The sequence below is a fragment of the Azolla caroliniana genome, unplaced genomic scaffold, assembly GCF_043228905.1.
Source record: "Azolla caroliniana isolate FFs.n. ecotype wild unplaced genomic scaffold, voAzoCaro1.0.p SCAF_9, whole genome shotgun sequence".
In the NCBI taxonomy this organism is placed as follows: domain Eukaryota; kingdom Viridiplantae; phylum Streptophyta; class Polypodiopsida; order Salviniales; family Salviniaceae; genus Azolla; species Azolla caroliniana.
In genome coordinates, this window is record NW_028230444.1 from 5,521,740 (window position 1) to 5,593,828 (window position 72,089).

The 72,089-nt window shown below is 40.7% G+C and overlaps 2 protein-coding genes across 4 annotated transcripts; one reads left to right on the forward strand and one right to left on the reverse strand.

The window, feature by feature from the left end:
• The first annotated feature begins 16,361 nt into the window (after positions 1 to 16,361).
• LOC147860013 (uncharacterized) lies at positions 16,362 to 25,933 on the forward strand. Of its 3 annotated transcripts, none has more exons than XM_087324804.1 (8): positions 16,362 to 16,584; positions 17,970 to 18,560; positions 18,684 to 21,866; positions 21,965 to 22,050; positions 22,538 to 22,879; positions 23,449 to 23,526; positions 25,148 to 25,210; positions 25,344 to 25,933. In XM_087324804.1, the coding sequence occupies exons 2-8, from the start codon at positions 17,972 to 17,974 to the stop codon at positions 25,572 to 25,574; spliced, it is 4,572 nt and encodes a 1,523-aa protein (XP_087180930.1). In that variant the 5' UTR covers positions 16,362 to 16,584; positions 17,970 to 17,971; the 3' UTR covers positions 25,575 to 25,933. The 3 variants fall into 3 exon arrangements, with proteins under 3 accessions (XP_087180930.1, XP_087180931.1, XP_087180928.1); XM_087324805.1 differs by lacking the exon at positions 16,362 to 16,584 and adding an exon at positions 16,652 to 17,056 and having other exon boundaries at positions 23,438 to 23,526; positions 25,344 to 25,483; XM_087324802.1 differs by lacking the exon at positions 16,362 to 16,584 and adding an exon at positions 16,654 to 17,056.
• Positions 25,934 to 26,717: 784 nt separating this feature from the next.
• On the reverse strand, positions 26,718 to 29,347 carry LOC147860014 (uncharacterized). The gene is made up of 2 exons (XM_087324806.1): positions 28,825 to 29,347; positions 26,718 to 27,099 (listed from the first exon to the last, which is right to left on the reverse strand). Exons 1-2 carry the CDS (start codon positions 29,323 to 29,325, stop codon positions 26,950 to 26,952), a joined length of 651 nt encoding a protein of 216 aa, XP_087180932.1. The 5' UTR covers positions 29,326 to 29,347; the 3' UTR covers positions 26,718 to 26,949.
• Positions 29,348 to 72,089: the final 42,742 nt, after the last annotated feature.

Genomic DNA, 72,089 nt, shown 5'->3' on the forward strand with positions numbered 1-72,089 from the left:
TCGTTGCACCAATAAGTATACCTCCGCGCTTAAGTCGATCCGAAGAGGATGAGGTATCTTAGCAACTCAAGGTTCGACTATTTACGAATGGGTTATATACATTATAGTAAATCTCCATTGGGTTCACCTATTCTCTTGGTAAAAACGAAAGAAGGCACATGGCATATGTGTATTAATTATCAACGTGTTGTCGCATAATTACACGTGCGTGGGTGAAATAAGGCGGGACCGCGGGGGCCCTGAACCGAGGAGCAAGAGAGACAAAAGGAAGTGAGGAGTGTGACAGTGCGAGGGCTGCTAGACCTATCAGCAGCCGGCGACGCTTACCGACTGATTGGACCACCAACGCTTATACCGATTCAACGAAAGAGCACACTCGAGAGAGATGAAAGAAGACACTCCTGGAAACACAAATAATGCAGATGACACAAATAACACAGAAACAAGAGATTCAATTACAACGATTGTGGTAATTACAACGATGGCAACCCTGCAGAGAATGATGGTAGAGGAAGAGAGAGCTCAGTTCCCAGTCTGACAACACCTCCTTCTTTTCCCAAAACGTGATCCCTTTCTTCCTCTTCTCTTCTCTCTTTTATAAGTCGCCGAGGAGGCCGTTACATCAAAACACGTCAACTTAATTCTCTGTCCTTTCAGACAGAGATACGCATCGATTTCCTAATTAATAAATGTGTCCTACCTAGTATCTTTACGTCAGCCGTCCTATTCCTAGTTATATACAATGAATCAATTCACACACACTCGCGAACGGGCGGGTTCACGCCTTTAATTCCTTGATTCCTCTTAGGGCTGGTTTTCTTCACAACATCCACCCCCACCAAACTGCGCATCCACCGGTATGTGCCAAACACGAGCAATTGCCGGAGAAGACCGGTCTGTAATCATCCGTCACTTCCCGAATCCTCGTCTGCTTCGAACCGGTCGTCGTCGTCAGTCACGCATCCCGGATCCGGCTCGTCCTCATGCCGATTTTTGGACGCCTTGACCCATTTCCCGGCTATCGGCATTGTTAATCGCGTCCCCTCGAGCTCCGCAAGATGATACGTCTCGTTGTCATTCACCTCGTTACGACGTAGGGCCTGAACCACTTCCTCGTGAATTTGCGCGTAGCCTTGTGCTGGTTGTCGAGGTTGCGGTCATGCACCAACACCCAATCGCCTTCCTCGATCTTCTTTGGCCACAGCCGGTGTGTCCAGTCGAACCGGCCTTTGTTCCTTTCCCTCATTGTTTGCAGCTTCGTCTTTGCCCTCTCCACGTCCTCTAGTCTTCGCTCGAGCTGTCGAATCGGCGCCACCAAAAGCTCTTCCCGGCTCATCTCGTTCCTCCAATCTATCACCGCCCACGAGGAAATCGTTCGGTCCACCAGCATGATAGGCTTCTGCCCGTACATCAGCTCCGCTAGCATGAACCCGGTTACCGAACTATGCGTCGTCCGGTCTGCCCATAGTGCGTAGGGTAGGAGCCGCGGCCAATTCCCGACCTGGCCTCCGCAGGCTCGTACCAACGCCTTTACGATTGGCCCATGTCCGCGCTCCACCTTCCTGTTTGCCTCCACTTGAAATGGACAGTCGGCGGGTAGGTCGAGTGTGGACTGCAATTGATAGCTTTCGCACGTCGTCACGAACTGGTACACATCCCAATATAGCCCCGGCCACCAATACTTCTCTTTCAGTTTCTCGAACGTGGCCCATGTCCCGTAGTGTCCGGCCTAAGGACTCTCGTGGTACGCCGTTAACAACCTGTCCTGCTCGTCGTTTCTCGCCACTACACGGAGCGGAACACTGCCTCGCTTCTTTGGGGGCTTCCATATACTTCCGTCCCGTAGGAAGAATCAGTACGCTTTCTTCCGGATCCGGTTAGCCTCCTCTCTGGTCCATGCCACGTCCGACGTCATTGTCCTTAGGAACCTTCCAATCTGGAGCCACTCCCCGTCGTACTCGCTCTCGCTGAACTCGTTAAGCGACGGAGTGCTCCCTGCCCTTGTCGCTACACGAGCCGACTCGAAGAATTCTACGCCGACTTCTTCGTCCTTCGAAACCATGTCGTTCTCGTCGTCAAACCGCGCTCTAGAAAGCATTTTGGCCATTGTGTTGTCCTTTCCGAAGATGTGTCATATCTCCGGATCCAGGGACTTAATGTATGCGATCCACCTAAGCATCGCCAGGTCCGGAGTTGCGCATCCGGAAACTATACCAAGGATTGGCAGGCAGTCTGTCTCAATGATTACTTCTGTCCCTATTAGGTATTCTTTATCGGTCTTGACTGCCGAAACGATACCACATAATTTGCGCTTAACTTGGGTGTATCCTCGTTGTCGCTCACTGAGAACCTTTGCCCCAAACCGGATGGGGAACCGCGTGCCGCCAATAAGCGCCTCCTTCAGTCTCCGGATCGACTCCGTATGCTCCTCGCCCCATTCGAATTTATGCCCCTTTTTCAGCAGCCCATAGAGTGGTTCCGCGACGTGTGCGTAGTGCGGAATCCAGATGTGATAGAACACACACGCCCCCAAGAACCTTCGGACCTCCGTTATAGACCTGTATTCATCCTTCATTGCGGAGATGGCCTCCACCTTCGCCGAAGATGGTTTCCGGCCGTAAGGGCCGCACAAGTGCCCGAATACCAGGATCTCTGACTGCCCGAAAGCTAACTTCTCTTCAGAGAAGGTGAGCCACGCGTTCTCAAGCCTCTGTAGCACCTTCTCGCAATCTTCAATATGGTCCCCAACAAACCTTCGGTAACCGTCTGGCTCAACCGAATCATCCTTATCTTCCACTGAACATCCCTTTATCGGTATGTCGTCCAAAAACGGCATGGTGATGTCTGGGATGTAGTCCCTTAGCACCTTGTTCATAGCGTTCACCATGTGGGCCACCGAGTTGGTCCCTCCCTGCAGCAAGGTGCACATCCGCACCAGGCCGAGAGGAGTCTGCATCGTCGTAATATCCCTCCTCTCCACGGTTAGTTGGAACTGGTCGTACCCTGAGTATAGATCCCCGACCAAATAGATCGACCTTCCGGCGAAGGCCTCCGCGAACTCCTCAATGGTTAGTCCGATCCCTACGTTCCAAATGGTCACCTTGTTGACAGGTTGCAGGTCCTGAATAAAGCGCAACGTACCGTTCTTCTTAGGCACAGTGAACCACCGATTCGAGTATGGGGCACTCGACAGTTTGAGGATGCCCATCTCCACCTTCTGCTTCAGCAGCTCCATCAGCTTCGGGATGTGAGCTCTGGGTACTGGAATTGGTTTGAGATTCCACGGCACATGCGGTACCGTAAAGATAACCATCGGCTCCACAATCTTCATGTTCACACACCCGATATCTTCCGGTGAGAATGCAAAGGCTTTCCTATGCCTCCTGAGCATTCCCCGAAACCGTTCCTCCTCCGCCGGTAGTAGAAAGCCACCCCCACCAACCTTGAGCTCCTGTAGCGTTATGTCGGTGAACCAGTGTCCTATGCCGGCCAGATGCCATAAACTTGGGTCCCACGCGACCCCTTTTATTCGTTCCTCGCTGCCCTCCGACAAGGGTGCCGCAACTGGCCTCACCTTCCGGTCCACAGTCTTGTACCTTGTATCCACGCAGGCCGTCCGATCCGACCTAACCCTTCCCCCGAAGTCGGCGATGACTTTGTACATTCCCACCGAGTTAACCCGAATCATCCGGTCTCCACTGAGGCCTTCCTCGATCACCTTCCCGATTTCCCCGAGGGTGTCGTCGAAAGAGATCGCCTCCACGGCGCCACTAGTTTCCTCATCGGGGTCGAGGACTCCGCATGTCTTGAGCTGTTCCTCTACCGGCTTCTTCTCCCGGCCAACGATGCCGGCTATCGTACAACATCCGCTATCGGAGAACCAAAACTTCCTACCTATGGTACAGGTGTGGGGTTCCCCGGGGGTGCCCGAACTATCGCGGCCCCACGCCTTGATAGCCCTCTCAAAAAATCCCCTCGGCTATCGCCGCCGTGGGTTTCGCGGTTCCGCTCATGGTTCGGTCGCACGTTCAAGAATTGGACGGAGTGTCGTCCATCTTGGCTCTTTACGCGCGCGTACCCTGAACCGTTATCTAGCACCCTTGTCTCCATACGTGCCGCTGTAATGTACGGCTCGCCGAGTATCACCAGGTGCGACGATGTCTATTGCACAAAGAAGTGTTGATCTATCTTGATGTCGCCGACCTTTACGCGTACATTCGGGCACGCACCATGCAGCTCCTCCGTAGCGCACGTCGCCGCGCGAATCTTCCACCTGTGTTTGGTGTTGATTGGCCATTTCCCTTTCCTGTAGAAGTCCATGGACATCATGTTTATGTCCGAACCATTGTCTATCAATGCAACCACCAGGTCCTGCACGTCCCCAATCCGGACAGGGGTTTCCGTGGTGGCCCTGGCCCAATGTAAACTCGAGTAGTGGCTATCCGTCAACTTGTCTTCTAGGGCCGCATCCTCCAAGTGCGTCGTCTGCACCTCCACCGGCTTCTCCGGTTCCGGCTATGTAGAGAGCCACTTGCGCTTTACTAAATCTACGATGGAATCGTGGAATTCCTTCTTCGCGATCCCAAGCACTTCCCGCAATGATAACTTGACCTTGTTGTCGAGGATCCGTTCTTCTAGAACCTTCCACAGGTCCGTCCTCCTTTCAATCACAATGCTTAGCTGGTAACTGGCCCGCTTCGTTTTGTCCGGTGCGCCGGGGTTACCGGCATTGTCCAGGTCTTGTACCGCTGTGAGGGCTTGGCACCTCCAGCCTTTCCCGCACGCTTGTCTTCTACCAGAACCTCGTAGTTCCGGCACGCGGCTTCCATGAGACCGGTCTTCTCCTCAATCGGATCGCCCCATCTGGTGACCTCCCGGACCCGCCGTCCTGCGCAACTCACTTCCTCCTTCTTCAGTTGTGCACCGGAGAGGCCTTCTAGCACCGAGGGCCAGAAGTCAGCGTCCTTCGTTTTCCGATCTTCGTCACCTCCCACCCGGATCCTGACCGATGCTGAATAATGGACGGCCTCCACATGGCGCACCTCCACTTCTTCCATTAGCCGCTGCATCCCGCCACGCCCGAAATTCGTCTCCACCTCTCTCCGAGTATCACCAGCATGCACCCATCCGTTCCATAAGTACACCACATTACCCCTAAGGGCTTCGGCAAACTCCACTCAATCTCGCCGGCTGTGTCCGACCGTGTCGCACCACATACACCGTTGTCCAGTCGGTCGCCTTCGGTCGCGTGGCTACCCTCCACTATCTCTCCGGGCCTGCGCGATCTTCAGGTCGCGCACCATTTGTGTCAGCTCCTCAAGAGACGCTCTCCTGGATTAGCCCTTGACTGCTCCGGTCGACGCTGGGCCAGTTTCACTCCAACCCCAGGTTTCCTCCCTTCGTGTCGGCAAAGGCTCATCGAACTTCCTTGCCGGGGTGGGTCCCATCGCCGATGACTTCTCGTCGCCCCACTCTCGCCGTTTGTCGAAGCGGCCGTAGACCCCTTTGACCATGGTCCAGTCAGTCGTCAGCCCATCATTTGTCTCCAGCAGGAGACCCACCTGGCCCCTATCCCGCACGTCCACCGATTTGACAAACAACAGGGCACAGCTCGTGTCTAGCACGGTACTGTCTAGCATCGAGAGCCGTGTGAAGCGCTCCTTGAACTCCCGGAGGAGCGTCGACGCATTCCTCCCCTTTCCGAGGGTTTCCACCCACTCCATGAAGTCCCGCTTCGATAACCGAAGCGCGTCATCAAGCCCGTACCTTTCGAGGAGCCGTGCTTTGAATTCTCCCCAGGTCCAACATCCAACCTGTACCTCGAGCACCTCTGCGTGGATGCGCGGTGTCGCCACCTGAGGGAACCCGGCCGGACACCTATCCTCCGGGATGTCTCTCATTACGATCTCGGCTCAGTAAGCCACCAAATAGCTCGTGGCATCCTTCCCACCGAATCGGCCTATCGTGCCGACAATTGCTTCAATGGCCCTGTCGAGGGTGCCAGTGCCCTCGCAAGCACTTACTATTCGATCGACCGTTGCTACCATGGCTTCGGTGAGCTCCGATCCCCTCATCTTCACTCCTCTATCGCCTTGTTTCACATCGGGTTCACCAAATATGTCACGTAATTATGCGTGCGTGGGTGAAATAAGGTGGAACCGCAGGGACCCTGAACCGAGGAGCAAGACAAAAGGAAGTGAGGAGCGCGACAGCGCGAGGGCTGCTAGACCTATCAGCAACCAACGACGCTTACTGGCTGATTGGACCACCAACGCGTATACCAATTCAATCAAAGAGCACACTCGAGAGAGATGAAAGAAGATACTCCCGGAAACACAAATAACGCAGATGACACAAAATAACACAGAAGCAAGAGATTCAATTACAACGACCGTGGTAATTACAATGATGGAAACCTTGCAGAGAATGATGGTAGAGGAAGAGAGAGCTCGGTTCCCAGTCCGACAACACCTCCTTTTCCCAAAACGTGATCCCTTTCTTTCTCTTCTCTTCTCTTCTCTCTTTTATAAGTCGCTGAGGAGGCTGTTACATCAAAACACGTCAACTTAATTCTCTATCCTTTTGGATAGAGATATACGCATCGATTTCCTAATTAATAAATGTGTCCTACCTAGTATCTTTACATCAGTCGTCCTATTCCTAGTTATATACAATGAATCAATTCACACAGTCGTGAAAGGGCGGGTTCATGCCTTTAATTCCTTGATTCCTCTTAGGGCCAGTTTTCTTCACGACAGCGTGAATAAAGTGACCATCAAGAATTCATATCCATTGCCCCGGGTTGACGATCTGATTGACCACCCCCAGGGAGCTCGATATTTTATGAAACTTGATCTTCGTACGAGCTACCATCAAATTCGTATAAGTGAGGAAGATGTTCCTCAAATGGCATTTCATACACACTATGGCCATTATGAGTTTTTGTTTATGCTTTCAGTTTGACCAATGCTCTTGGCACATTTCAACAAGAAATTAATGACATTTTCTGAGAACAACTTGGAAAATTTGTCGTTATTTTCTTGGATGATATTCTAGTTTATAGTTGTACATTAGAAGAACATGTTGAACATGTCCGTTTTGTTTTACCAACATTGCGCGACAAGCAATTCTATGCGAAGATCTGAAAATGTGAGTTCTTCAAGAAATCAATTGTCATGGACACACCAAGCGCGGACTAGGATGGAGCACAGATGATGGGGCTACGAGCGACAGATGAACTTGGAGCTAGATGTGACGAGGCTAGGAACTCTAGATGTTGTGAGCGACATGAGACCATGAAGACAAAAATAAAGATCAAGGAGACAGATGAGGCGAAACAAGAATACTAGATTGATGTGTTAATGACTTGTGTTGAATCCCTTGAAAGGGACCAAGGATGTTACAAGTATTTATACAATTTCCAAGAATGAATATCTCTAGAATATACTCGAGAAATATCTCGAGAATATACCTGTTTAGAATATACCACAGAATAATTCTAGAATATACTAATGACTAGAATATTCTTGAATGTACTATATTGTAGACTCTATAATATATACAAGTTCACAATCGAATGTGGACAGTTCACAAGAGTTTCCATATAGTTAGCACAACACAATGTATTGTGTGTGTTAAAAGTCAGAGGTTCGAGTCTAGAGTGTGATATTATCCCCCCTCTTACGCCGCCTTCCCAAACCGGTCATTGGCTTAAGGGGATATTGCTAATGAAAATCTTAGACCACCTCCAAAGTATTTTGTAAATCCTAGACAAGGAGTAACCCTTCTAGAAGTCGAGGTATTGAACACCAACGGGCATGAGCGACCATGTGCGGTCCTTGCCCAAGACTGGAACACGAATACCAACAGGCGTGAGCAACCATGTGTGGTCCTCATGGGGAGCATGAACACCAACGAGCATGAGCGACCATGTGCGGTCCTCGTTGGGAACTGGAACACGAATACCAACAGGCGTGAGCGACCATGTGTGGTCCTCATGGGGAGCATGAACACCAACGGGCATGAGTGACCATGTGTGGTTCTCATTGGGAATTGGAACACGAATACCAATGGGCGTGAGCGACCATGTGTGGTCCTCACCGGGAACTGGAACATGAACAATAGCAGGCATGAGCAACCATGTCGGTCCTCGTCGGGATTTGGAACACGAACAATAATTGGAGTGAGCAACCATGTGCGGTCCTCATCGGAGACTGGAACATGAATACCAACGGGTGTGAGTGACCATGTGCGGTCCTCACGGGGAACATGAACACCAACAGGCATGAGAGACCATGTCGGTCCTCGCCAAGAGTTGGAACACGAACACCAATGGGTGTGAGCAACCATGCGGCCCTCACCAAGAACTAGAACATGAACGGACGTGAGTGACCATGCGGCCCTCACTGAGAACAAAACACAAACGGGCGTGAGCGACCATGCGGCCCTCACCGAGAACTGGAACACGAACGGACGTGAGCGATCATGCGACCCTCACCGAGAACTGGAACAACAATGGGTGAAGGAGTGCAAGTGAAGTGGTTGCTGACTTCTATTATGAGAGGGTAAATAGTCAAGGTTGACCCAAGACACAGCACAAACGGTAGTGCTAGCGAGAAACTCACGTGATCCCCACCAGGAAAGTGAGCGGTTGTGACCCCCACTGAAACTAGAAGGTGAGCGATTGAAATCGGTCCTTGCCAACAGAAAGTGGCGCATCATTTGTGCTCCATCCTAGTCTGCGCTTGGTGTGTCCATGACAGTTTTAAATCCCTTGAAAGGGACCAAAGATGTTACAAGTATTTGTACAATTTTCGAGAATGAATATCTCTAGAATATACTTGAGAAATATCTCAAGAATATACCCGTTTAGAATATACCACAGAATAATTCTAGAATATACTAATGACTAGAATATTCTTGAATGTACTATATATTAGACTCTACAATATATACAAGTTCACAATCGAATGTGGACAGTTCACAAGAGTTTCCATATGGTTAACACAACACAATGTATTGTGTGTGTTAAAAGTCAGAGGTTTGGGTCTAGAGTGTGACATCAATTACTTATCTCAGACATCTCATAACCGAACGAGGAGTTGAAATTGATCCTTCTCGCATTGAGAAAGTCAACTTTGGCCCACTCTTCAGAATATTCGAGAAGTTCGGTCGTTCCTTGGGTTTGTCGGCTTTTTGCAAAAATCTCTTCGCAATTATTCCCAATGGACGACGCCATTTACTGATCTTTTAAAATGTCAAACGCATAAGTCTACAAAACCTATTGTATGGAATGCTACACTACACCTCACCTTTAAGGAACTGAAGGACTTGGTGTACAAGGCTCCTTCTCATCTTTTACCAGATCCCTCAAAACCTTTTCAAGTTGAAACCGACACAAGTGATTATGTTATAGGTGTCATCTTATATCAAGATGGTAAACCAATAGCATTTGAGAGTAAGAAACTGGATTATGCTAAGTGTCGGTATACTGTGCAAGAAAATGAATTATTTGCAGTTATTCATGCGCTAAATTCATAGTGCCATTATCTTTATGAAATCGTTTTGTGGTAACTATGGACCATGAGTCCTTGAAATATTTTGTGACCAACAAGACCTTAAAGGTCGTAAGGCACGATGGACAAATCTCATGCAGGACTTTGATTTTTCCATACGACACTATGTGACAAAATGTCACTAGTGTCAAGTTAACAAAGTCGAGCGACTTAAAGTCGCTAGACTTTTACATCTCTTGGAAATTCCCAACAATAGGTGGGAAAATATATCCATGGATTTTATTGTTAGCCTTCCTCGCACCCAAAAAGGTCATGATGCCATGTCAGTTGTGGTTGATAGACTAACTAAAATGGCTAAATTTATTGCTACAAAAAGCACAGTAACAACTCCTGAATTGGCTTACCAATTCGTTGATGAGTTATTTCGTTTTTATGGGTTACTGATGGATATCGTGAGTGATTAAGATCCAAATTTTATTAGCGACTTTTGGATGCAAGTCTTTAAGATGTTAGAAACTACATTGAGCATGAGCTCCACGGATCATCCTCAATCCGATGGACAGACATAACGAGTAAATCAAATTATTAAGGACATGCTTCGAGCATACGTTGGTGCAAAACCAACAAAATGGTAATGTTATCTCCCAATTTTGGAGTTTGCTTATAATAGCTCCAAGCATACGTCGACGAGATATAGTCCTTTTATGTTGATGTACGGTTTTCAGCCAAGAATCCCGATTGATGTTAATATACATCATGATGAGTTGTGAAGTACGCAAAACTTTCTTCGGGATATGGAAGATATGTTGCATATTGCACGAGACAATATAAAAATAGCTCAAGATAGAGCACGTTTTTATGCTGATCATAATAGGCAACCTCGTGTATTAAACCCTAGACAAAAGGTATTTTTACGTGTACCTCACAATCTAAGACATTGTCTACGGGTAAGTGCGCTAAGTTAGCCCCATGGTTTTGTGGACCTTTTACAGTCCTCAAACACATTGGTTCATCAGCCTATCCTGATGGCGTTGAAATCCATCCAATTTTTCATGTAAGTCGTCTAAAAGAACTTCTTGGTTCTACTGACAAAACAATTACAACTGAAACTCTGGTTACTTCTGAAGAATTATCTTCTAAACCACATGTACCAGAAAGAATTCTCGATGTTAAAACAAAACATTTGCGTTCTAAACTAATCCGAGAATTTTAAATTGAAATTAAATAGTCTGTCTCAATCCCTTCACTTGGGGGTGGTCGGGTGGATCGGCACCCTTTTTTTCTCTCTCCTCTCTTATTTTTCTATCTATATTATCCTTATCATATGCTTACATTAGTAGCTAGCTCTAACAATCCAAGAATTGAGTTGTTTTGATGTTGCAACATGTGCACTTGAGCGTAGGTTTTTGGCAAGCAACCATGTTGATGATTTTCCATGTCATCAAAATCTCTTTAAGAAAATTGAAGAGCACATATATAGTAACCTACCATCATTTAGCTATAAAGCGTATGTGCACATAGCCATGACCTACAAAGAAACCAAACTCGAAGTTGAAAAAAATTATTGATCTCAAATACAATTTTGATGTCAAGTTTGTGTATCGAACATGGAATCTAAAAACACAACCAATAACTTGGCCCAACAATGTATTCATCCAAGAAGAGACGATGCAGAGAGTTAGGAACTTCTAGTTCAAGTGAGACCTTGGGAATGAGTGTGGGTACCTTTGAAGAAACATTTACATTTGAAGGTATGTACCGCAATGAATGTGGGAAGGACATTAAGTGTAAGAAAGGGTGTTATTTCTCAAGCCAATGTAGAGCAAAAGCGAAATGCCAGGAGCCATATCACATTGAGCAACTAGCCAACATGAAGTTCATTGAAGGTAGCAAGTATACCATATGTCATACGAACAAATTCTATCTTTTTAATAAATCTTAAATGTATTTTTATATTCTAGAGTTGCCACCAATGACTTGTCAATGTGTAGAAGTTCTATTTTACTCTACAAAATGAGGTAAAATACATTAAATTCTTCAAGAGGATAACATCATTGCACAATAAAGAAATGTCACAATAGTTTTAGATGTATGATGTCTTCTCTTTTGAAAGCAAGATCATAAACAAATGTCATAACTAGAAAGAAATAAGTTTATAGGAAAAAGTGGGTATGTTATATCACTAAGAAACATGTCGTGACTCGTTATTGCTTGTACACATTCAATGCATTGTAGATGATATTGAAACCAACGTAATGGTGTACCAAAACTTTAGGAACATCCACTTGTACAATGGTAGTATTTTCATCTCCATAATGACCATATTATATCTACTTCTCGCACTAATCATGGATACTTATTTAATTACTTGATTACAACTCAAATATTTACAAGTTTTTAATGAATTATTTTGATTATCCCACAAGGAAATATGTAGTTCTAAATACTAATGAGTGTTATATTTATGGAAGAGGTATTTGTTACCAAATGATTGTTTTTTACTAGCATATATATAGTGATGTTTTCTCGTTAAACAATAGCATAAAGACAATCATTTAACAAAGATAATCTTTTGGTCATATTTGACTACGCTAAAAGCATGACATTTCTTCCTCTCTTGGATCACAATGTTATTTTTTGTGCAAAGAGCACCGGTAACGACCTTAGTGCACTCTCTATATTTTTCTTAGTGGGACCACGGATCATAAAAAATATCAAACAAACAACTAGTGAGAGTTAATACATTTTACCTTTCGCGAAAACATAAACGAAAAGGCTGCTTTGCAAGAGAGTGCCCCTAAAGAAGTTTGTATATCTACTCTATGAATGAGGTTGCCTTCTCGCACTAGGATCAAAGGTAGTCAATATAGCAAATCTATTGGAAAACCTAATATTATGTTCATTATTCATGATGCATTGGCTTTTCGCAAAACATTGGGCTACGAGGATAAGGGCATGAATATCAAAGATATTTAGGAATGGAATTCAAGAATATAAATACCTGTCCACATTGCCCCAATAACTTCTTGCTTAAAATGTAATATTTTACGACTTGGAGTTATAGTGGCTTATGGCTTGATATGCACTATATAAATTCATTGCATGTGTAGCTATTGAGCCTATTAATTTGGTTGACATGGCAACAAATTTACCTACATGTATGGATTGACATTCATAAAGTTTGATTGAGCTATATCGGCTTTGATTATTCACCATTGAAACCATCACAATTGAGCCCTTGGAAGTAAAAGAGGCACCATGAGGTCAAAGGTGGAAATCCCAATTAAAACATGCAAGTAAATATGCATAATTTTCAGCAGGTGCGTATATTTTGAGTCACTCATTGCTAAGTTGATCCCATTAGTATTGCCCCTTCCATAGGCTTTCATTGTAACCCATTCAAAAGCACAATATCCCATAAAAAGACTAACATTATAGTAAAGGAAGGCTTTGTTCAAGGGTTGATGTAAGACAATTGCCCCAATTCAAGCATGGACCAACAATCACCTCCTCATAAGAAGTTGCCCTAGTCTTTTATCAATGCTCATCAAAGAGCAAGGGAAAATGATGCTTTAAGGCCAACACAACTTATGTAGTGTGCTAGAATTAAGGACCAACAATGGATCCTACCTTTTTGTTTTATTTGAATTGTTATTAAATATCATGATATCAAAAGACATTTGTTCCAAATAGAAGGAAAATGACAACATGCCGCTCGTACGAAAGGGCATTGGTCAATGCCTTAATATTGTGAGTAAAACTACAAGCACACATACTAGCATCACTAAAGACCCCCCATCGTGGAATATCTTCTCACACAAACACAAAGTTTCACTCTTGCTTCCTCTATCTACATAGAATACTAACTGTTGATAGTGCTCTTAAATACATCTAAGGCTAAGGCTCTATGGTGTTAGATAGAATGCATTCTCTAATTAAATCCTGCTTGCTCTCCTATAGATATGTACTTACTTTTTTTATTCCTCATCATATCCTATCTCACTTACTTATGTTTGTCATCCATGTCCAATTCCTTGGCATTGATTCCCTTGATCCTTGCAACATGCTAATAAGGACCTTTCAGATCTAGGGATTGAGGTTTTGAGGCCACAAGAATTGTCAAGAACATGCCACCAATCCCAAGTTCGTCTATGCTTAAGGTTGGACAACAATCCATAGGTTAGGCAATTGCCTAGTGGTATGCAAATTTTAGATACTATGTATATATATATATATATATAATATAATCACATAAGGTGATGTTCTATTATGCTTTGCATTTCCCATGGATTGCAAGGGCACCATGCCCCCAAATGTTATCCAATAGTGATGGGATTGTGAATAGACCCCTACCAATTGGCAAATCACAAGCCTTCACTTTAATGCGAGTGCTAAGGACCATTGATTGATGTTATGACAATCCTCACTCCACTTTCATTGCTTCTCCTCATTAGTGCATGCATTAATTCACATGTATCCTTAATATTTCCCTCCTCGAGGTTCACGCTTGTTGCGTGAACTGTTCTCTTAGTTTCTTAGTGCTTGTTCCTCTAGTGTTGTGGCGTCCGATGTGCAATAACATCCATAAAGCTTTTAGAAAATGCTTTGAGCACCACAAAGCAAAGCAATCAATTTCAAGATTTAACGTTTCCATATTCACAACTAAATCAAATGACATAATCTCATGATTCAAACTACGAAATAATTTAAATTCAATGACCATAAAATCCTCTCAAATTGGAAATAAACATTCACTATACAATTAGAAATATGAAAGATGGAATTTGGAGTTTTTTATAATCTTCGAATTGTGAGCTTTAAAAAGTACTCTAATAGATATTGCTTGGCACTCAATCTATCACTCAATGATGGTCATCTAATCTCTCCCAAAGTCAAGTCTTCTTGTAGAAGACATGCACTTGCACCTTTATTTGTTTAGAAATGTTATTACTCTATAAATCAATACGCAACTTCAAGAAATTTACTCAACTCAAAAAACTTGAAAATCAAGTCTATTGTAAACTTAATAATGATGAATAGATTATCAAAGATAAGTTACCCTATCTTTGAAATAATTAGATTCATAATCCCCTATTAAATTATCACATTGAATAGTTTTGTGATTTTGGGAATTTGATGAACTTTGATGGCATTTTAGGAATCATACTATGCCCAAGGTGCATTTTAAAGAATTATGGTAAATTAGAATTTTTTGATAAATTGCTCAAAATTGAAAGCTCTACCTAATATATACGTTACATGAATTTGAGCCATCTCGACTCTATGGATATGCGAAGCAAAATGTGATGCTCATGCTTACAAATGCAATGAGCAATTAACGTTTAGAAACCTATTATAAATATTATGAGAGTCGTACATATCATGTGATCTCCACAAATAAAAAATAGCATCGTTTGGAACAACCACCTTTTCGTTAGGCTTGGACTACAACATCTTTACTATTTGGAGAGACAATGGTAATAGTGTAAATTGATCCATCAATTGTACCTGTTATTGTGGTTATTTAAACTGTTATAATATTGCTCGGTAGTTCAATAGATAGAAATCGATCATAAACAGTTTCATCTGCTAATGGGTTTGTAAAGGTACCTTTCCCATTCCACGAAAAACGTGGACTTCAAGCGAGATGCCGAAGAACGTTTTCGAGGACGTAGGGACAGGTGAATCGCAGACAAAAACATTTCTTTTACTTGGAAAACGACATTATTTTAGAAAGAGTGGGTGAATATCGAATACTAACATATTACTACGAGCAACTCCCATTTTTGTTATCAAGGAGTTGTTGCAAAATCAATTGTACGCAAATCAAACAACACGGAATCAAGGTTGCTTTTGGCCTAAGCACATTAGTATGTAACATTTACCGTGTCCTCTACTTATTTTGTTTTGTTTTCTGGTGCTCCGCATGCCCTCGCGACTTCGTGTGTACATTTTTGCGAGAAGTTCAAGAATCAATCAATCACCGAGAGCAAGAATCAATCAATCACCGAGAGCGGACGGTGTGGATGGGGAGTTTTGATTTTGGATGGTGGAGATTTGCCGTTGCCTTGAACTTAGCGGCCTGCAAGAACTTTGGAGAGCAGAGCAACAAAAGGTGAAGAAAAAAAAAAATGGACGGCATCGGATAAGCGAGTCTTTGGGGATGCGCAGCTGGGCGGACGGTGGAGATCTGCAAGCGCCCCTTCCTTCGATAAAAGACAGTTGGGCCATGGCGTTAACGGCGATAAATTGGCGGGAATAGACGGCCCCGGTGCCACGTTGGCACCTCCTCGCCGATGACGGTGGCGTGAGGTCGGAGGCGTAGGCTTACCTGACGTGGCAGCATCAATCCGACACGGCAGCCTCAATTGATCGCACGTGGCGAGGCGTCGGGCATCCGACGTGGAAATCAAGCGTTGATACCGACCCCACCTGGCAAGATTGAGCTGACGTGGCTGCCGAAAAAATGACGGCAATGAACGTAAGGCACGCTCGCTTGGGTTTGGCCATCGTTTTCCGTGTTCACACGTGGGGGCAGGTATTTTTGTCCGGACGTTTTTAACGGCAACGTCTCTTCTCTCGGAAAGAAAAAGGATTTCTTTCTTTCTCTCTCTCTCTCTCTCTCTCTGTTGCTAAAAGAAAATCTATCTTTGCCTCACCTGCATTTCGCCATAGCTCACAGCTTCAATTTCTTCTTCCTCTCGCAGCTTTCTTTGAAAAAATACAGGAAATCAATTGCGCACCTGCATTTCGCCATAGATTGTATCCTTCAATTTCCTTTCTCTTCTTCCTCGGCTTCGTTAATATCTAGTAAGATATACATATATATATATATACATTACATACACACACACACACGCACACATTATCAGCTAACTGCACACCTGAATTTCGCGGCCATAGGTCGAAGCTTCAATTTCTTCTTCTTCTTCTTCTTCTTCTTCTTCAAAATATCCCTTCAAACGTAATGAAAAGCGATTGTTTTTCCGTTTCGCCATAGCTCCGAGCTTCAATTGGTCCGCTTCTGACGCCGACTTTCCGTGTAAAAGGTCAAGAGAAGCAACTCCCGGTTTTCCTTTATTTCTCTTTTGCTGATCAGAGGTTCAATTTCTTTCTTCTCTATAACTTCTTCTCCCGATCATTCTCTGGCAAGATAATGAACGCAATTGTATATGCATTTCGCCATGAGATCAGAGCTTCGCTTTCTTCATCTTCTTGGTCTCCATCTTTCTTTGATCTTCTTCTGGAAAGATAAAGAAATGCAGGCCTGCATTTCGCTATAGATCAGACACTTCAATGTCCTTATCTTCTTGGAGCTCTTTTGCCTAATTTGTGATCTGTAAAATCTAAATAAAAACATCTCTAATCTTTCATCCTGCTTCTTCTTCCACTTCTTTCACCGGTTTTTTCTGTCAAAGACAAAGAAGCAGAAACTCATAAATCTCCACAGCTCAAAGCTTTAGTTTCCGCCTAGATGGTCAGTTTGTCGTGCAAATTAGAGAAGCGTTTCCACCTGCCTTTGCTCGTGTATTCGTGGATAAGTAAGGTTTACCTTAGGAACTCTTTTTGCTTCTTGTATTTCTTCATAGCTAAAAACGTCATATTCTGTACCAATAAAAGCATCTACAATTGCGCTTATCTAAAAGATTCATTTTCATTTGCCTTCACCATAGATTCAAAGGTTCCTGATCCATTTGTCGTCTTGAGTTTCTCTGAACCGACAAAAAAAGTAACCTGGCGTTTCTTCATAAAGTTACAGCTCCATTTTCAGTATCATCATCGTCTTCTTTGTATTCGTAAAGAGAAACACCATAGCTCAAACTTTCATTTTGATTGTCACCAGCCTTCGCCATCACAAATCTAAGCTTCAAATTTCCTTTCCTTTTTGGATTTCTTTGCCCAGATAAATAAGATAGTCTACTTTTTTTCAGAATTCTTTTTCTTTCTCGACTTTCTTTGTACAGGTAAAGGAAAGAACTTACAATTCTTGATCATCGTTCAATGCACCAATTTCTTATTCATCCTAAATTATAGAGAAAAACACCTATCCTCACATTCCTCCAAATTTGGAAGCTCCATTCTCATAATTAATTCTGATTTTGTAATGATGAAGAAAATCATATGCATCTATATTCTCACTAGCATCTTCTTCTTTAAAGATAACGAAAAACATCTCTTTTGACATATTTCCGTACCTCATTGCTGTGTTTCCATATTCTTCTTTGTAACGATCAAAGGGAATCACGTGCAACTATCTATATCTTTAGCGAAAATCCTTAATTTCATCATATCATCTTCTTCTTTCGAAAGTGAAAGTAATCATGTGGACCTGCATTTCTCCGTAGCTAAGGAGGCTTTAAAGCTTCACTTAGTTTCTAAAGATAAAGAGAAGCATCTGCATTAATTCTTCACGATAATATTAGATCTAACTTCATCCTTCTCTGTTTTTTTCAGCCATGTCTTCTATATCTCGTCGGGAAAGCTTATACAGCAACACTGGCGAGCAACCATTGAGAATTTCTCCTCAAAGACAACAAATGCATGAAATTTCTCCACGTCGCTATATTAATCACACCTCCACCTCCACCTCCAGACCCTGTACAAATTACAGCCACAGATTGTCTGGTTCTTCATCTAGCGCTCCAGCGAGACACAACCTTTCGCAATCTTATGATTCCTTCGATAAGCTTCCATTAAAGAAGCCTCCTAATTTATCTGCAGGAAAAGTGAACTCACGTTTAACAAATATTCGACCAGCTGCAAGCTCCAATTATTCAAGGTATGGCTCCCCTACATTATCTCAGTCACCTAGTTGGATCAACCAAACTGTGTTAGATGATGCTGCTTGGATGTCCGAAAAGATCTACAATCTTCAAAAGAATGGTTTCTTCCGTTATCCTGCTGTCTCAAAGTCGTTTGATAGAGATGAAATTCATCATAATTCTCAACCTGTCACTCCTCAGAGTGATGTATATAGTATACGAACTCCATGGTCTTCTGATCAATCTTCAGATCATGATTACAATGCTCAAGAAGAATACTCAGGTGACCTTTGTAGAGCTCATGATGTTTTTGCATTGGAATAATTCTTTCATTTCAATCTCACGTACGTTGGTATCCTAGTTTTGTTTGAATCTTGCTTAATACATATTCTATTTCGGATTACAGAACCTGCTCGAAACGATGAGCTTTTATCCGCCTTCAAACTCTCAGAGATTTCTCTAACAGGCGATGATGATTTCCTCTCGGACATATCACCATCTGCTGAGCGTAATATCCCAGTCGGAAAGAAAACAATTACATCTTCATCATTGAATAGTGGTCTGCCATCTTCCACATTTATACTAAATGGTGATGGGAGCGAAAGCAGTAGATCTTTCAGTAGTGTTAATGAACAAGGGAATTCATTAATATCTTCGTCTGCTGAGTGCAATATATCAAGAAATAGCAGTAACCTCGTACGTAGTGATTTGCTTTCAAGGCTGGAGGCTTTGCAATATCGCGCAGGTCTTGCAGATCAAGACAGGAATGAATCTGGTGCTGAGCATGCATCAAACACTCACTCTAAATCTTCAGATGTAGTCGAAGAAAATCAATCAAGCCTCACGTTTCCAGATCAAGAAAAACAGGTCACACATCAGACTGGCAGAATGACGCTTTCAAATTCACTTGATCACAATTTCAAGTCCATTTCTTTGCAGAATTCAACCGAATGTCAAAGGAGTCTGAATAATGGAGGTGTCTCAGTAAACCTTAACCTCTACTCTTCAAGTAGGATAAATAATAGAGAGGAATATTACTTACCACTATCTTCTGAAGAGATTGAACCTGTCTTAAATCTTGAAGCTAGATCACATCAGAAAGTTTCATTGCCCAATAAGCTAGCAACTAAGCTTTCTCCACGAGCAACAGTATCTCCTTTGCGACGTCAATTTAGACCTCAAATGCCATTATCAGAAGAAGAAACAAGATCTCACTTAAAACCTGACAGAGCTATAATGTCTAAAGAACAGCTATCGCCAAGCTACAAGAACAGGAGAGATTCAATTCATCGAATGAATATAAAGGCTGATAGTGTATCTAGTATTCATTCCCCACATAGTCCAAGTGCAATTTATCTTCGAACTCCAGATTATGGCATCAGGACTAGTGAACCGCAGAATAGAACTAGAGCATCACCCCTTAGTCCTGGCTTAAAAATAGATAGGGAATTTGTCCACAAGACTATAAAAAAGATGAGCAATGTTGTGCAATCCCAGGATATTACCAATGGAAATTACAGCCAGATTGAAGGTGAAGTAAATAATTCTGAATGCAAACCTGAATTTCAAGATGAAAACAGTTGGATTTCTGAAGAAAATGTCGAGGGTTTCTTATCTAGTCGCTCATTTGGAGCGAAAGAAGACTATCCTTCGAATATCTTCAAAGAAGACAGTTCTTTCTTTTCCAAAGAACAAAGTCTTTTGAAAACTACGACAAATCAGAATATATCTGATTCAGAATATTATAACAGACTGAATAATAAATCGGAGGAATTCTCTGAGAGCAGACCATCAGGAAGGTTGACAAAGTGTCAGCGAGATAAATCCGAAGAGAAGACATTACAAAATGAAGATCGAATAAGATACGAGATTTCTAAGCCAGCAGTAAACAGTCCAGATCTAGTCAAACGTGTCATACCTTTGGAGGATGGACAAAATCCAGACGGAAATTATCATTACAACTCTAACGATGAAACTGACTTAATATTAGTTGGAAATGAACTGATGCAACTGATCGGAACCAGTCCTGAAAATGCAGTTGATAGATCCATGATTCATTCACAAAATCTCTTACTCGAGGAAGAAAGTTTTGATCTGAAAATAAAGCCAAGAATTGTTCGTTCCTTGTCATTTGGAGAAGAAGAGATGAAGAAAACCCCAGAATTGGAAGATGAAAACCTGAAGGTGTCCTTACAACTAAATCGACTTAATGAAGAGCCTCTAGATAACATACATCAAGGCAACAGGATGCAAGATGAGTTCAAAATATGCAATTCGGCCATAACTGATGTAAACACTGGAGAGAGTCCAAAAATGGAAAATAAGAAAGATTCAGACAACAGAAAAAGTATAGAAAATATCAATGGAAGTACGGTTCTAGAAGACAGCAGAAAACTTACAAATAATACATATAATTTGACATCAGGTAACTCCGTTATAGAGCTATCTGATTCGATCGAACAGAGTAAAGATTTCACCGTTGATGAAGATGTTCTAGTAGTCCATGACAGCTTAAGTCAAACAGAAACTCAACAGAATGAGGACGAAAATATTTTCCTCACTTCTTCGTCTTTAATGCATCTAAGAAGCAATAGGAGTACCAATTCAAGCTCGAACAGTCATCCTGAGGTTGAAAGCTCATTTCAGGAAGAGCTCCTTCAGAATATAGAAGGTTATGAACGAAAATCCAATACAATTAGAAGCTGGGCACAAAATGAATCCTACCATTCAAGTTTGCTGAATGAAAAACCCATCAATGTTAGTTCATTTGAAAATAATGCGGGTATGAAACAGAAAAAGTCGGAAACTGTGTTGTCAATTTATAAGAATCCTCTTTGGATGGATGACACTGGTCCAGATGATTCGATTCAGAGCTCTGAAACTCAGAAGATATTGAATCTATTAAACATAAACGAAGAAGAATTCCTTACATTAGATAGAAATAATATTAGCTTGCCAAAGAAATCTCTTGATAATATATGGAGTACATATGAATGTGTAGGTGGATTATCAAGCCCAGTCATCTACTCTCCTATACATGAAATTGATTCTGTTGATAAAGCATTGCTAAATCCCTGTGATTCATATAATCATGAGAGCAGTGCGATGAAGAAACTAAGAGAGATAGATGAAGAGATTCAAGATTTAAGTCTCTCTATTTTGAGATCCTCAGCATCTAAACGCCTAATGCAACAATCAGAAAGCAATGAAGATCCTGAGCAAGGGAAGAAATATATTGCTTCTGAAGATCTTGATAGCCCAATAAATGGTTTACCTTCACCACCATTTGCAACAATCGAAGTGAATGTTAAAGGGCAAATAAAAGAAATTGCTGTCTCATGCTTGGAGAGTACTGTCAACTCAAAAAAGTCAGGAGAGAAGAGCAAATCTATTAATGGGGCTTTTCATTGTAATAAAACCTTCGATGGCAGTATTGCATCGTCCGATCAAGCTCCCAATAGTGAACTCATGGCCAACATCGATGAAGTGCTCCAAGAAAACCATGAAAAGATGACTACTAACCTAGATCAAACTAAATCTGTCGCAGTTATGCTCAATAATAGAATTGATTCTGGAGGGGATGAGTCAGGTAAAGTTATTGCATTTGGAAATAAATTTACAAATTAAATATTATGAAGAAACTGAATAGAAACTGCTAAATACTGATGTGTAACGTGTTTTCTTCAGATCCTCCACATTCGGATTTGAAGCTGAGTTACTCATTTCCTTCTCGTCAACCATTGAATAGTAAATCATCCGACATGTGTAACCACGTAAGTTCTTTGAGCTTGAAAAACAATCTGATTTAGGTATTCCAACACTCTGGATCAATATTTGAATATTAACGCGTGAGACTAAAGTAATCTTAAATAACAGATTATGTTTTAAGTTTAACCATACCAAGTGAAGTGATAAGTAGGTGTGGCGTAACGTAAGCGCTCACACTACGAGAACAATCTAATTCATGTATTCAACGCCTTCCGATCAATATTTAAATATGCATATATAAACTTAACCAAGCTAAAAATATGTATGTCTGAAGGCAAAACAAACTAAATAATATTTGTTTATACCAAACCAAAACTAAATCACATTAATGTAAGAATCCCAACCAGGCCAAAATAATACGTATGTGTGAGTTTCAGGACAAACCAAGCTAAATTAATGAATGTATTAATAATTCAAACCAAGACAAAAGGCTATTTATTTGTTAGTGGCTGTATGAGTGTGACGCCAAACTGAATTAAATAATGGGTGTAGGTACACCAAGTTCACAATCCAAATGATGCAAACGATATTAGGGAAGAGGTGAAACAAGTGACATTCATCTTTTCAGAGTCAAAAGGAGCAAAAGAGATTCTAAAAAATGTAGAGCCATCATCATTACCTGAAGGTCATGCAGGTTTGATGTCAAGTAATTGGGTCTGGTCTTTCTTCTCCAATGCAAGAAAACTTGGATGTAGTTGTGATCAGAAGAATTATGACACAAAGCTGCAAGAGGATACAACAAAGCTGAAGAAGATAGAAAAAAGGGTTGAAGAATTGGAAGCAGAAGTTACCAAGTGTAAGCAAGAGAATAGTAGCTTACAGAAACTCCTGAAGGTAAGAAAAAACGTTAAGAATTGATTGTTGCCAAATAAGTATAAAGAGGTATAGTTTGTAAGCATTGCTTTCATTAGACTTGAGTATTAATGTTTAACTATTGAATATTACGTACTCTAATAGCATTTACCCTGCCGAGAATAATAACTTAAAGAAACGACTGAAAATAAGAACAAAACTCTTTTTAAATTAGTCGTGTACTTCAAGTTCAGTATAATCAATCAAGTATAGCCGTCTTCATCGATTAAACGCAATCCTAATGAGGTACATAGTTAACATTGAGCAAGAAGTATTGAACCTTCATAAGGATAGTCATCAAGTATTGAGTATTTACTTACGTATTAAGCATTTAATACAGGAGAACAGTAATTTAAGGAAACGAGGTAAAGTAGGAAAAACATTTAAGAATTTAGTTGCGTACTTGGAATAATAAACTACTAAGTATTAAGCATTTGAATATTAAGGAAGTTCCACTTTCATGAGATTTAAGTGTAAGTATCTAAATATTAAGGATTTTAAAGATCATTAAATGCATACCAACTAAGTGTAACGTGCCAGTGCTTGACCAGGAAAACGAAACAATTGCAGCACGGTTTGCAAGTGAGCAAGCACGGTTTCAAGTTTTCGTTATGCAGAAAGATGAACAGGTTTTCTTTCTCTCTTACTCAGCACATACTTATAATGGTTGCATATAAGGGAACAAGATAATATGCAAATTGTCAGTTAGGGAGATTCGCCCTTTCGTCTTCCCCGCCTAACTAGGGTCACTGCCCTCTCCTGTTAAATCGTCTTAAATGGACTAAGCCAATGGAGACAAACACAAGGTAACGTTGAATAGGTTACTGCCCTCTTCTTTTAAATCGTCTTAAATAGACTACGGTCTACGCCAATGGAGACAAACACCAGGTAATGTTGAATGTGGCCTGCCCGTATTATTTGGGTACTAGATGAGAACTCCCTTAGTATTGTAGAATGTTTTTTTTTCCAAACAAAAAACTCCTTCCATTAGTTATAAAATTTTACAGATGAGTGTTATATACAAATCCATGTAGAGATGCGATAGTTCCATCTAATGTGGATGCCCACTCACTCAAGAAAGGGAGAAGACGACCATTGTTGGATGAAGGCTAGTTGTTGTCTTTCAACTCCATCGGAGCCGCCCTTGAGGCCATCATATTGGCTCTTTAGAGTGGCTACAACTTCACTCCATATCTCTTGCATTAACATTATTGGATGCGTGGTTAAGATTCAATACTACTACTCTCTCTCTCTCTCTATATATATATAAATATAATATAATGCAAATTGTTAGTTAATTAGATTCGCCCTTTCGTCTCCCATGCCTCACTAGGACTAATGCCCTCTTCTTTTAATGCGCATTAAATGGACTAAGCCAATGGAGATAAACACTAAGGAAGTTGGCTAATGTGGAATAGGTTAAAGATCACTAAAATGTGTCTTGCTCCTATCCATTGGGTATTGGATGAGAACTCTCTTGGTATTGGACCGTGTTAGATGCCTTTATATGAATTAATACCTCTCTCTCTCTCTCTCTCTCTCTCTCTCTCTCTCTCTCTCTTTGTATATATATATATAGATATATAGCTATATAGGGGACTTTAGGTGGTCTATATGATATGATTGGTTATAGACTCAGAAGCAACTTATTGGCTAGATACGATAGTGTATTAGTAATGCTTACTAAAATGCAAATATATACGAAATATGATTTTATATTGGTAATGCTTGTGCTTTAATGTGAAGGTGGTTTCATCTCTTAGAGAAATAGGTTTGATGACATATTTATTATTTAAAAGCTGCCATAATATGGTTTCAGTGGATTGATCTTAAACTGCATTTTTTCCCACAACACAAGAATTATAAGACAAAAGGCAATATTAACAAATGCAGATGAAACAGTAGGTTTTGGCATCATCGCTTAATTTATCATCATATCAAAATGAAACTACAGTTATTAAAAACACTGGTTTTTTTAGTGTTGGCACTATAGCTATAAGTATGTAAAACCTTGGCAATTTCATTGATGTTGGTATGTGCATAAGTGTGCCTGAGCAAGTAGAATCCTATTGATGTATGACCTCTTGGTCGGATTGTGTTTTTTTGTCGTTTGAATCGATTTACTTCATTAACAATTTGCCAATTATGCCTCTAAGACACTTTATGGATATTCATATGACCTTTTTCTGCACAGACGTCCCATAAACAAGAGTTTCAAATATTTAATCCTTTCCAATATTTTGATTACAGATTGGAGATCTCCAAAGAGTGATAGAGGATCTAAGCAATTATATGAAGGAGCTACAAGTTAAGGTGTGCCTTATTATTTTATAAATTTGGAACTGATTGCGAGGTGTCCCACTGGAATATATATATATATATGCTGACCCTTTGAAGAGTCCATAATCTTTGAAGTATAACATTTTCAGTGTTGAAAATGGGGCAGGTAGAATTAAACAGTAGAGACACGTATATTCCAAAAATAGAACAGAAAGAAGACCAAACGCAACGAAAGGGTGGAAGAAAGTTATGGCAACCTCAATCTCCTAACGGGCAAGCAAGCCATATGGATCAAGAAAAGTTACAGAGGGATTTCTCAAAAAACAAAAACAGGGTTACAAAACTGCATGGTGGCATAACAGGTTCTCCAGGGCATCTACAAATGAAAACAAGGTAATATATAGAGACACAAGAAAGAGGATCAAGAATTGAGAATCAATATGGAATGAATGAGAGTAAGTTACGCAAGAGGTCCCATTGTATATACATTGATCGTCTTCTTTTCAACTGCGGAGACATCAGTCGCAAGGAAATCTGGATCGGCTCCTGAGTCTTGCTTTTGATGGCAGCCTTCAACCAGAAAAATCAGAGTAATTATTATCATGCAATATATTCTCTACCAAGTGCATCTTGACCCTAATCAACCCCAATGAGAAATGTGTAAACTGATGAGAGCGTACACTTATATTGCTGCAAAATTTTCATCACCAAATACTGATGTAGTAGATTGCTTGATCAATATGGTACATATTGCGAGGTGATTGCAACCAATTATATGCCATCAACATTGATTAGTGCATTATACTCATAACCGGTGCCCTGTCTTGATACCGTCATGATTCAGTGTTAAATTTTAATAGTTGATTTCAAAGTTAAAGAAAAGCAGTTAATACTGAGGAAAGATCTTTGATGACTGATTCAATTCAATTTAAAGAAAGATGTTCAAAGGTTGATCTTATAGAATTTCAAAAGAACGTTCCCATTATCATCAACAATACATACCTCCCAAATTGTACTTCTAATCACACCCTTCATAAGCAAGGTCTCACATTCATGTATCCAAATTTGTTACACATACCTTTTCAAAACTTTAAAACAATATACAGGACATCCTAGTACATTTGCTCCCTTTTCAAGTTACAAGGCAATGGAAGATTGATAATAGTGTAACCTTTGTAGCCATCTGAGTTCCTTGAGATTTGATTATTCATTAGATCAAGGTAGCAAAATGGAGGCAATATTCAATTATAGCATGACATCTGCTATCAAATTTCAACTTCCAATTTAATAACACATTCAATTTTCATCTCCCAATTTACATCTGCTCATTTCAGCTATTGTGGTCATATTTCCATTTTTTCTTCATACTATAAATGTACAGAATTGTGACATTTTACCACTTTACCTACTTTCCAAATTTCGAACTTTCACCTGCACCCTCTTATAGCATATATATCCATTTACTAGATTCAGCTCCTGTAGTCGCTTGAGTCCACTTGAAACTACTGTCAGCTGAATAAACTTTACCAAGAAACTACTGTCCACTGAATAAAAATTTCATTCAACATAAGAATATTGGTTCCACTTGAGTATATGTGTAACTTACTCTTCACTAGATACTATATAAACATTGTTATATTCGGTGCCATAGAGTTGTCTCAACATTGAAAAGGAATGCATATTCCAGGAATGCTATAGCAGTTAGAAAGATATGCTTATATAATTTACCAGATCAATTAAGTTCTTGATACAATTTAGTTATTAATAGCCCATTATTTGCCCTTGGGGAATTCATTCGGAGAGAAAGGGTTGGAGGATGGCTTCCTTCTAGGTATATGCCTGAAAGACTGAAGAGGAGTGTCCATTTCTATCCTACCATATGAGTTACCAGTAAATGTTGGTGAATTTAATGGATCGATATCCTGTTTTCAAAAGATACAACATTGTGAATAATCAGCATACAGTCACTGTGTGTTTTAGATGATTGCAGCTGTGTAAATAATGATTAAAAAAAACTTTAACATCAGCTCGGATGATAATTGATGTGAACAAATCTTGTCAACAGACTATATAAAAGACTTTTGACATGCTTATTCAATTGTTTTCTCATTTTCAGTCTCTTCCTTTGGATGTAATATATGCATTGCTGTAACATATACATTTTTTTTCCTAAGGATTCCTATACTCACATAGCCATTTTCATTCTGGGGACAAAAGCTTGTTATAGCATGGGAACATTATCACACCACATACTTCACTGCTAGGACTTTGTGGACAAGAACCTACAATGGACTGAGCAATTGCTCGATTATTCAAGAAGATACAAAAGGGCAAGGGCTCGACAAGGTCAATCATCCTATGAATATAAGAGAAAAACAATCATAAGTGGTAGCATGGAACGCATCTCCCCGACAAACCCAGTGTGAATGCTGGGTATGAAATCGTGTTGATGATTCATACCAAAGTGCTTTTTTCGAGTAGAACTAGAAGTTCAATCCTTGTTCCTATAGTTATTCTCTCAAGCCACTTTTTAGTGAAGTTTGTTCACAGCATCAATAATAGCTTCGAGTCTAGGTGGACAACGCAGCATATGATCGACCATAAGTAGGTTTAGTTGTATGAGAAGCCATCCTGACAGATAAGTTTCAAGAATAATTGGTAGATCACCCGGACCTTCGAACTACAACCATAGCTTATTTCCGCAACTGGCAATCCAAAGCCATTTCTATAACTCAACTTATATAATATCACACACTAACCAGATCAAACCCACAAACATCTTTTCAAGATAAAGTATTTGAAGAACCTCAGAAAGATCTAGAAGATATAAATATCTACCTGGTCATTCATCCTATGGAGGCCAAAACTAGACACGTTAATCCAACTCCAACTACACCAGAATTCACCAAATAGAAATCGACGAAAAATTCTTTATCTACTTGATTCATAACATAAAAAACCACATCTTCAACATATCTTCTAGTCTAGATAAAGCCTATAACAAGAAGAACCTTGAAAGATATATCTACAAGTGCAGTCAATGTTCCAAAGATGAACAAGTTCTATCTTGACATTCACCCATGGGCAATTTTGTGGAAGCCACATCCTATGGTGGCCAAATACATGTTGTTCTACCTACAATTTTGAACAGATTTCACCAGGTGGAAACCCAAGCCGAACAGTTCATTTAGTATACTTATAACATCAAAATCACATAAAAATATCACTTTTGATGAAGGCTTTATCCAGAAAACTGGAATGTTCTAGAAGACACAAAGTTTCTACCTGAACATCCATCCCATGCCTGCCAAAGTCAAAATTCTGCTAAAGCAAAGATCCACTAATGGAGATGCTCACTTTATATTTCCCTGACTGGAAATCGGAGGACGATTCATACACTCAACTTATGAGTTGGATCCAAAAACACGCCAAGTCCATCATTTTCTCTAAGTATGAGACTCTATCCAGATGAGCCTAAGAAAAGGTCTTTGGATGTCTTAAGAATCTTAAAGAGACTTGCAAGAATAAACTTCTATATGTTTTACTAACATCAAAACCATCAATTTTAAAGATGAAGTGAAGAAACACCTTGAAAAGATCTACCAACAGGTTTTTTGAGTACTCTAGAAGATACAGAATTGAACTACCTGGTCATTAATGCCATGACGATGTCCAGATGCAACCTTTGGCGAATAATCATATTCTTCTTCCTCCTCTTCTTCCAGAGATTCGAACCGTTCAGGTCCATCTTTCTCAGTCCAAAGGTCTTCAGCACCTTCTTTCTGGAACCTTGCAGCGAGTTTAGTAACCTGCTCATCGGCAGAGACATAGTTGGGAGGCCTAACTCTGGACATCTTCTGCCATGGCATCTCAAGAACAGGGGAAGCAGCAAGGAGCTCAGCTCTTCTTCTCGCTTCATAGACATGCTTTTCTCTCATCAGGCGAGCTTTCTCGATCTGTTTAGCTTTCTTCAGCTGCATACGCTTCCACTGCCATTTTGAGACACCGCCGGGGTAAGTACGGGGTCCGCCTCCCATGAAATGAACAGGGCCATGGCCATGGCCGTGGGGGTGGGGGTGGAAGCTCCCATGGCGACCATGGAGGAGAGAAATCTCTAGAAGTGGTGGCTGAGTAGAGGCGATGGACATGGTTACAAACAAAAACCAGTGATATTATGATTAAAGAAAGAGAAGAAAGATATACATACATATTAACTTCTTCTTCTTCTAAGACCAAATTTGGTCCATGAGACAAATTTGATCATAGTACGTAAAATTCGTGTTCGTCTAGTATAACATTCGTTTTCCTAAGTTGGAAAACGAATGCGAATGTTATCCAAACATTCTTGTTTTTTTTCCCATTTTTTAAATATATTTTTTTACATTTTTAGGCTTATCTACCTCATAATAAAAATAGTTAATCCAAAAGTATGGTATTTATCATTCTTTGAGGATGTTTTTCTTTCGCGAATGATTGAACCATTCACGAATGTGAATGCACGTATGGTGTGTATGGTTCATACTATGAATTTGATTATCATTACACTAATGGGGTGTGGATATGTGCATTGTGTACCCCAATTGCCCAAAAATAAAAAATAAACAAGTCAATATAAATAGATGAATTTTGAGCATGATACAAAAGATGTTATGCAGTGTAGCATGTTTTTGTAAAGGAAATGGCTATGTGCTGAGACTAATTTCATTTTCTATCCAAGTCTCTCGAAAAGAAGGGGGGGATTGAATGGTTTTGATGCGATTGTGGGCTGTGAGAAATAGATAGATAGATAGATTCTATTATTGTCTTCGGAGTGGGGGGGGGGGGGGGGGGGGAGGGTGTCTTAGCATGTAATTTAGTGAGTATTTTGTAACATGAAAGGTAAGGACTTCATTGCATATGGTTGACATATAGTCACCATGTTGTAAGAGTGATTGTGTGAGATTGCTCTCATGGAGGGAGGCATCCTTCTCTACACAACTCCATTGTACCCATGTGTTATGAGGGAGAGAGATTTGTGCAAGCTTGACAAACGTTGCATGCCCATATAAGTATGTATATTGGCCATCCTAGAGAGTGTGCACAAATATGGATGGTTTAACATTTGATAATGTGCTTATTCTGACATGGTTGATAAGGTTTTTTTATTTGTCTATGAGTGTGCTACTATTAAGTACATACTTGTCATACGCTTCCAACAACCATCGGTTTCACATTGGTGCATGAGAGATAAGTCTACATACAATGAAAGAGAAAAAGATACATTAACCTTGAATATAGTACCCTTTGTGGCCATCCTAGAGTAACATGGCCCTGTTAGTCTATTAGGTAATTTCGTTTGATTTTTAGTTATGTTCTTTATGTGACAAGTGCGTTGAAAGAATCTTATTCTCACATATCTATCCGTGACACTTACACGCATTTCACACACATCTACCCCTCAAATTCCATCACAAACTTTTGAGGGGGGTTACAAGGAATATGAGGAAATTAGTATCAAATTGTGGACCACGTACTTTGATTTGTATAGGTTTGTATACTTTGATTTATATTTGTTTATTTGTTAGCACAAGAGCACATCAACACATTCGTGTTAATGTGTGCGTGTGAAATGTTTTATGTGTGCAAAGGGGTAATGTAGCTATGTGTGTCTAGTTTCAAAACATGAAGTTCTCTCCCTCCCTTAGGTTGTTGATAGAGTTCCTTTTTTGGGTGGAGGGTGGGGGTAGGAACAACAATTTGAGTAGATGTGAAGCACATGCCTAGTGTTAAGCCTAGGCTTGTCGATCAACTATTTGAGCTACAACAACAATTGTTGTTGCATCGATGGGGAGTGGCCTTGTTGGCTCCTCCTCCTCCTCCTCCTTCCTTTAGTGCTCCTCAATAAACAACAATTTGTTGCTCATTGACTTTAGGAGCCTTTCCTTGAGTGCAAGCATTATTCTTGGGTTTAAGGTTTAGGTGGAGGATTAACTCTAGAGTTGATCCTAGAACTGATTTGGGTTTGTCTTGAGTATGAAAAGGAGAGCTAAGGATTATTTACATGTCCCTATGTTTGATTAAGGAACTTAAGGACAATTTAGGGGTCCTTAGGGCCAATGAAGGAACCATAGGGATGATTTGGGTTTCCTAGTTTCAAATTTGGGGACTCTGGGATGATTCAGAGGTTAGAATCCCTTTTCCAAGCCAAAATTCTTTTCTAACCCTTGTGGGAGTGGCTCGGTGTTAGAGCATCAATCACTTGGAAGTGTGGGTTTGAATCCTACCTCCTAGAGAATCATCATTTGGCATTCTTGAACCTTGTCACAGGTTTCGCTCTTGAGCATTTCAATGCGGCTTCTCATTACTTAGAATAATAACAATGTATGTGGACCTATTATCTATGGTAGCTTCTAAAGTTCGCATCTAGGTAGTTAGTTGACCTTAGTGAATATCAATACAAATAGATTTCAAGAGTGGGAATAGCCAAACTTAAATAAAATAGTATCCAAGGATATTCCAATGACTCACCCACAATAGTCACCAATGGAACCCACCCTACAAGCCCATCTGATTAATGTTGAGAGCAATCACATTCAAGAAGTAAATGTAGCTCTCTTGCAACAATTATTAAACTTAAGAATAATGATAAAACTCAAGGAAATGTGAAGGACAACATGTTCCATAGAACTCAAATGACAAGGGGTACATCACATTTTATCAAGACCCATTGAAATGTCAAGGATTACATCACATTTTACCAAAACCAATTGAAATCTCTTTCCTAAAGCACTAAGGTTAGACCATAAAACTTGGTATGACATACAAATGTTATCTCCTTAATTTCTCTCTCTCTCTCTCTCGTCATAATTAGCTTATCCTAGTGGTAAGTCAAGCACTACATCTTGGGTTCGATACCCAAATTTCTCACCTCTATTATATACTTCATACATGTCTCTCAATTCACTAGATGCCATTGTGTAATGTAGGAGTTGAACCCATGACCACCTTGTCACCATTGGGAAACCTTACCAATTTTCTCTCTCTCTCTTTTATTGTAATTAGATTTTACCCTAGTGGTAAGTTGTTACACTACAAGCACTATGTCCAAGGTTCGAAACCCAATTTTCTCACCTCTCTATTACATACTTTATATATCTTAATTCAATATTATGGCCTCAAGGGCGGCTCCGATGGAGTTGAAAGACAACGAATAGCCTTCATCCAACAATGGTCGTCCTCTCCCTTTCTTGAGTCAGTGGGCATCCACATAAGATGGAACTATCGCGTCCCTACAGGGATTTGTACATAATCATCTCATTTGTAAAATTTTATAACTAATGGAAGGAGTTTTTTTTTGGAAAAATAAAATAAAATCTTAATTCACTAGATGCCATTGTGGAATGTAGGGGCCCATGACTTCCCGGTCTCCATTGGGCAACCTTACGAACTGAGCTACATCCATCTGGGCTCTCACCCACTCACACTCTCTCTCCCTCTTTTGATAAAAGCAAATAACTATATTAATTGTATGTAAAATCCACTTAGTTACAACGGTTCGTAGTCTCCTCTACCTATCATATGCCTATGTAGGGAGAGGGACATTATGTAATGCTATTAAAAAACCTGAATATGCATTTGAGGGAATGATCCCCACATGCTCTAACATCCAAAAATTCCACATGAGAATACCTTTCAGCGTCTTTATATAGGCTTTCACCCCATGTCTATTATCAAACATTAAAGCATTACGCATATTCCAACTGTGTTGTAGACCCCAATAACGTAAAAATTGGAACAATATCTCCATGTCATCATTTGAACCATTTTGAACATATTGAGAAAAAACCCATTGTTCAGGTCTCAAACAACAACGGGTTAAAACTTGCCAAATGTCCGATAAGTACTTCCAAATGGTACACACTATAGGACATTTAATGAACCTATGTGTACTATCCTTCAATGGAATAGTGCAAAAGAAACAAGTGCCATACCCTAGTCCTCGTCTCTTTAAGGCCGAACCTAATGGGAGCCCACCAATCATGACTCTCCATATGAATACCTTTGCACGAAATGGTAGATGGGAATGTCAACCACGTTGTAATAATTTCCACCACCTTGCATCTGACTTACATACATTCCACAACTTCACTACTTTAGGAGATAGCCAAGATAGTGATGCCATCGCGTAATGATACAATATATTTGTAGTGACCTGTAACAAGCGTGTATCATCTTGTAACCGTCAATCCACCCAAGGTGCAAAATTTGATTTCAATGGTCTCTCTCTCTCTCTCTCTCTCTCCTTAAGCTAAACCTCTCTAATACATATGCTATCTCCTTAAGCCAAACCTCTCTAATTAATACATGTGTTATTTCCTTAATTTCTCTCATTAGCTCATTATAGTCTCTTAAGGCTTACTTGATCTTTGTAATTTCTGCATGATCTTGAGTGGATGTGTATATGTTAGCAGTTGCATATGCAAGATTTGGTTGATAATATTTCTCGTATGATTTCTTGATGTTTTCTTTGTATGTTTGATTTTGAAGTGATTACACATCGAAGTTAAATTGTTAAGGTTAAGGTTAAGAGTTATTAAGATAGTTTGCTATTAACACTGGTGTCATGCCTTTTGGCTCCGGATCGTTGCGTGAGTCGGGTGGGAACTGCTGGGGTTTTGGACTAGGAAGAGGAAGAATTTGAGACGAGTTTGGTTATGAATAGATAGAAAGATAGGTAAGTTATGAATCTCGTGAATCCCACGAGTTTAGTGTATTTAATCAATATTTAGATAGTAAGAGACAATTTTGATCACAAATTTGTGAATCCCACGAATATATTATATTAATTGGTGTTTTAGGAAATATATCCAATTTCCAAATATTCCACCCCCCCCCCCATTACATTGTGCTCCTCATCCTTATATAGTGATGAGAGAGTCTTCCCAATACATGCTTTTTCTCTAACTATAGACTATATGCTTTATCTAACATGCTTTTTCTAACTTTAGTTTTCACGCACACTGCATGTGCATGATTAGCTTTCTATCCCATCTTTTCTTTTAACTCGAGTGTGTATGCATGAATAACTTTTTGTACCATGCATATCTAGAATATTTGCATGGGATAAAGTTTAGTATAACTTTACAATTCACAATATGCTAGTATAGTAGTAAGGCTTAAAATTTGTTAACATGGAGGTATAGGGTTCGAATCTTGCCCTATGCATATAATATATATTCGTATACTTTCCTCTATTTACAAATATGTCTCTTTATCCGGTTCTCACCGGGTCTGCTTCATCCGGTTCTCACCGGTTTTCTTTATCTGGTTCTTACCGAGTCCTCCTTACCGGTCCTCTTCGTCCGTTACTCACCGACTCTCACCGGCCTTCTTCATCCGGCTCTTGCCTTCATCTGGTTCTAATCGGTCCTCCTTACCGGTTCTTCCTTGCCGATTTCTCCTTCATCCGTAGGAACGAAAATGCAATTTTTCACGTAGTATATGAAATACACTACGACAACGGCAAAAGAGCGAAGTGTTCGGAGACTTCCAAAAATTCAAGAATGAAGTCGAGAAAGCCACGGGCCGACATGTACAATGTCTCCGATCGGATGGCGGCAAGGAGTACTTCTTGGACGATTTCACGGTGTATCTCCGAAAGGAAGGAATTCGGCGAGAATTCACTTGTCGACACACTCCACAACAAAACGGAGTAGCCGAGCGCAAAAATCGGCACATCCTCGAAGTAGCGCGGGCCATGATGAACGAGAAGCATATGCCCAAGTCATATTGGGCTGAAGCTGCAAATATGGCCGTCTACCTAATGAACCGATGCACAACATCTGGAGTGCATGAGGTCACTTCGCACGAAAAATACTTCGGAAAGAAGCCGGACTTATCGCACACCCGGATATTCGGCGCGATAGTATACGTGCACATACCCAACGAAAAGCTGCAAAAGCTAGATCCAAAGTTGGAGAAATGTATCCTCGTAGGATACTCACTAGAGCAAAAGGGGTACAAGTGCTACAACCCCTCAACTCGAAAATCTCGAGTAAGTCGAGATGTCGTTTTTGACGAGTCCGCATCCTGGTACGCACCAGAGACAACTTCGACTCCGATTCCGCTCGACCCGGAATCCGCCGAACAAGAGATAGAGGATGAAGATCGCCTTACGCGAATGTTTGAAGAAAGTCCGATCATGACCCGACTGAGCGAACCACAAGAGCCTTTGAGCGATCAAAGCACATCACGACCTAGCTTGAAGATGGACAAAGGCAAGGCGAAAATGTCGGAATACGAAGACGATCGCTTCGACGATGATGAGTCGACTCACTCACTTGACAGTGAGTTCGACGGTTTCGATGTACCAATCGGAGCTAAGAAAGCCCTCATCTCTACAAATGAAAAGCTTCATCGCTCCACCCGTGAAAAGAATTCGGTCAGCCGATTCGGCTACAATGACTACATGGCATATCACTATGCCTTTATGATGAAGGTGGCGATAGTACGTGAGCCGGAAACATTTTCTGAAGCAGCCAAGGATCTGCGATGGATCGATGCCATGAACGAGGAGATGCAGGCACTACGCAAGAACAAGACATGGGATCTCGTTCCCACCTCAACACACAAAAAGGTGATCGGATGCAGATGGATTTACAAAGTGAAGTACAACGCCGACGGTTCCATCAACCACTACAAAGCGCGACTCGTAGCGAAATGCTACGCACAAACGCACGAAGTTGACTACGAAGAGACCTTTGCCCCGATGGCAAAGATGACGACGGTACGGACCGTAATTGCGCTTGCCGCGGCGAAAGGGTGGCACCTCCATCAAATGGACATCAAGAACGCCTTTCTACAAGGCGACTTAGAAGAGGAGGTGTACATGATACAACCACCTGACTTCAACTCGAGCACCTATCCGAAAGCTGTTTGCCGACTCAAGAAGCCACTATACGGACTCAAGCAAGCACCGCGTGCTTGGCATTCGAAGATAATGCAATATCTTCATCAAATCGGCTTCCGTATGTCAAAATCGGACAACTCCCTCTCCATACAAAGCGATTCCGCAAGTCCGATCGTCATCATCTTATATGTGGATGACCTAGTCATTGGAGGTGAGCATCTCATCGAAATCAATAAGGTCAAATCCCTCCTTTCCGACAAGTTCGAGATGATGGACATGAAGGAGCTCCACTACTTCCTCGGCATCGAGGTAATTTAGACTCCGGCCGGAATCATGATCTCTCAACGACACTACATCCTCAACTTGTTATACAAGTTTGGTATGGCTGGGTGCAAATCCACGGGAACCCCGCTCGATCGCAATCTCAAACTAAATTCGAACTCCGGCACCAAAGCGTGTGAGCCGACTCAGTATCGACAACTCATCGGGAGTCTCATCTACGTCACGATCACTCAACCCGATCTTAGTTATCTGGTCGGTCTCCTTAGCCAATTCATGCAAGCACCGCGTGATACTCACTTGGATTGCGCTAAGCAAGCTCTACGATACGTTAGCGGCACAATGGATTGCGAAATCCTCTACAAGATCGCGATGCCAATACGACTCGAGGGGTACACAGATGCCGATTGGGCCGGTTACAAAGCCGATAGAAGATCAACCTCCGGATTTGTTTTCTCCCTCGGTAGCGGAGCAATATCGTGCAGCAGCAAAAAGCAACCAACCGTCACTCTTTCGAGCACAGAGACGGAATACATGGGTGCGTCAGTGGCCGCATGTGAAGCCGTATGGCTCAAAAGGATACTCAGGGATCTGGGCGTACCCATCAAGGATCCGACTTCCCTTTACTGCGACAACATGAGCAATATCTATCTGGCTCGGAACCCGGTGTTCCACGCGTGGACAAAGCACATCGAAGTGCACTATCACTTCATCCGAGAGCGCGTTCTAGCTCGCGATGTCGACCTACAACACATTAGCACAAATCTTCAAACGACCGACATCTTCACTAAAGCCTTAGGAGCCGACAAGCTATGGCAATTCATGACCGATCTCAGATTGACGGTCCCTAACCTGCCAAGCTTGAGGGGGAGTACTGAAGACACTACGCAATAACGCGTGGATTCCGCAAACTGCGCAACGAAGCCGTGAAGAGCCGATCTACCGTGCAAAGCCACAAAGAAAGACGCAAGCTGAAGCATAGACTTCGCAACTACGCATAATGCAAGTTGGAGCACGGATTCCACAAGTCGACACGGACTCCGGAACGCGAGTCGAAGCGGATTTCGGATACTGTCTGAAACCGACCCGACTTGAGCTTGAGGGTGCGTGTTGAGAATCAAGCTCAACTTGGTCTAGTGTGTGAACTCACCTTGAGAGTGAATAGACACTCCAATGGTCAAGAGTCACCATTATGTCACCACTTTGTATTCTAGCATTTAGTATGAGTCATAGAATTATATTCTATGACACATAACTTATGAGCTTTCACATTCCCCATGCTCCATGAGTCTTGTAGTTAATGAAGAGAGAGGGTGACTATATAAAGCACCCTCCTCCAACCTTGTATAATGTTGAGTCTTTCTCCTTTGTTAATATACTTTACTTTGCGTATTCTCTGTGTCTTACTCCTCGTCTCTCTCACTCTCTCTCTACACAAGAATCATACCCGATTCTTTACACCATCGAATTTATCTGGCAAGCTAATATTGGGTTCTGTCGTAGAAAGGTCAATAATCGGGTGAGGTATGACCGTTGTGGCTGCTTGAAGTGCTTGGACGGAGTTTTGCAAGTTGGCATTCTCATGTTGGAGTTGTTGCAAGACCACCAAAATTTGCTCAAGTTTACTAGATGATTCTAACATGATAGTGTATTGAGAACGAAGAAGAAGAAGGAAGGAAATCAATTTGTCATGAATGAACAATTGGAAGATAAAGAGATGGGGAAGTTGATGACAATGAGTAAGAATATCTATTCCATGACTGTTGTTGATTTCCTTGATGTTAACAAGGGAGATCAACCCTTTTTATACATGTAGTGAAGCATGATAAGCATGCTCATGCCAAGTCATACATACTATAATATCAAGCATACTAATTCTTACATGCCAAGTCTTACATACTGAGTCTTACATACCGAGTCTTATATACCACTCTTTATACAAAGATTTAAAATCTAAAGTTTGTTTAGGAGAAATATATATATATATATATATATATACACATGAACCTAAGGCTAAAATTCAAGTCGATGTTCATGAGACAACATGAGCTAGAATAGGAGCTGATGTAAATGCCTTCTTAAGACTCTCAAAAGCCATGTAATACTATGCTTCTTTAGACCAAACGAACAATTGTCCCTTCATAGTAAGCCGTGTGAGAGGCAGAACAAGCTTTGAGTAATCCTGTATAAACTTTCGGTAGAAATTAGCAAAGCCTAAAAAGCATTGCACATCTCGCAACAAACGCGGAGTTTGCCACTCTACCACCGTTTTGACCTTAGCTAGATCCATGGAGATGACTTTCGAGGAAATGACATAGCCTAGAAATTCTACCTGGTTGCCCCCGAAACTACATTTTTCTAGCTTTGCATAAAGACCATGTTCTCGAAGTCATTTTAGTGCTAACAGTACATGTGAATCATGGTCTTCTTGGGTCTTCGAATAAACCAATAGACCATCCAAATAGATGATCAAACAAACATCCAAGAGATCTCAGAATATATCATTTGCCATGTGTTGGAAGACTGTTGGCGCATTAGTGAGGCCGAATGGCATGACCGTATACTCGAAGTGCCCATATCTGGTGCAAAACGTGGTCTTCCATTCATCTCTTGGTCGGATCCGTACAAGGTTATATGCTCCTCATAAGTCGATCTTTGTGAAGAACCTTGCGCCATTGACCCGCTCTAAAAGACTTGAGATAAGGGGAAGTGCACACCTATTCCCGATGTTGTGCCTTTCGGCTCCGGATCGTTGCGTGAGTCGGGTGGGAACCACTGGGGTTTTGGACTAGGAGAAAGAAGAATATGAGATGAGGCTAGTAATGAATAGATTATTAGAAAGAGAGATAGAAATTTCGTGAATCCCACGAGTGTATTTTATTCGATTAATCAATATTTAGATAAGAATATGTATTTAGATTGAAAGAAAGATATAAGAAACTTGTGAATCCCACAAGTATAGATTATATTATTTTCGTGAATCCCACGATTATATTAATCGGTTGGTGTTTTCGGAAATATATCCAATTTCCAAATATTTCACACGCCTATTACATTGTGCTCCCCATCCTTATGTAGTGATGGGAGAGACTAAGCATAGCTACATGCTTTTTTTCTAATATGTTCATGCACACTAAATGTGCATGTGATGCTTTTCTAATCCTTGCTTTTATTTGCTAAATATAGTGCTCATGCACGCTAGATGTGCATGAGTCACTTTTTAGTTGCTTGCGTTTTTCTATAAAATATTCACGCACTCTAAAAATGCATGGTTTACCTTTTAATAAAGGTAGGCGCAAATAAAGCACTTATAGTTATTAAATCTATTTATAAAACACTAAAGATAAGGTAGCATAATGGTAAAGTTGAGGTTTGGCTACGTGGAGGTACAGGGTTCGAATCCTGCTCTATGCATGTGATAAATATCTTGATATATTATTTTATTTATTTATATGTAATTAAATCGGTTATATTATTTTTACTTTTTCACGTAGTGTACGAAATACACTACGACACTCGCCCCCTCCGAACCCGCACATCCTCCGGTATGTGCCGAAGTTGCCGATGCTCGTTGTCTCCCCTTCATCCTCCGTTTGTCCCGCTATGTCAACTTTGTCTCTCCATTTTGAGTAGACCCATTCTTTCCACCCGAACCATTGTTGCCATCCGATCCACCATATTCTTTGTTCTCTCTCGTCATATTCTTGGCCCTTGTCATTCGTGGTAGTGTCTTTTACTGGCCTCTTTGTTGTCTTCATCAACCTTGACTTTTTTCCAGATCGCTCTCGTCCGATCGACTTTCGGTTTGATCGGCTTCCGATCGGATTCGTATTCGGCCGAATCGGAATCGGTTGTTCGGTTTCGATTGAGTCGGTCCCCTTCCGGCCCGGTTTCGATCTATCGGTTTTGGTTTCGGTTGGCTTTCTTTTCCTCGTTTTCACCAGCCTTGACCGGTCCAACCTCCGATTGAGTCGGATTAGCTTCTGTCCGATCGGCTTTCGGCTAGGTCGGCTTCCATCCATATTCGCGTTCAGCCAAGTCAGACTCAGCCGATCGGTTTTGACCAAGTCGACCCCTTTTCGGGTCGGCTTTCTTTCGGGTCGTCTTTCGGCCGAATCCTCATTCGCCCGATTCAGCTTTCGTTTGTGTCGTCTTTTGGCCGAATTCTCTTCCTTTCGGTTCGGCTTTCTTTCGGATCGGAATCCCGTCCGGATCACCTTCCATCCTAACTGGCTTCCGACTTTACCTTTCTTGCCGCCACCTCCCGTCTCTCCGGTCTCACGTTGCTTCTTAGACACAACCGCCGAAGTCTCTAGGATTAGTGGACAGGAATCCTCGGTATTATCATCTTCCATTGTTTCACCCATAGCCATATTCTCGGCTATCTCTCCGTCGTATGCATCGACTTCGACCTTTGTTTTCTCTCCGCCACCTTCCGTCTCTTCGGTCTCACGTTGCCTTTCGAACGCAACCGCCGGAGTCTCTAGAATCAGTGGTGGGGAAGTCTCGATATGGCCATCCGTCGTTGATTCGTCCATAGCCACCTTCGATTCGATGTCATCTTTTGTGGCGACCTCCTCAATCAAGTCCTCTTTGCTCTCTTTCACTGCATCAATTATGCTTACCCCTTTTTCACCCGATGTTTCGGACACTTGTATTCTGAAATCTTCTTCTATACTTGGGTTATCGGCCTTATCCTTCGTCGTTGTTCTTTCGCAAGACAAGAGGGTAGCTTGCTTTACACCCTCTTCCGTCGCACCATCATGTTGTATTTCGGCCTTCATATCGGCTCCATCGTTTGTCTTCAATCGACCATCCTTCATCGGCCATGTCGTTGACAAGATTCTCATCTTCCTCTCATCATGTCTCCGGCATACCCTTTGGACTTCGGCCCAATTTTCGGTAAGACCATTCGTACCGTCATCGTCTTCGAGTTCGATCCCGATGTCCATCCTTTCTTTTCGATCGATCGATTTTACGAACATTAGGACTTTATCCTCTCCCACCAACCGTTGTTCTCGCTCCGAGAGTCGAGCAAAACGATTCTCGAACTCTAGGAATGCTTGTGTTGCACTTCGGTGGGTCTTCTCCGATGCCACCCATTCGTCGAATTTTCGCCGATCTTGTCCCTTTGATCTCTTGTAATCATATGCCTCTCGTAAAGCTTCTTCGAATGACCCCCATGTCGAGTTTTGTTGCCGTATCTTGTGGATTCTCTCTTGTAGCTCATCCGTGGCCACCCGATTGAAGGATGTCACTTGCAATCCTTCCGGTATCCCACATCGTATCATCTCCGCCTTGTAGTCACGTAGATAGCGTGACACATCATTTCCGTTGAATTGTCCGTTTCGTTGTACGAGCCGCTTTACTGCCCCCGTGATCTCCGACATCACTCGTTGTTCTTGTAGCATCCGCTCGAACATCATCATCATCGTTATGCTCATTGCCTCTTGTTGATTCTCCATCTCCTTGCCACCCGCCTTCACGTCGGGTTCACCAACTGTGTTGTGCCTTTCGGCTCCGGATCGTTGTGTGAGTCGGGTGGGAACCACTGGGGTTTTGGACTAGGAGAAAGAAGAATATGAGATGAGGCTAGTAATGAATAGATTATTAGAAAGAGAGATAGAAATTTCGTGAATCCCACGAGTGTATTTTATTCGATTAATCAATATTTAGATAAGAATATGTATTTAGATTGAAAGAAAGATATAAGAAACTTGTGAATCCCACAAGTATAGATTATATTATTTTCGTGAATCCCACGATTATATTAATCAGTTGGTGTTTTCGGAAATATATCCAATTTCCAAATATTTCACACGCCTATTACATTGTGCTCCCCATCCTTATGTAGTGATGGGAGAGACTAAGCATAGCTACATGCTTTTTTTCTAATATGTTCATGCACACTAAATGTGCATGTGATGCTTTTCTAATCCTTGCTTTTATTTGCTAAATATAGTGCTCATGCACGCTAGATGTGCATGAGTCACTTTTTAGTTGCTTGCGTTTTTCTATAAAATATTCACGCACTCTAAAAATGCATGGTTTACCTTTTAATAAAGGTAGGCGCAAATAAAGCACTTATAGTTATTAAATCTATTTATAGAACACTAAAGATAAGGTAGCATAATGGTAAAGTTGAGGTTTGGCTACGTGGAGGTACAGGGTTCGAATCTTGCCCTATGCACGTGATAAATATCTTGATATATTATTTTATTTATTTATATGTAATTAAATCGGTTATAGTATTTTTACTTTTTCACGTAGTGTACGAAATACACTACGACACCGATGATGACCCTATTCAAGCCACGATAATCTACAACGAGACGAAGTGATCCATCTTTTTTCTTGACGAAGAAAATCGGTGCGCCGGTTGGAGATTTCGAATGTCGAATGAAACCATTTGCCAAATTCTCCTCTATATAGGCTTGAAGGACTTCTAGCTCGGTTGGTGACAAATTGTAGATCGGTCCCCATGGTGGCTCTTTTCCAGGTTGTAAATCGATGGGGAAATCATACGGTCGATGGTGAGGAAGCGTATTGGCTTGTACTTTATCGAACACATCGGCATAATGACGATACTTCTCTAGAAGTTGAACGGTGGACTCCTCTTTAGTGGTGTTGGAGGATTTTACTGATACTGCGAAGAGAAACATTTCTTCCTTGTGTCCTTCCTCACGCAACTGATGTAGCGAAATGGTTGCAATCTTATGAGTAGATCCTCGAGTTTGTTGATACCGGATTTCTCTTGTTCTCCAATCTATGTCTGGGTTATGTAATTCGAACCATGGTAATCCCAAAACAATGGGATGTTTTGGGATATTAATTATATTAAATGATACTACACACGCAAAATTATCTAGGACAATATTAACGGGCTCTGACTCTTCTATGATATTTCCAAAAGCAATGGAACGACCATAAATGACTACTATAGAGACTGGACACGGGAGTTTTCTTAGGGAAATCTGATGAGCTTGGGCAAAATTCCTATCCATGGAGCAAGAATTAGCTATGGAATCTAGGAGTGCTGAGACATGTACTGGAGAGGTACTTTTAGTACTAATTGTACTTGGGGTAAGAACACATTGCTAAATTGCTTAGAGGGAATGGAACCACTAATGGGTTGCATAGATCTAGGGCTGTCCAACCAAACGGTTCCTATTTTGGCTGGACTTAGTCGTTTAACTCTTCTTCTAACTGACTAAGGACATCAAATTTATTTGATAGATTTGGGCTATTGGTACTATTAGGACTATCAGATATTCCTACTGAAATAGACTCGGGTTTAGTACAATTAGAACTAGCAACTATTTGGTTTACCTATCTTCTTGGCCTATGGGGATAGTTCATTGCAATATGTCATGGTCCACCGCAATAAAGACATAGTCAATTTGCTCGGCGTCACTACTTTTCTTCTTCTGATAATGGTCCGCGACGACGTGTAGTGTCAATTTCCATTGGAGTTGGAGTATTCACTAGAGACGCATTATATGACTCCCTTGGAAAAGGTTTTGCTACCATTGAGGCGTAAGTGGGCTCTGATCTTGCCCTTGGCATCTAGAATTGACATTCCGAACGTCAATCGAAAAGACGGTTGTTGCATCTCATCGCACAACTGATTGCTTCTATCAATGACTTTGGTTCTTTGGGGAAGGTCAAGAGTAAATCCTTGACATCGTTTCGTAGACCATAACGAAATTGCTCCATTAGTGCTTGGTCATCCCAGGGGATATCGGAGGTGAGTAGGCGGAAATCTGAAGCGTATGCGGAGGCTAGACGATCACCTTGACGTAATCGTCGGATTTTGTTGATTGTTGTCCTTATGATGTCAGTGTCTCCAAAACAAGCTTTAAACTCACTTAAAAACTCTTCAAAATTGTTTAGTAAAGAAGATTCCTTTTGTAACAACGGAGCGAACCATGCCAAAGTTGAGGCACTTAACAACGTGCCTATTAAACTCACTCGTGATGCATCGGTGGGATATCGGGAAGGATGCATTTGAATGACTAATCATACCTGATTAAGGAATCCTCTAAACTACGATCGCGTTCCATCGAATTTCATGGGAAGGCCGATCTTGGGTTCTTTATGAATCCCTTGCATATTGGGTCCTTGTTGTTGCATCGTTTTTATGGTTGCTTCGAGTTGTTGCCCACGTAATGCTAGTCCCCCTAATTGTTGTTGTGTCTTCTACTTTTCTAAGGAGATTTGTTGAAGATCCCCCAACAACCGTTGATTTTCTTGCTCCAAAGTAAGGAACTTCTCTTTCAAGCATTGTAGCTCTGAGAAAACGGATTGATATTCTTGAGCGCTAACAGTGACCATAGGATGAGAGGAAAAAGGAATAAGATATTAGTATGAAGGGAGGGAAACGTAAGAAGATAAAAGGAATAGGATGAAAGAGGTGAAAAATCGGTCCAAACTATCAGGAATAGTACCGAGATAGAGAGGAAATTAGTACTAAGAGGAAAAGTGTTGGGAATATGTCCCTCCAGTGGGAGGAGGAACCAACTGTCCAAAAGTTGCTGATAGTCAATGACTACGAGGAGGCGACTGATCAAACCAAGGAGTGTCGACAGTCGAAGACAGGGAAGATCCGACTATTCGGAAAGCCGACAGTCGAAGAGTCGAAAACAGTGAGTCGACTGTTTGATAATTCGACTATTATTATTATAGCAATAATAATAATGACACGTAGCAGAGGCTACATTTGTAAATAGCCCATACAATGGATAACTATAAATACACTTAGGGCAGAACAGAGAGTGAATAGAAGGGATAGAAGTAGCGCGAGAACGTGAGAGACAGAGAGTGTGAGTGTGAGCGGCGCCATAGGTGTGTGCGTAACAGCAGACATCAAGAGCCCTGTGTGGCTAATACACTCGAAGGAGTGTTGTAACATTTTGTGTTGTATATCCACTATACATAGTGAAGTTCTATTCCTGTGGTTTTCTCCCGTTTTTTAGGGTTTCCACGTTAAACCTCTGTGCACCATTGTTTGTCCTTTCCTTTTCTGGCATATCTGTGATTTATATATTCAACACAATTCATTTATTGTGATTTGACCGAACGATTTCTCAACAAATTGGTATTAGAGCTTGAGGTGCAAGCATGGAAGGAGGTGTGAGTGGTTTACCAGGTATGATAGTTCTAAACTCACAGAACTATGCAGATAGCGGGACGATAGCCGGACAGAGACGAAGAGTGACGGAGACTACAACCGAAATGCACAACCAGGGCAACGACAACGGCCAAACGATGGGACATCGACACCGAAAAGCGACAAAGACGATGACAAGGACGGACAACAAGTCGATGGGCGCAGGAAGAAACAACACGAAATGACACAGAAGAAGGAACTAGAACACACAGAGAAGAAAGTGCAGAGTATAGAAGACAAGGAATAGACCAGAAAATGGAAAGAAACGAGAAATGCAGAAAAAGACAAATTCTGGAAAGGAACGGAAGAAGAACTACAAAAGAAAACAAGAAGAACCAAATGAGAAGAAGAGGAAAAAGAACCAAAGGAGGAGAAGAAGATGCAAGAAAGTGCAGAAGAAGAAGAAGAAGAAAAAGAACCCTAAAATAAATTTGAAAAGAGAGGGAAAAAGAGGAAAAACAAAAGGGGCACGTAACAAATATTGAAATCCTGAGGGTACTGAATGAAATTGTAAAACCTCGAGGGTACATAATTAAAATGTTAAAAACCAAAGGGCACCTACGGAATTTCGAAAACTCATGAACCTAAAACAAATGGATGCGATCCACACATAACTCACAAAATCAACAAAAGGAAGATATACATACACACAACGTTTTTAAGGACCCGAAAGAGGATACCAAAGTTTGTAAGTCGACAGAACGAGTATGTTCTTGTCGCAGAAGATTCGCTGACCGACGGAGATGTTTGAGTCAAGCGCTCCGATCGAGGGAGTCGATCATTGAGAGGACCGATGGAAGTTTTGGTCGAAGAAAGATTATGATCAAGGCATGTGGGATCGACGTGCAAGGCACTCTCCCATGGGCGTGCCATATTGTGTTACTGTACGAGATGTACGGGTGATTGATAAGTGAGGGTGAAAGATGTAATGTATGTGTGATCTTATACGATTATGAGTGTGAATTTAAGTGTGAGTGTGGTGGATACAAAGAGGTGTGAGTGAGTGACTAGGTGTGAATGACCAAGGGGCTTGCATCCTTGTGTATCTACCCTTTTGTACCTATTTAACCCCTTATGGGGAATGAATAAATGAATAACCATTTCTCTCTCAATTTCTCTCTCTCTTGTCATCTCTTTCTCCCTCTCTCTCTCCCCTTTAACGTTGAACCCCTTGGGAGGGGGGTGGAGCCAGTCTAGGCACCACCCCCCACCCCACAATGCTTCTCTACATGACCTCTCTCACCATCATACTCTCCATCACCATGTCTATCTTCATTAATCTACCATGATTGTTAACCCTATTCCTATCTTTATCATTATCATCATTAACCCTAACCCTAAAACATACAACACCTTTTGGCGACCACTAAGGCAACCCCCTTTTGGAGATGAAGTCGAAGACTAATATGCAACAGAGACATGGCAACAATGAAATGCAGCAAAACGCTACGATTATGTGCGAAAGAAATCAGAAATGGAAGATTGATTGCCATACAATTCTACAACAAATTAATCTCTATATATGTGTGTTTTATTTGGTCTGTTTTTGTCATAAATGTCCGAGAAATGTTGCCAAAAATGTACGAGACGCATTGTGAATGGCAACAACATATGTGCAAATTTGCAGTTAGCAATGGGTGTGTGCAAGACAGCATGGTGTGAGAGAACACCAGAAAGACGGAGACAAGTAACTAGAAAGACGGCCAGACGGACAACAGAGCAAGAACCAACACAAAAACACTGGTTAGAAGGGAGCCGGTGCCATCACTACCGGAAAGAGATGCCCGCTAGGAGACTGCGGAGGAAGACGCAATGTGTGGAGCGGAGGCCGGCAGGACCGGAATCGGAAGTGTTCGCAGTGTCCAAAAGAAGCATCGTGGAGAGAGTCGGAACTAGAACCAGAGTTGGTTAGCACCGAAGTGGCCGTAATGGCCGGACGGCAGCCGGAAAGCCTGTTGGAGTAGATGACCGAAACAACGACAGTGACGCTGAAAAGTGATGGACGGAGAGAAAACCGTCAGACATCAACGACAGAACGACAATCGGATGATGACTGAACAAAGCAGCCAAGCGACGAACCTTGGCCAAAACAGACGGCCAACTGCAGACTGGCCGAATAGGGTTGACAAAGCCGACGACAATGACAAATGGAGACGGTGATGACCGGACAGGGCCAGATAGACAGAGACGCCGGACAATGACGACAGCCGACAACAACGGCGGGGCCGGAAAGACACACACAACAACGGACGAAGCGATAGAGATGGAGACAGTAATGGAGACGGATGGAAACCAATAGAGACGATCACGGAGTCGGCGACACAAAATGACCGGACAGAGACAGAGAAGGAGGGGCAGAGATGACTGGAGATGGAGATGGAGCCGGTGGACAGGGCCGGACAAATACGGAACGACAGCCAAACATCGGCCGAAGAGTGGAAGGAACAACCGGAATGTTTGGAAACTGGCCGGAATAGCTGGACAATGGATGGAGCAGCCGGAGCGATCAAGGGCAAGACAAGGCCGAAAAAACAAATAGAAGGTCGGGACGATGAACCAAACGCACGGTCGGAAGATGATGACGACGACCGGACACCGACAAAGACGAAGGAGAGGCCGGAGAGCGACCTAAGAGCGGTCGTAGTGGCCGAACGGTGCCGAAACGGAGGAGGCCGGACTGGACGCTGCCGGACAACGACGAAGACAGCGGGACGATAGCCGGACAGAGACGAAGAGCGACGGAGACTACAGCCGAAATGCACAGCCAGGGCAACGACAGCGGCCAGATGATGGGACATCGACACCGAAAAGCGATAGAGACGATGACAAGGACGGACAGCATGTCGACGGGCGCAGGAAGAAACAACACGAAATGACACAGAAGAAGGAACTAGAACACACAGAGAAGAAAGTGCAGAGTATAGAAGACAAGGAATAGACCAGAAAATGGAAAGAAACGAGAAATGCAGAAAAAGACAAATTCTGGAAAGGAACGGAAGAAGAACTACAGAAGAAAACAAGAAGAACCAAATGAGAAGAAGAGGAAAAAGAACCAAAGGAGGAGAAGAAGATGTAAGAAAGTGCAGAAGAAGAAGAAAAAGAAAAAGAACCCTAAAATAAATTTGAAAAGAGAGGGAAAAAGAGGAAAAACAAAAGGGGCACGTAACAAATATTGAAATCCTGAGGGTACTGAATGAAATTGTAAAACCTCGAGGGTACATAATTAAAATGTTAAAAACCAAAGGGCACCTACGGAATTTCGAAAACTCATGAACCTAAAACAAATGGATGCGATCCACACACAACTCACAAAATCAACAAAAGGAAGATATACATACACACAACGTTTTTAAGGACCCGAAAGAGGATACCAAAGTTCGTAAGTCGACAGAACGAGTATGTTCTTGTCGCAGAAGATTCGCTGACCGACGGAGATGTTTGAGTCAAGCGCTCCGATCGAGGGAGTCGATCATTGAGAGGACTGATGGAAGTTTCGGTCGAAGAAAGATTATGATCAAGGCATGTGGGATCGACGTGCAAGGCACTCTCCCACGGGCGTGCCATATTGTGTTACTGTACGAGATGTACGGGTGATTGATATGTGAGGGTGAAAGATGTAATGTATGTGTAATCTTATACGATTATGAGTGTGAATTTAAGTGTGAGTGTGGTGGATACAAAGAGGTGTGAGTGAGTGACTAGGTGTGAATGACCAAGGGGTTTGCACCCTTGTGTATCTACCCTTTTGTACCTATTTAACCCCTTATGGGGAATGAATAAATGAATAACCATTTCTCTCTCAATCTCTCTCTCTCTTGTCATCTCTTTCTCCCTCTCTCTCTCCCCTTTAATGTTGAACCCCTTGGGAGGGGGGTGGAGCCAGTCTAGGCACCACCCCCCACCCCGCAATGCTTCTCTACATGATCTCTCTCACCATCATACTCTCCATCACCATGTCTATCTTCATTAATCTACCATGATTGTTAACCCTATTCCTATCTTTATCATTATCATCATTAACCCTAACCCTAAAACATACAACAGATGGAAGACCTCCTCATCGTGAAAGACTTGTACGAGCCAATCGACAAAGCAGAAATACCCAGGGAGGTATTGGAGTCGGACTAGAAGATTCTGAATAGAAAGGGGGTGTCCACTATTTGACAATGCATCAATGTAAGTGTCCTTTAGCATGTGGCGAACGACACAAATGCTCACGAGATGTGGCAGAAGCTGTTGGGTTTGTATGAAATAAAACCTCGTTGATGAGAAAAATCGTACGGCTGAAATATAGAGATGGGGAGAGCATCGTCGAACACATCAGCACATTCATGGGGTATGTAAATCAACTTGTTGCGACCAAGTTTCCCTTGGATGATGCAGTGTAGGCCATCCTGCTAATGTGCACACTGTCGGACAGTTGGGAGAACCTGGTGGTTACTCTCAACACTTCATGTCAAGAAGAGAAATTGTCTTTATAGACAGTGAAGACAAGCATCCTAAATGAGGAGGCAAGGAGGAAAGACAAAGAAGTCCTATCCCAATCGGAGTCGAATCTGACTCAACACATGGATAGAGGAAGAGACCGGCGAAGAAGAAGTCCGCAACAAACGGACAAATCCCATGCCAGATCGAAGTCCAGAGGTAAGCCCGTGTGCTTTTATTGTGGAAAGCCTGGACACTGCCAAAAGGACTATCAACACTTAAAGAAAGATAAGAGTGTCGGAAATAATGTCAAACCCAAGAAGATTCCTGATGAGAAGAACACTTCAGCCATTGCTACGAGCAATGAAGAACTCCTGTTCATTTGTGAACAAACGAGTGCAAATCTTTCAAGTGAAGATTGCACGTGGGTGATTGATTCGGGGGCATCGTTCCACATAACTCCATCGAGAGAGTATTTCTCGACTTACATAGCCGGGGATCATGGCTATGTAAAGATGGGTGATAATGGAGAGTGCAGGGTAACCGGAGTCGGAAGTGTTTGCTTAACAACGTTGACAAGGTGTCGACTGACACTGAAGGATGCTCGACATGTCCCCGATATCAGATTCAATCTGATATCGACTGGAAGGTTAGATGATGAAGGCTATAGTGGTAGCCTTCGAAATGGCAAGTGGAAGTTCTGTTGAGGAAATCTTATAGTGGCCCGGGCACAGAAAGAAGGCACATTGTACATGATGCATGCCCGACTATGCAAATCGGAAGTAAATGTGGCAGCCGACTCGGTAGGTGAGATATGGCATAAGAGGCTAGGCCATATGAGTGAGAAGGGAATGCACCTGTTAGTTGACCAAAAACTTCTAGCAGAAGTCAAGGGAGTGCACCTGGAGAAGTGTGTTGACTGCTTAGTCGAAAAGCAGAATAGAGCAGCATTCCACACAAGACCACCGAGGAGAAGACAAGTGCCACTGGAACTGGTACACACGGATGTGTGCTATGTGGATGCTCCATCTCATCGAGATGGACAATACTTTGTGACGTTCATTGACGACTATAGTCAGAGGACATGGGCCTTCGTACTGAAGTCGAAAGATCAAGTACTGTCAGTTTTCAAGGAGTTCCAGGCAAGAGCCGAAAGACAGTCGGGTCGGAAGTTGAAGTTTGTCTGAACCGACAATGGTAGCGAGTACAAAGGGCAGTTTGAGGAATATTGCAAGAGCCAAGGTATTCAGATCGAATACATAGTGCCAAAGACCCCAGAGTTGAACGAGCTTGCAGAGAGGATGAATCGAACGATCATGGAGAGAGTAAGGAGCATGCTCTCTCATGCGAAACTACCGAAATCATATTGCGCTGAGGCGATGTACACAACTGTTTATCTGATCAATAGGTCTCCCTTAGTACCATTGAAGGGTGATGTCCCACAGAGGGTGTGGACAGGGAAGGATGTCTCCTACCAACATCTAAGGGTGTTCGGATGTCTGGTGTACATGCATGTACCAAAAGATCAGAGGTCAAAGCTCGACAACAAGTCGAAAGCATGCATATTCATGGGATACTCAGAAGATGAATTCGGCTACAGGCTATGTGACCTAGTCGACAAGAAGGTAGTGAGAAGTCGGGATGTAGTCTTTCTAGAAGACAAGACGATTGAAGACTGGAAGCAACAGAAGTCGGAATCGACTCCCCAGTCAACCCTGACTACCATTGACTTAAGGCCAAGTGAGTTGTCATCGACAACTGTAAGGAGACAGCTGGCCGACAAAGCGGAATTCGAGTCGGTCGACTCGGAGAGACCGACTGACTATGAGTCAGAGTCGGCAGAGTTGCAAAGGTCAATTGATGAATATGAGTTGGAATTACCCAACCAGGAGAGGACAATTGACGAGCAGAATCCCGAGCGGAGAGAAGAGTTGGCAGAGACATCCGAAAGAGAGCCAACAACGAGTGGAAGAAGATACCCACCCAGGGAGAGCTAATCACCGACTACATATGACAGTCAATACATCCTCTTGATTGACGAAGGTGAACTGGAGTGCTACGAAGAAGCCATTGCCGATGAACACAGAGAGAAATGGCTGAGCGCGATGCAAGATGAGATGGAATCCTTGCACGAGAACTACACCTACGACCTAGTAGAGCTGTTGAAAGGTAAGAGAGCACTCAAGAATAAGTGGATCTACAAGGTGAAGACTAGAGAATCCGACAATGAGCCCAGGTATAAAGCCCGTATAGTGGTGAAAGGTTTCCAACAGAAGAAGGGCGACGACTTTGACGAAATATTCGCACCAGTCATTAAGATGACATCCATCCGAACTGTTCTGAGCATAGCGGGCAATATGGATCTGGAGAACGAACAGTTGGATGTCAAAACTGCATTTCTGCACGGGGAGCTAGAAGAAGAAATCTATATGCAACAACTCGAAGGCTTTGAGGAGAAAGGAAAAGAGAATCTGGGGTGTCGACTGAAGAAAAGCTTGTACGGTCTGAAACAAGCTCCATGCCAATGGTACAAGAAGTTCGAGTCCTTCATGATGGAACACCGATTCCAGAAAACACAGGCCGATCACTGTGTGTTCGTCAAAAGGTACGAAGAAGGAGACTTCTTGATTCTCTTGCTATATGTCGATGACATGTTGATAGTCGGTCAAGATACAAGGAAGATTGGAAGCTTGAAGAAAGCTCTCGGCAAATCATTTGCCATGAAAGACCTTGGACCAATTAAACAGATCTTAGAAATGTAGAACTCAAAAGGTGCTATGGTTGTCACAACAGAAGTATGTGACGAAGATCCTAGAGAGATTTAACATGTCAGTTGCAAAGCTGGTCGGCTCAGTGTTGCCGAAAAGTTGCAGGTTGAATGCGAAGTTGTGCCCGAAAGGGGAGAAGGAAAAGGCCGAGATGAGGAAGGTACCATATGCCTCGATCGTCGGCAGTCTAATGTATGCTATGGTCTGTACGAGACCGGACATAACATTTGTTGTAGGAGCAATAAGCCGATATATGAGTAATCCAGGAAGAGAACACTGGGCAACGGTGAAGTGGATACTTAGGTACTTAAAAGGCACCTCAGAGGTGTGCCTAAGGTATGGTGTCGGAAAACCTATGCTGGAAGGTTTTACCGACTTGGACATGTCGGGAGATGTCGACTCGAGCCAATCGACGTCAAGGTACGTGATGACCTATGAAGGGGGAGTAGTGTCGTGGCAGTCACAACTACAGAAGTCTGTAGCTTTGTTGAGTACAAAAGCAGAGTATATGGTAGCGGTAGAGGCCGGCAAAGAGATGATCTGGATGAGAAGTTTTCTCACCGAATTAGGGATGAAGCAAAAGGAGTTCTTGCTTCACCGTGACAGCCAGAGTGCCATACATCTTGCCAAGAATGCTGCATACCACTCCTGGACCAAGCATATACAGAGAAGGTATCACCGGTTGCGCGAGAGAGTCGAAGAAGGAGAATTTTCCTTGGTGAAGATCCATACAGACGACAATGGATCTGACATGCTGACGAAGAACCTACCTATGGACAGACTCAGAGTCTGTCGATAGAAGACAGACTGCCTGACTTCCTCCCACAGAAGTGAAGGGGCAGTTTGTTGGGAATATGTCCCTCCAGTGGGAGGAGGAACCGACTGTCCAGAAGTTGTTGACAGTCAATGACTACGAGGAGCCGACTGATTGGATCAAGGAGTGCCGACATTCGAAGATAGGGAAGATCCGACTGTTCGGAAAGCCGATAGTCGAAAATAGTGAGTTGACTGTTTGATAGTTCGACTATTATTATTATAGCAATAATAATAATGACACGTAGTAGAGGCTACATTTGTAAATAGCCCATACAGTGGATAAATATAAATACACTTAGGGCATAACAAAGAGTGAATAGAAGAGACAGAAGTAGCACGAGAGCGTGAGAGACAAAGAGTGAGTGTGAGCGGCGCCATAGTTGTGTGCGTAACAACAGACGTCAAGAGCCCTACGTACCTAATACACTCGAAGGAGTGTTGTAACATTCTGTGTTGTATATCCACTATACATAGTGAAGTTCTGTTCCCGTGGTTTTCTCCCGTTTTTTAGGGTTTCCACGTTAAACCTCTGTGCACCATTGTTTGTCCTTTCCTTTTCTGGCATATCTGTGATTGTACTTTCAGCATAGTTCATTTATTGCGATTTGACCGAACGATTTCTCAACAAAAAGATGGTGTAGAACACTTGAGAGAAGGAGAGAGGGCGAGAGAGAGGGCGAGAGAGAGAGAGAGAGAGAGAATGATGATGACAACTATATATTATGTGAAAAGAATATACAAGGATGGCTAGGAGGCTTAAGAATGGCGTTGAACCGATTTGGTTCGAAATAATGCCTTGTGCTGCCTTTTATAGTGTTCTCAGGAATACTCCTGAAGTTTCTAGAATGTTGCAGAGAAATCCAGAATATACATCAATTTTCTATAGTAAAACTTAAATGAAAATAATCTTTTTTGTATTACAACATATAGTTTAATGGTCAAGAGCTCGATCCATGTAACATAAGGTCATGGGTTAGAGTCTTGCCATATCATGACAAAGTCCTGAGAAAACATGACTCATGGTTTCAACTTGCCTTTAGAACAGGGGATGTGTTGGACCTCTAAGATCGCATTTTGTAAAGAAATAAAGGGTCAAAAATCAAAGAAGGCTAAGCTCGACCCACAGGTCGAAATGAAATCTAAGTCACGTAAGAGTGACTTTGTAATTGAAGAGTTAGCCGAAGATATGAAGCTACTTCCTTGCCGGTCACTGTAAGGAATTAAGGATGAAAGATTATTGAGATCTATATTCTCAAGAGTGGCCACCAAGGAGTTTATCCTTCACGAAATGGTCACAGAGTTTCAAAGTGAGTCATCTATGTGCATGTATCATTTTGATTTGATTGTTGTGTTGATTTGTTCTTTATTCTAATTTTAGTTTCTTTTGGTTTTTAACCATAAGGTGTATATAAAGATTCAAGAGCTGATGATGAAAAAATTGTCCCTGCCTACGTGGGAAGAAATGGAGCAATCTTGCCCAAAAATATCATCTTACAAGGCTCTTGAAGAATTCTTTATCGTGTTTAGAGAACGGGTATGCATGTTCTACAAATATTAATTGATTTTTGGATAATGGCTTTCTTCTTATAAAATTTATAATTACAGAAACCACCTCGTTCAAAGAAGAATAGTGACAACAATGAAGGCATAACTAGCGCCTTCATCACCCATTTGGAATGAGCTAAATACGAGAAACAGATGACAAAAGGAAAGGAGCTCGATCTGTTTGAGGACTCAGATACCGTTGTGGTAATCCACGCGCACAACAATGACTCAACACATGCCTCTTATGTACAGGACACGGAAAGAAGAAACACACCCGACACCAACAGAGACACAGATATGCACAACCTGACGTTGTCATAGTGTAATTTGCACACTATATGAAATATGTAAAAAATATATCCGATTTAAGTACGCATAAATAAATAAAAGAAAATCTTTAAAATGTTGTTACATGCATAGGCCAAGATTCAAACCTTGTACCTCCATGTAAACAAACCCAAACTTTACCATTGTACTAGCTTATCATAAGTGATCTAAATATAGATTTAATACATATAAGAGTTATATTTATGCCTATTTTTACAAAAAAAAGTAAATCATGCACTTTTAGAGTGCTTGAAAACTTTATTTGGAAGAAAAACGCAAGCCAATTACTCATGCCCATCTAGCGTGCATGAGCGTTATATTTAGGAAATAAAAAAGCATGGTTCAAAAAGGCAACTCATGCACATCTAGAGTGCATGAACACTTTAGGAAAAAGCATGATGCTATGATTAGCCTCTTCCATCACTATATAAGGAAGAGAGAAAGATGTATATGGTTGTTGATTTTTTAAAGGGTTGATTAATATAAAATATTAGTAGGATTCACAATTTTGCCATCTATTTCTCTCTTACAATCTAAGTACCAATTAATACACTATACTCGCGGAATTCACGAGTTTTATATCTTCATCTTGCAATCTATTCGTAACAAACATTATCTCATATTCTTCTTTCTCCTAGTCCAAAACCCCAGCGATTCCCACCCGACTCACGCAACGATCCGACACCGAAAGGCCCGACACAAGCGGTGAACCCGACGTGAAGACGGGTGGCAAGGAGATGGAGAATCAACAACTGGAAACTAACAACATGATGACGATGTTCGAGCGCATGCTACAAGAACAACGCCCAATATCAGAGATTGCGGCGGCAGTAGAGTGGCTCGTGCAACGGAGCGGGCAATTCAACGGGAAGGATGTGTCGCGATATTTGCGGGATTACAAGGCGGAAATGCTACGTTGCGGAATATCAGAAGGATTGCAGGTGACATCCTTCAATTGGGTGGCTACGGACGGGCTTCAAGGGAGTATCTACGGGATACGACAACAAAATCCGATGTGGGAAACATTTGAAGAAGCGATGAAGACCACGTTCGCCATTGAGGACTCCTCCAAGGCAACACGGAGGGGATTTGAAGATTGGGTGGAAACCCCAGACAAGGGGCTGAAGGTCCTCGATGTGTTTTCGGCATTCAAAAGTCGGTTCGGGAGGTTGTCCGAGAGAGATCAAGCTGTCCTCGCACCGGACAAAGTGATCATGTCCTTACAAACCGTGGATGTCCGGGACCAGAAAGATCTTGGAATGCTTCTAAAGGACACCACTACTGAGAATGGCCTCACCAATACATGGGAAAACGTGCAAGATATCGTCCCGCGATACACAAAGAGGAGGCAATGGCTTGGTAGTGAAGAAAAGAGGGTTTTGGAACCAATTCCGAAACCAAGATCCAGATTGGAAGACCATGAACCGTGGGCTCGGGAGACTACGACCGAGAAGGGAATCAATGCAACCATGGTGGAGCAATTGGTGAAGGAGATGGAGAATTTGAAAATTGCGATGGTGAAGAAGTTGGATGACCTTCCCACAAGCTCCAAGTATATGGACCGTCGATGCATATGGTGTGACAACACCGAACATGATCAGAGGGATTGCTACGAGCACAAGGAGGCACTACGACGGGACCTTATCTATTACGAGGGAAATCGGATTCATTCGATGGACTCTCGGAAGCCACTCCGACCGAACTTCCAAAAAGGCGGCATGAAGAAGGTCCTAGAGGAGGAAATAGCGTCGGAAAGCAATTATGCGACAACCGCGGGGATATGTGTGGGTGAGTCATTTGGAGCAAAGGCATCTTTTTGGCCGGAAGTGCTAGAAAACCCTAAGAAAACTGACTCTAATGAGATTTGAAGCACCACGGAAGGCATCCGAGAAGCTACGGGATGGGAGTGCCCCATCGATAAGAATAGCGTGTATGCCCTATGCCAATTACATGAGGTGTATGTAGATGAGAAATGACGGTGCACGGATGATGTGGCCGGGCCATCAAAGACGCTGAAGAGTTAGAACTCCGAAGGGAAGGGGAAAGGAAAAACAATTCCGGCATTCAAACTCGCTTCGAACATCGAGGAACAAACGGACTTAATAAAGGTGTTCGAGGAGAGAATCCTTGATAGCCGAGTAGATTTTTCTCTTTGAGAATTACTCGAAATAGTGAAGAAGTAGTTCCACGCTCTTCTTGTGGATCTCATGAAGAGAAAAAGACAAAATACGGAGGAAAATGCTCCAAGGGTGAATGCAAATACCGTTCTAGTGATTGACACCGAAGTGGAGGATGAAATTCCGAACTCCCACTACACAAGGCCACACTGGGCACACGCAACTACGGAAACTCTGGTCCGAATCGAAAATATCAAGGAGCTTGTACTAGCATTGATTGATCACGAATCAGAGATCAATTTGATGTCCAAGGAGTTCTACTAAAAGGGGAAGTGGCCTATTAACAATAATCATGGATGGAAGATCCGGGCAGCCACTAAAACAACAGAAGATTTATTTGCGGCTTGTCCGGATGTGACGGTGAAGGTTGAAGATGTGGAGATTGATCAAAATTTCTTCGTGCAAGATGAGGTCTCACACTCTGTGATCCTCGGGCAACCCTTTATCACGGCTTCATGGATGGAGACAAAGGTGCTCAATAGCGGAGCGGCTTTTGCACGAATTCGAAGCCAAAGCGGAGGGAAAACTGTCCAATTCCTAACTGTGCCATCAAATCACGAAAGGAACAAGAGAGAGCTCTTGTCCCAAACAAAAATGGATTTTTAAAGCAGACAGTTGAAGAGTGGGGAAGTGATAGTCCGAGAAGCCCTGATACCCCACACAGGAAGAAACCTCTCGGAGCAAAACAAGTACGAATTGGTCCGGATGGGGCATCTACGTACACGACCGTAACCGAAGTAATGAAGAAAGAAATCCGAAAGGTGCAAGATGAGTTACGGTCTGCATCAATAATAAAAGAGGACGAAGAAATTGTGGGAGTAGTTGAAGAAGTGTTCTATGGGAGCACGCTACAACGGCTTGAAGATCTTGCAAAAGAGAATAACCAGGGAGACCGGGTAGTTCCGGTGGAATCAGTCGAGATGTATGAGATCATTGCGAAAATGGGGCCGGATGTGCTCCGCAGAGAAGAAGCAATGGTATGTACGAAATATAAGACTGTGGAAAAGAAGGTGAAACCGGTCGCGAGACCGCTGCCCGCCGATAGTGAACAAAAGAGGAAAGGAGTCTCGGGAGATCCGAAACTTCGAAAGTCCGTGGATATCGGACATGCCTTCACAGATGAGACCCAGAAGAAACTTCGGATCGGTGGAGGTGGTTTCCTCTCACAAAATGAAGAAGAACGGTTTCGTGAGATGTTGGAGCAGCATGGAAGAGCATTTGCATTCACATCGAAAGAGATAGGGTGTGTTGACCCGAAGATAATGGAGCTGATGGTGATCTTCACGATTGATCATGTGTCATGCAACCTGAAGCCGATTCCGGTGCCACGGCTGCATATTCCGAAAATCATTGACTTGCTCAAGGAGAAGGTGGCGATGGGGATTCTAGAGCCATCCAATGCTTCGTACTCAAATTGATGGTTTACGGTTCCGAAGAAGAATGGGTCACTCTGATTTATTCAAGATTTGCAACCGGTGAACAAGGTCACAATCTGAAACTCTGGAGTCGGTTCGATAGTGGACGAATTTGCGGAAGCGCTTGCAGGTCGCACGATATACTCCATCGGAGACCTATACTCCGGGTATGACCAATTCCAACTAACCGTGGAGAGCCGAGACATCACTACCATGCGAACACCGATAGGATTAGTCCGGATGTGCACGCTACCACAAGGCGCGACAAACTCGGTTGCACCCTACGGCCGAAGACCATCGCCAGTCAAGATCGATGCGATTGAAGCTATGAAAGAAATATGTGAGTAACAATCTGAAGTCTGAAGATTTCTTGGGGCATGTGCATTCTATCACATATGGATTCTGCACTATGCACACATTGCGGACCCACTCTATCACTTGTTGCGGAAGGGGAAGAATTTCGAATGGAAACCGGAACATACCAAAGCCGTGAAGAAGCTCAAGAAATCACTACAGAGGGCAGAAGCAATTAAGAAGCCGAACTATGACTGACCGATTATAGTAACGGTTGATACAAGTCCAACTGGGATCGGATGGGTCATCAATCAAGCCGATTCAGATGGTTCACGATATCTGATCTGATTCGGAGCAATGGTTCTCAACGAAAGGAAACGCGGATATGCAAAAGTTAAAAGAGAATTATGGGCAGTCGTGTCGGCGATAAAATCAGATTGAGATTACTTGATTGGAGCCGAAGTAGTGATCGAAATGGGTTGTCTTCCGATACTCGGGATGATGCGGTGTTGTAGGATACCAGATGTGGCTATGCTAAGATGGATTGCATATGTAAAGTTGCTTAATCTGGAGATACGACACATCTCTGGAAAAGACAACGCAGTAGTAGATATGCTATCAAGGGCACGGTTTGGAGACGACATAGCCGAATCTGATAATGAAAGTGTTTCTGAAAACTACTTTACTTCAGAGCACATATGTTGGGTGAATGTAATCCGAGAATTCCGGGAAGACGAATACGAGGGAGAAAGTTTGTTGATCGGGAAAGTGCTACAAGAAATCGAGGAATCATTGGACAATAAAGAAAAGAGATCCGAGATCCGAGATCCGAAGTAAGAAGCGGCAAATACAACAGTTTTCTTGAACAATGGATTAATCTGGAGGGAGCCGAAAAGACCGAATGGTATACCACTACGAGTAATCGGAACAAAAGAGCAACAAAACCGGATAATGTCCGAATTTCACGAATCCGATTGGGCTGGATATTGGGGAACATGGGCAACATTTGTGAAGATCAAACAAAAATATTGGTGGAAGAATATGTACAAAGATGTAGCGGAGTTCACGGAAAGCTGTGAGAAATGTCAAATCTACTCTAGAGTTCGACACCGAGATAAATTACATCTGACATTCTCACCGACAATCAACTTCAAATGGATGGTCGACATTGTGGCCATGCCAACCAGGATCGGACAAAAAAAGTACTTGGTGTTAGGCCGGGAAGATCTAACAAACCAAGTAGAAGGACGGGAACTACGAAGGAAAACATGTTCTACAGTATGCCAATTTCTCTTGGGAGAAGTGTTCTGCAGGTACGGGTGCATAGGACAAGTGATTGCGGATTGGGGAGAACTTGACTTTGATAAAGCTAGGGAATTCTTTGTCAGACATGGAGTATGGTTAACAGTAACCACGACATATAGTCCGGAAGCCAACGGAAAGATCGAGCGAGGACATACTCCAATCGTTAAAGCACTTGCAAAACCATGCGATAGAAGGGTGAAGGATTGGCCACAAATGAAGGATTGGATGCATAGTTCTGTGACCGGTTATATGCCAGCTGAACTTATGACGGGACAAGCACCGGTAATGCCGATGGAAACCGCAATTGCAACATGGATAGTGCTACCGTGGAAGGAAGAAATGAACCGGGAAGAACTACTAGCGGTCCGGATACGACAACTAGAGGGAAGACCAGAAGACATAGCGGAAGCAACACGTCGACAATAGGAAGCGCGATTCCGGAACAAAAGTCGATTCGACACAAAGCATCGACTATGACCACGGAAGATTGAAGAAGGAGATTGGGTGATTGTCTATGACAGTAGTTTGGATCATCAACATACAACGATATGGAAGTTTGCTAAAAGGTGGTTCAGGCCATAGGAGGTTCAGAAAGTTTTCGACAACGGAAGTTACGGACTATGCGAGTTGGATGGAACAGTACTACGGGTGCCTATAGCGGGGAAACGGGTGAAGATTTTCAAGAAGCGGACTGACGATGAACCTTATGTAAGCTTAGACAAGACCGACAACGAGGAGCAATCGAACAAAGATCGCGGTGATGCAGAAAGCGAAGAAAGTGGACTACAATTGATAATTGACATAAGGGGAGAATCGGAGAGTGCTACGAATGAAGGCGAATAACAAGCATCGGGAACTTCGGCACATATTGGAGGATGTGTGGGTTCGGAGGGGGCGGGTGTCGTAGTGTAATTCGCACACTACGTGAAATATGTAAAAAATATATGTAAAGGAAATATTAAAAACATTGTTACATGCATAGGGTAGGATTCAAACCTTGTACCTCCATGTAAACAAACCCAAACTTTACCATTGTACTAACTTATCATAAGTGACCTAAATATATATTTAATAGGTATAAGAGTTTATTTACGCCTATTTTACAAAAAAAAGTAAATCGGGCACTTTTAGAGTGCGTGAAAACTTTATTTGGAAGAAAAACGCAAGCCAATTACTCATGCACATCTAGCGTGCATGAGCACTATATTTAGGAAATAAAAAAGCATGGTTCAAAAAGGCAACTCATGCACATCTAGAGTGCATGAACACTTTAGGAAAAAGCATGATGCTATGATTAGCCTCTTCCATCACTATATAAGGAAGAGAGAAAAATGTATATGGTTATTGATTTTTTATAAGGGTTGATTAATATAAAATATTCGTGGGATTCACGATTTTGCCATCTATTTCCCTCTTACAATCTAAGTATCAATTAATACACTATACTTGCGGAATTCATGAGTTTCATATCTTCATCTTGCAATCTGTTGGTAACAAACCTTATCTCATATTCTTCTTTCTCCTAGTCCAAAACCCCAGCGGTTCCCACCCGACTCACACAATGATCCGGCGCTGAAAGGCCTGACAACGTATGTGTATTTACAAGACAACAAGATACAACATCAACTTCGAGCCAGACTGAGATAGATTAGTTTACAACAGTCGTCTCTGGCCAAGCCGCCGGTTGGGGAGCTCTTGGGCTTATCGCGCCGAGCGGGGTCTTCCACAAGAGGCGGAGCAAAAGCAAAACCGCTAGTACATGCGAGCTCTCCACCGGACTGAACCCCAAGTGGGTAGGTAATAAAGCAACCCTTGTAACGACGAAGGAGAAGAACTAAAAGAAACCCTAACAAAAAATAAGAAAGTAAGAAGAAGAAAGACTATCATACCTTGGACCTAATGGTATACCCTCCTAACTCAAAATGGGCAACCCCCTACAAGGGACCCTCCCTTCCTTTTATAGCCCAAGGAGGGAGGGACGTTACAATGTGGGATAAATCCCTTATTACATGGGATATTGTGTCCCGATTCAACTCCTATTCGGCGCCTTAAGGACACCCCTATCTTTGTACATCTTTTATAAGAGTGAGTGCATGCAGTGCACTCTGCCGATATCACCAACAACCCCGGTTTTCACACTGTGGCCGGAATCCTCACGACACCGTAAAAAGCTTTTTGCACAAGAGTGATCCTTTCCGACAATTGTATTATAGTGTATATAATGGTGATGTGGGTAATATGTTTGACATATTACCCAAGAGACATTATACATTGCTCGTGGCGGATATATCGTATGGCTTCATAATATCGGGCTCAACATACGACGATGTGCCATACAAATATCTGCAACTAGAGAAGATGGTTAAGGACTTTGCGGAGCTGACCCTAGCACCATTATGGCGTATTGTTTTATTTCACAGTATGGGTTAGGCGTTATCGGTCATGACTGCTTTGAAGTCGAGATGCCATGCCACCGAACATATGCATTGGTAAGCATTATGTTAATATATATTTAATGTATGGATTCTATGTTGCTTCCTACATATTTATTAACTTGTTTCGATTCAATTATACAATAGGGTTAAAACGAACATAACTCGTACCCCCGGGGACTTCACTATCAAAACTTGTATGATAGCACGTGAGTTCATCAAAAGGGGTTTTAATTAATCAGTGAGATACATAATATATATACATAAGGGTATTAATAAAGATTAAATATTTTTACATAAGGGTATTATCAATTATGCTGAAAAAAAAATTACGTAAGCCCATGAAATATTAGATATTTCAATGAGATAGTAAAGAATATATTATGCAAAGAATACTCAAATTTGAAGTGGCATACATACATACATACATACATACATACATACATACATATACATGCATGCATCCATATATACCTACATTCAAACATTACATCCATGAATATGTATATACATACATACATTACACCCATTTATACATGCATGCTGACTAAACATAAATATATATTACCATATGTAAATATGTACATACACATACATACATGCATTACATACTACATACATATTAAAATTGGCCATATATATTGACATACATATATAGATAATACATACATAAAAATTACATATTACATTTATACATACACTTCCTTACAAACATATTTTATATATTACCATATGTAAATATGTACATACACATACATACATGCATTACATACTACATACATATTAGAATTGGCCATATATATTGACATACATACATAAAAATTAGGGAAACTTACCAGGATACCCCTGGAAGTTCATCTATTTACCAGAATGCCCTTGGAAGTTCCAAATTTACCAAACTACCCCTATGTCCAAAAAATTACACTTTATAAAGTAATTATACACTCAAATCTACAAGCCCTATTTACCAAAGATGGAAGAAATGAACCCGAACTAGCCCTATTTACCAAAGATTTGAGCGTATAATTACTTTATAAAGTATATTTTTTTGGACATAGGGGTAGTTTGGTAAATTTGGAACTTCCAGGGGCATTCTGGTAAATAGACGAACTTCCAGGGGTATCCTGGTACTTTTCCCTAAAAATTACATATTACATTTATACATACACTTCCTTAAAAACATATTTTATATATTACATATGTACAAATATATATTACCATATGTAAATATGTACATACACATACATGCATGCATTACATACTACATACATATTAGAATTGGCCATATATATTGACATACATACATAAAAATTACATATTACATTTATACACACACTTCCTTACAAACATATTTTATATAGGGAAAAGTACCAAGATACCCCTGGAAGTTTGTCTATTTACCAGAATGCCCCTAGAAGTTTTAAATTTACCAAACTACCCCTAAAGTGTATTTTTTTGGACATAGGGGTAGTTTGGTAAATTTGAAACTTCCAGGGGCATTCTGGTAAATAGACAAACTTCCAGGGGTATCCTGGTACTTTTCCCTTTTATATATTACATATTACACACATTTATTATTATACACACAATTATATACAAATGCAAATATACAAACCAAACACAAAAAAAAAAAAAAAATATATTATATATATATATATTATATACACATACATACACATACACACATTCCATACATACAATACAATACAATATGTACATACATACACACACAAACATAACACACATCACACATGCATATATACCTACATCCATGAATATGTATATACATACATTACACTCATTTATACATACATATTAACTAAACATAAATATATGTACAAATATATATTACCATATGTAAATATGTACATAATACATACAATAAAATTACATATTACATACATATATACATACACAAATGCATATATACATACAAAACACACAAAAATAAATTACATATTATATATATGTATACACATACACATACATATTAACACCTAAAGGCTAAGATTACATACTATATATATACAAATCTTCATACTTACAAATAAGTTACATATATTACATATATATACACGTGCACACACATAAATAAATTAGATATTACATAGCATATATTACACAATATTCAAATTTACACATACATATATACATATATAGATACATACATAGATATACATATTACATATGTACATACATATTCCACATATCACCATATATATATATGTATAGATTATACTGGACCATACAAACCACAATACTTATATATATACATACTACACACACACACACACACACACATTAGATATATGTATACTTACACACACATTAGATATGTATATGTATTCTTACACATAAATAAATTAGATATTACATAGCACATAATCCATACCTATTACACAATATACAAATTTACACATGCATAAATTACATATATACATACATACATACATATATTACATATGTACATACATATTCTACATATCACCATATGTATAGATCATACTAGACCATACAAACCACAATACTTACACACACACACACACACACACACACACACATTAGATATATGTATACTTACACATACATTGGATATATACATGCATATTACGTACATATTACAAACATACATCCATATACGAGCCATATACATATGTACTAAACATGAAAATATCCCAAAAATATAGATACACAAATACATTACATATATACACGTACATACATTCATACATTTACATATATATGACCACATACACACACATACATACATACATTAGATATATATGCACATATTACAAACATATTCATACTCATTAAATCATGTATATCGACATATACATATATGCATACACATACATACATTACATATGTACATACATATTCCACATATCACCATATATATATGTACATATGCCTACAATGTTAAAAGTTTTACAAACATACATCCATACACATATATACATACATTACATGCATGCATACACATAAATATGTTACATACACATACATACATACATTTCATCACAGACTACAATACATACATGTATACTTACACATACATAAATATTATGAACACACTCATGTATGCATAGTACACTATTACACATACAAACATACATGCATTGCATATTACATATATATACATATGTACATGCATACATGTACATTCATGTGTGTACATACATATATTGCATATGCATATATTACAATCACATTCATGTACATTGAATCATGTACATTGTCATATATATGCATACACGTATGTACATTCATACATGGACATACCTATATTCATTTATATATTGCTACAGTCTACATATACATAAATTAGATATATACATAAATATTACAATCACACATCCATACACATTGAATCATGTACATTGTCATATAGATATATGCATACACATATGTACATTCGTATATGGACATACATATCTTCATTTATACATTGCTACACATACATACACATATATACATTAGATATCTACATAGATATTATGCATATATTACAATCACACATCAATACACATTGAATAATGTACATTTGCATATGCATATATGCATACACATACATACATGACATATGCATATATGCATACACATATATACATTCGTACATGGACATACATATAGTCTTTTATACATTGCTACATGTACATACAGATACATACATACATGCATACATACATACTTACATATATTAGATATACACACACATACGTATATATATATACACACCTACATATAGTCTTCTATACATACACATACATTACATATGGATATATGCAAACACATATGTACATTCGTACATGGACATACATATATTCATTTATACATTGCTACATATACATACACATATATATACATAGATATTATGCACATATTACAATCACACATCTATACACATTGAATCATGTACATTTGCATATGCATATATGCATACACATACATACAATCTTTTATACATTGCTACATGTACATACACATACATACATATTACAAACAAATATCCACACACACACACGCGCGCAAATATACATACATTACATATTACATATGTACATTCATTCATTCATGTTTATTCATTGAAGCATACATATTTTATGCATACATTACATATACATACATACATACATACATACATACATACATACATATATATATATATATATATATATATATATATATATATTCATTCATTCATGCATGCATGCATGCATACATTATGTGCACATACATACATAACATACATTCATACTAAACATACATTCAAACATTCATGTTTTTTTATTTAGATATTTGCCGCCTCCTCCTTTGCTCCCTCCTCTTCTCTGCTCATTTCTGCGATTGCTTCTTCTCCCCTTCTTTTTGTCCTCGTTTTGCCACTGCCTCTGTTCTCATTTTGCCGCCGCCGCCGCCACCGCTCGCCTTGTCATGCCGCTTTTGCTCACCATTATTCTCTGTTGGGGCTGCCACAACTATTCTACAAATATTTTACAGGTACACATAAGTACAAACATAAACCAACACATAAATTCTTAGCCACACACACACACGTACATACATACATACATACATACATAAACACACACACACACACGGGCCATACATACAATAAACGAAATTAATACATTACAGTACAATATGTACATATATACACACATACCTATGTACACATACTTACACATTTACACATATAACACATACATACAATACAATATGTACACACATACATACATACACATGGAATACAAACAATACATACATAAACACACACACATGTGTAGAATATACATACACACATGTACACACATATATATTGTATGGAACATACATACACATATACCTATATACACATATATACACTTACATACATACACATTTACACATATAACACATACATACAATACAATATGTGCACACACACATACATAAACACACACACACACACGTGTAGAATATACATACACATATGGACACATATATATGTTGTATGGAACATACATACACACACACAAACATAACACACAACACACACATGAAATACATACAATAAATGCAATACAATATGTACATAATACACACATACCTATACACACATGCATACAATCCATACAATACCTATATACACATATAATGCACACATACATACATAAACCAACACATAAATTCTTAGCCACACACACACACGTACATACATACATACATACATAAACACACACACACACACACACACACACACACACGGGCCATACATACAATAAACAAAATTAATACATTACAATACAATATGTACATATATACACACATACCTATATACACATACATACACATTTACACATATAACACATACATACAATACAATATGTACACACATACATACATACACATGGAATACAAACAATACATACATAAACACACACACACACACACACATGTGTAGAATATACATACACACATGTACACACATATATGTTGTATGGAACATACATACACACATACCTATATACACATATATACACTTACATACATACACATTTACACATATAACACATACATACAATACAATATGTGCACACATACATACATAAACACACACACACACACACACACACACACACACACACACACACACGTGTAGAATATACATACACATATGGACACATATATATGTTGTATGGAACATACATACACACACACACAAACATAACACACAACACACACATGAAATACATACAATACAAAACATAACACACAACACACACATGAAATACACATGAAACACATATATGTTGTATGGAACATACATACACACATACCTATATACACTTACATACATACACATTTACACATATAACACATACATACAATACAATATGTGCACACATACATACATAAACACACGCACACACACACGTGTAGAATATACATACACATATGGACACATATATATGTTGTATGGAACATATATACACACACACAAACATAACACACAACACACACATGAAATACATACAATACAAAACATAACACACAACACACACATGAAATACATACAATACAAAACATAACACACAACACACACATGAAATACACATGAAATACATATATGTTATATGGAACATACATACACACATGTGCACACATATATGTTGTATGGAACATACATACACACATGCCTATATACACATATATACACTTACATACATACACATTTACACATATAACACATACATACAATACAATATGTGCACACATACATACATAAACACACACACACACACGTGTAGAATATAGATACACATATGGACACATATATATGTTGTATGGAACATACATACACACACACACACAAACATATTGTTGAGGATGAGACTGTGATTAAGCGGAATGTTAAGTGGGATAGCTCAAATGAATTACTTTTGGGTTTTTGTGGGTTGAAGTCATCCAATCATCAATGTGTCTCATCATGTATGATAAAGGTGGGTGACTCTAATGTTGATTATGAAACCACTGTTAGCTCCTTTAAAGACTATGTGGTTGGACACTATGCTAGGGTGTTAATTGCGAATCCTCTTCACCCTAAACTTCCACGATTAGTATTGGTTGTACAATGTACATGTAATTGCTTTGATGCAGATTTTGTAAAATGCCAATGGAATGAAGTGGAAACTTTATGGGAAAAACACCTCTCCACAAGTATTGGGCCAATTGTTGGACATGCATTTGATGGAGATAGTAGGAGAAGAAAGATTATGCTTCAAGTTTACTTAACCCCAAGCATATGCTTAAGATATAAATTGCCTTGGGATGGTTGGATCTTCACAGGTCAAATGCATAATGATATGGTAAGTTGTCTTCATGATCAAGATTTCATCCATAATGGAAAGAAACTTGTGAATGCACTAGATAATCCCTCAAGACAATTAGTAATTGGGGATGTATGGATCACATTGAATCATGTGTCTTTGGTATATAATAACTTCTCTATTGATGCACATGGCTTAAGGGAATGTGATATTACGAGAGAAGATAGACAATATTGGGCTGGAGCTCAAAGAATTGCAAGTAGAAATGTAGAAACCAAATATAAACCTACGGTATTCCAAATATATTTTCTGATTTCTTTACTTCCATGTATATTAAGATTTCTTGCTTTTGTTGTTACATTTTATGATATAGGTCCAATGTTGAAGATGGAAACGACATGAAATTTACAACCTAAAATGAACTTCTTAGGGTTTTCTTTTTATATACTCAATCTTTATAAGGGTAACCTTTATTGCAATAAGTTTTTTAAGTAGATATTGCAATAACAAAATGATTTATTTTATTTCATTTTGATTTGGGTAAGAGTATGTGAATAGATGAGGTCTTACATTTCAAATGGAAATATGAAGTAGGTTGCCATTTGTTTGATCAATGTGTTTGAGAAAAAATAATATTATGTCTTTATATGAGTCTATATCCATGAAACCAAACATAATGTTAATTTGTTAGTAATTTCATTATTGATATGCATTTTGGATTGTTCCATATATGCTCTTTGAGATGTATGTGTTAAGTTCAAGATTGTTTTATTGTAAATTACATTGTTTTTTATCACTCAATGTTCTTCATACATCTCAATAAACTAAAAACAAAAACTTATATGTGGCTTGTATATGTTATACTTGTAGTGTTTTTGGGTAATGTTTCCTAATTGTGTGTACATTACTTTGTACTTTACACATTGTGTTTTCAATCTATGTGGCACTTAATGAAGCATTTCTAGGAATTTGCATATGATGTTTAATGTCGATTCATAATTTTGCGAGTCATCAATTGTAAAGATGGTCATTGATCCCTTCTAGGATCGCAACCTATGTGTGCATGTATATTTTATATGTAAGGGTATTTAAAATGGGTAGTTATCAAAAAATATATTGGTAATAAGGGGTATTTTTATTAATCTTTTTTCTACAGAAGGGTTACTAAAATAGTAAAAACCATACGTATAAGGGGTTTATAAATGATGTCATGAACGCACGTGATACAATCTTCTTATGTATAGTGGAGTCCCCGGGCTCGTACCCCGAGTGATCGAATGGTGAGCGTTGTGGAGCACATGTGTGTGGGTTACTACGTCGCAATTTCTAAGAAGATGGCTCGAGCACATGTTAATGAGCGGAACGTTGTCAACTATATCATGTGCCCAGCTATAACGAAGAAATTGCACCACGTGTCTGGCGATAAGAGTTTAGTAAACCCTTATCAAAAGCCCCAATGATTGATTAATCGATTGGTCGAGTTGTTCTCGAACCCTGATGATTGGGTTCTCGACTTATTTTCTAGAACAAGTAATCTCATAAGTTTCATCAATTTTTTTTAAAATGAAATATTATTTCTTGTCCTGTTTTCTTACTTTTGTATGTGTGATTGTTTATTTAGGAACGACGACTACATGTGCTCTTCAACTGTTCAGGAACTGCGTCGCATTAGAAAAGGACCCTGACCAAATCAATTTTATTAAGATGCAGATCCAAGGCATTTGGGATTGTCCCGACCAGGACCAAGAGGTTGGGACAAAGCATATCAACGAAACAGAGATGTTTCAGTTGGCCTCCAGAGAGCCGATGGAACCTATAGACGAGGAAGGAGGTGACCTTGTCGACCTTGAAGATGCATCAGCTTCTGATCATGCACAAGATTCGGCTGAGGAGATATAACATGTTGATGCAGCACCACTATCAACTGATCTTGGAGAGCAGCCTGTTCCAAACATCCTAATGGAGTGATTGTATATTAGTTTTTATTTGTCACTATAAAATTGTAACACTAAACTTGTTTTGGAATATAAGATTATTTTGTTTGAGTACCATTTCTTTACACTGTCTGATTGGTTTGCAAACTTTAATTGTCTATCATATATTTGTATTGGTTGACTCGCAAAGTATGTGGTTGTTAAGTATAATTTTTATTGAATAGATGATGATGAACTTATCGATTGTATGACAAATGTTGGTTATAATTGTTTCTTTATTAATATAATTTAGCTTTATTTTAGGATTCTTGAGCTCTTTAATCTTG

Bases quoted from the DNA above. Each gene is read 5' to 3' on its own strand.
- LOC147860013 (XM_087324802.1), top strand. From the start codon at position 16,990: ATGGTCAGTTTGTCGTGCAAATTAGAGAAGCGTTTCCACCTGCCTTTG. The intron at 21,867-21,964 runs GTAAAGTTATTG...TGTTTTCTTCAG, and splicing joins TTCTGGAGGGGATGAGTCAG to ATCCTCCACATTCGGATTTG. The intron at 25,211-25,343 runs GTGTGCCTTATT...AAAATGGGGCAG, and splicing joins TGAAGGAGCTACAAGTTAAG to GTAGAATTAAACAGTAGAGA.
- LOC147860014 (XM_087324806.1), bottom strand. From the start codon at position 29,325: ATGTCCATCGCCTCTACTCAGCCACCACTTCTAGAGATTTCTCTCCTC. The intron at 27,100-28,824 runs GTAGTTCAATTC...TTTTGAAAACAG, and splicing joins GTCATGGCATTAATGACCAG to GATATCGATCCATTAAATTC.